The 72,089-nt window shown below is 39.2% G+C and overlaps 1 protein-coding gene across 2 annotated transcripts; it reads left to right on the top strand.

The window, feature by feature from the left end:
• Nucleotides 1-34,216: 34,216 nt before the first annotated feature.
• Nucleotides 34,217-67,889, top strand: TXNRD3 (thioredoxin reductase 3). 2 transcript variants are annotated; one of them, XM_020981156.2, is made up of 16 exons: nt 34,217-34,744; nt 38,552-38,612; nt 39,369-39,478; nt 42,302-42,409; nt 42,702-42,774; nt 47,111-47,230; nt 52,802-52,944; nt 54,058-54,173; nt 54,304-54,529; nt 54,799-54,891; nt 56,868-56,944; nt 57,845-58,001; nt 58,801-58,908; nt 62,476-62,571; nt 66,412-66,546; nt 66,759-67,889. In XM_020981156.2, exons 1-16 carry the CDS (start codon nt 34,616-34,618, stop codon nt 66,819-66,821), a joined length of 1,815 nt encoding a protein of 604 aa, XP_020836815.1. In that variant the 5' UTR covers nt 34,217-34,615; the 3' UTR covers nt 66,822-67,889. The 2 variants fall into 2 exon arrangements, with proteins under 2 accessions (XP_020836815.1, XP_020836816.1); XM_020981157.2 differs by lacking the exons at nt 34,217-34,744; nt 38,552-38,612; nt 39,369-39,478 and adding an exon at nt 40,083-40,161.
• The last annotated feature ends 4,200 nt before the right edge of the window (nt 67,890-72,089 follow it).

Genomic DNA, 72,089 nt, shown 5'->3' with positions numbered 1-72,089 from the left:
GTGAGGGACTTGGAATCAGGAACACCTGGTTTGGTTTCAGAGCCCAATTCTGACAATCACTCTATGACCATGGGCAAATCATGCACCTTCTGTGCACTTCAGGCAGCTGCCTAGGATTAGAAGTTACAGGTGACAGAGAGAGTTCCTGGAGATATTGGCACGTAGTTGTATTTGCTGCCTAGGTAGACCTAGCTTCATTTTTTTCAATATGGCCTAATAAGTGCCCATGGTCCCCTCTAGTGAACCTTACAAGGTTATTCACCAGCTTCTGCTACTGATCATGAATCCTAGAATCTTAGTGTTTGAAGAGACCTTGCAGATCATGAAGTCTGGCTTCTTTTCCAATACCTTCAACACATTCAAAAGGGAGAACAATAATGAATGGTCAGTCCACTCTGTGAAGATGTTAGGGTCATCGATCCATTATTGGTCTAGAACTGGAAGAGACCTTAGAAGTCATTTAGCCCAACCTCCACCCCCTTTTCACAGACAAGAACACTAGTCCAGGGAAATAATATTCCTAAAGCACAGGTGTGAACATCTCACTTCACTACTTATTAAATTTCAGTGGCTCCTATTACCTCCAGGATAAAATGTTTGGCATTTAAAGCTCATCTCTTCCTACCTTCCCAATCTTTTTACACATTATCCCCTCCATGTTGTCTGTGATCTACTGACGCTGGATTACTTGCTCTTCCTCAGACATAATACTCCACCTCCTATCGCAATACTTTTGTGGAACTATCCCCAGTGCTGGGAATGTTCCTCCTCAGTTTCTCTGCCCTGCCCCCACCTCCTGCAAGAGGCCTTTCCTGGCCTTCCCACTGCTAGTGCCATTTCTCTGAGGTTACCTTCCATTTATTTTTTGTATGTATGCAACTTGCATATTGTTTCTCCCTGTACTTGGCACATAGTAAGTGCTTAATAAATGCTGTTTGTCCTTGAAGAGGACCATGATATCAGGGAGGTGATGGCATGATTTGCAAGGGAACTGGATTTAAGTGAGGGAGGGCTATGCAAAGTCACCAGCCTCACTTTCTCCTTGGGAGCCATCTGGGTCCAGTGGCAGGGCATAAATCAGGACAATTAGAGATGGCGACTTAATAAACGCATATTGATTGATTGCCACTATCCACACATTGTCAGTGAAGGAGGGGGATGCCTTCTGATGCGTTTGTCCAGAGGAATGAGCTCTGCTGGGGTGCAAATGACCCTTGCCCCAGGGTCTATCAGGAATCAATGTCATTCAAGGATGTGGTTGTGGATTTTATTCAAGTGAAATGAAGTCATTTGGTTCCCTCTCAGAAGGAGTTGCATGGAAATGTAATGCTGGAGATTACAGGAATCTGCTCTGACTGGACTTGTTTCTAAACAGGATACGTTCAATTACTTGAAGTTAGGGGAGCACCTTGTATTCCAGAGGGAAAAGTCCCAAGTAGTTGTTTAGTGATTTGTAATATACATTCATATTGTCAGTTGCAAAGAAAGTAGAGCTATATATCCAGAATATACTCCATTATGATCAAATTGGATTCATACCAGCGACGCTAGGATGATTCAATGCATGGCAGATGTTTGAAGGGCTGAGCACCTCAACCACTTTTCATCTCTCTATACCCAGCCAACTACTGACTTTTGCCTTTGACCTTTAGGCAAAGTCAGGATTTTCTAAATTCCCTGCTGCTGTTCACACGATCCCTTCTTCATCAACTCCTTCTTCCTTCCCCTCTTGCACAGAGAATGATTATCATTACTCTTGTTAAAGGCATGGCAATCTATTATTCTATGGATCTTCTCAGAATCTCTCTGATTCAGAGTTGTAGGTTGCCTAGGCAGAAACTCTCTCTCTTGATCATTACTCTCTTCTCCTCACATAAATACATACAAGTCCTATTTCATCCCATGACCCTATTTCACTCCACCCTCCCCTTAGATTTTTTAATGTATATTTTGTTTCTACCCAAGGGGATATAAGCTTCTTGAGGGCAGACTGTTTAATTTTTGTCTTGGTATCCCCACTGTCTAGTACTTGGAACATAGTAGGTACTTAATAAATCTTTGTTGAATGAATGATTGTTGAATGACAGTGAAAGAAAAAGGAGCAGAGAGGGCTAAGAATCAGCAAGTTTTTGCATTGTCTTATTATGACACACTCATAATTATACACTAATTTCACTATTGGTATTGAAAACGTACAATTTTTGTCCAATGGCTAATGATGTGATAACCCAACTCAGTGTGTGAAGCCATGAGAACAGTGAGAAAAAATGATGAGAGAGGACAAAAATAAGTTGTGGATAAGTAGAAGGATGACATATAGGTTCTTCTTAGAGAAAGAAATACAGCCATTGGCGGAGTTTTGGTTTTTTCATGCACCAAAAGAAACATTTCACGGGACTCCTGGTCACCTCACTTTGCGGTGCTCGTAATCATTATTACTATGGAGGTAATTATAGCCTACATATCAACACCTGTTACAAGATGAAGAAGGAGAGAAATTATATTGAGAACTTCTTGTGATCCTTCAAACCAAGCCAAAGTATACTTTGATGCTCCATGACATACATGCAAAAATTAGCTCAGGAGATTTCTGCTTCTGGGAGCCAAGATGGTGGAGTGAAAAGGTAGTCGCTCTCACTCTCCCCTATCAACTTCTGAAGACCCAGAAAATAACACCCCAGAAAAAAACCCTGGAACAGCTGAACTAGAAGAAAGATGGGGAGCAGCAGTGTAGCACCCAGCAAGTGGGTCTCCCAGTGCCTCAGCAAAAATAAGGGAGGCAGAACGACAAGGGGCCCCAGGCGGATAAGTACCCTTTGGCATTCATCTGAAAGGAGGTAAAGAAGGCAACCTAAAGGCTTCCTAAAGCCCCAGCCTTGCTGGTTCCAGCCCAACACCAGGTGAGCTGCTGGAGCCCTGCAGCCTCCAATTGTGAAGAAATCCTGAAGCCCAGGTGGTAGAACAGGCAAACACCAACACCTGGACCTCTGAGTGCCTCAGTGAGGGTGGGGAACTGGTGGAAACCAGCTCAGAAAACCACCAGGTGCCTTGGCACTCTACCACAAAGGAATCTCCCAGTGCATTAGCAGAAATGAGGGAGACAACACTGCAGGGGGCCCCAAGCAGATAAACACCCTGCAGCACCCATCTAAAAGGAGCTGAAGAAAGCTAAAGGAAAGGAAAAGCAGGCAACCTAGAATTGCCTGAAAGTTCCAGCCTTGCTGATTCCAGCCCAACACGAGGTAAGCTGCCAGAAACCTACAGCCTCCAATTGCCAACATAAGAGGCCCCAGCACACAAAGCCAGTGACCAAGACCTAGGCTCCCAACACAAGAAGCTTGGGTCAGTACCCTCTGTTCCCCAGCAGGAGAGCTCAATCTCTTTAAAGGCCAGGGAATAAAGAAACACCATGAGTAAAAGAAAGTACCATAGATTCATATTATGAGAAGAGTGAAGATCAAGACAGAAATTCTGAAGAGGACAACATTGTCAACAAACCCACATCTGCAACAACAAAAGGGAATATGAACTGGTCTGAAGCCCAAAAAGCCTTCTTAGAAGAGCTCAAGAAGGATTTTAATAGTCAAATGAGAGAGGTAGAAGAGTCCTTCAAAAATACAATTGGCCAATTGGAAAAAAAATACACTGAAGAAAACAAGTCCCTAAAAAACACAATTGGCCAATTGAAGAAGGAAGTACAAAAACTAACAGAAGAAAACAATCTGTTAAAAACTAGAATTGGACAAATGGAAACTAATGTCTCTATGAGAGAGCAAGAATCAGTCAAACAGAAACAAAAAAATGAAAAAATAGATGAAAACATAAAATACCTCATCAGTAAAACAACCGACCTGGAAAATCAATTCAGGAGAGACAATTTAAAAATTATTGGACTACCTGAAAATCATGATAAAAAAAAAGAGCCTGGACAGTATCTTTCAGGAAATCATAAAGGAAAACTGCCCAGAAGTCCTAGAACCAGAAGGGAAAATAACCATAGAAAGAATCCAATCACCACCTGAAAGAGATCCCAAATTGACAATGCCAAGGAATATAATAGCAAAATTCCAAAATTACCAGATGAAAGAGAAGGTGCTGCAAGCAGCCAGAAAGAAACAATTTAAATATCATGGAACCACAGTCAGGATTACACAGGACCTTGCAGCTTCTACATTAAAAGACCGCAGGGCATGGAACATGATATTTCATAAGGCAAAGGAGCTTGGAATGCAGCCAAGGATCAATTACCCAGCTAAAATGAACATCATTTTTCAAGGGAGGAGATGGATATTCAAAAAAATAGGAGACTTCCAAACTTTCCTGATAAAAAGACCAGAGCTCAACAAAAAATTTGATCTTCAAGTACAGGACTCAAGAAGGACATAAAAAGGTAAATGGGACAGAAAGATACAATATGTTGTTAATAAGGGGGGGGCTGTTTAAACCCTACAAGGGAATATGACACTTGCAACCCTTGAGAACTGTATTGTTATTACACCATGTTAAAGGAGTATACATAAAGAGGGTGGATATTAGTTGACTTTGATGTAATGATAAAAAAAATCTAATCAAGTGGGTTAAATGGATCCAAATAAGTGGATCAATCTGATCTTAGAAAATGTACTGAGAAAGGAGGAGGCAGACAAGGGTAAATTACATTACAGGAAAAGACACAAAATCCTATTACAGCAGAGGGAAAGAAGGAGGGGGAGCATTGTTTGAACCTTACTCTCATCAGATTTGGCTCAAGAAGGGCATAACACAATCAGTTAGGTATAGAAATCTAACTTGCCCTATAGGCAGTAGGAGGGAAAAGGGAAAGAAAAGGAGGGGGAAAGAAAGGGAGGGAAAGAAGGAGGGAAGAAGCAGTAAGATAAAGGGGAAGAAAAGGGAAAGGGATAATAAAAGGGAGGAGGGACTGAAGGAGGCAGTGGTCAAAAGCAAAACACTAGTGAAGGGGGAAAGGAAAAAGGAGAAAGAAAAGCATAAATGGGGGAAAAGGATGGAGAAAAAGACACAGATAGTAATCATAACTGTGAATGTGAATGGGATGAACTCTCCCATAAAACAGAAATGGATTGCAGAATGGATTAAAAACCATAATCCTACAATATGTTGTTTACAGGAAACACATTTGAAAAAGAGTGACACATACAGGGTAAAGGTAAAAGGCTGGAGCAGAATATATTATGTCAGCTGAAGTAAAAAAAGCAGGGGTAGCAATCCTGATCTCAGACAAAGCAAAAGCAAAAATAGATCTAATCAAAAGAGATAAGGAAGGAAACTACATCCTGCTAAAAGGCACCATAGACAATGAAGTAATATCATTACTAAACATATATGCACCAAATGGTATAGCATCCAAATTCTTAGAGGAGAAGTTCAGGGAGTTACAGGAAGAAATAGACAGCAAAACTATACTAGTGGGGGACCTGAACCTCCCCCTCTCTGCACTAGATAAATCTAACCACAAAATAAACAAGAAAGAAGTTAAGGAGGTGAATAGAACATTAGAAAAGTTAGGTATGATAGACCTCTGGAGAAAACTGAATGGGGATAGAAAGGAATATATTTTTCTCAGCAGTACATGGCACATACACAAAAATTGACCATGTACTAGGGCATAAAAACCTCACAATCCAATGCAGAAAGGCAGAAATATTAAATGCATCCTTTTCAGATCATGATGCAATAAAAATTATATGTAATAAAGGGCCATGGAAAGATAGACTAAAAAATAATTGGAAACTAAATAATCTAATCCTAAAAAATGATTGGGTCAAACAACAAATCATAGAAACAATCAATAATTTCATTCAAGAGAATGACAATAATGAGACAACATACCAAAACTTATGGGATGCAGAAAGCAGTTCTTAGGGGAAGTTTTATATCTCTAAATGCTTACATAAATAAAATAGAAAAAGAGGAGATTAATGAATTGGGCATACAACTAAAAAAACTAGAAAAAGAACAATTAAAAATCCTCAACTAAACACAAATTAGAAATATTGAAAACCAAAGGAAAAATTAAAAAATTGAAATTAAGAAAACTATTGAACTAATAAATAAAACTAAGAGCTGGTTTTATGAAAAAACCAATAAAATAGATAAACCTTTGGTTAATTTAATTAAAAAAAGAAAGAAGAAAACCAAATTACTAGTATCAAGAATGAAAAGGGTGAAGCTACCACCAAGGAAGAGGAAATTAAAACAATAATTAGGAATTATTTTGCCCAACTATATGCCAACAAATTTGACAATCTTAGTGAAATGGATACATATTTACAAAAATATAAATTGCCCAGATTAACGAAGAGGAAGTAAAATACTTAAATAACCCCATCTCAGAAAAAGAAATTGAACAAGCCATTGATGAACTCCCTAGGAAAAAATCTCCAGGGCCAGATGGATTTACATGCAATTCTATCAAACATTTAAAGAACAATTAATTCCAATACTATATAGACTATTTGGGAAAATAGGTGAAGAAGGAGTCTTACCAAATTCTTTTTATGATACAAATATGGTGTTGATACCTAAACCAGGAAGAGTCAAAATAGAAAAGAAAATTATAGAGCAATTTCTCTAATGAATATAGATGCAAAAATTTTAAACAAAATACTAGCAAATAGATTGCAGCAACTTATCACAAGAATAATACACTATGACCAGGTAGGATTTATACCAGGAATGCAGGGTTGGTTCAATATTAGGAAAACCATGAGCAGCATTGAGCATATCAACACCAAAACCAACAGAAACCACATGATCATCTCAATAGATGCAGAAAAAGCTTTTGATAAAATACAACACCCATTCCTATTAAAAACACTAGAAAGCATAGGTATAAATGGAGTCTTCCTTAAAATAATATAGCATTATCTAAAACCTTCAGCAAGCATTATATGTAATGGGGACAGGCTAGAAGCATTTCCAATAAGATGGGGTGAAACAAGGATGTCCATTATCACCACTGTTATTCAATATTGTACTGGAAATTAGCTTTAGCAATAAGAGAAGAAAAAGAAATTGAAGGCATTAGAATAGGCAAAGAAGAAACAAAGCTATCACTCTTTGCAGATGACATGATGATATACTTAGAGAATCCTAGAGAATCAAGTAAAAAACTACTTGAAATAATAAACAACTTTAGCAAAGTTGCAGGCTATAAAATAAACCCACATAAATCATCAGCATTTCTATATATTACCAACAAACCCAACAGCAAGAGATAGAAAGAGAAATCCCATTTAAACTTACTGTAGTTATAAAATATTTAGGAGTCTACCTCCGAAACAAACCCAGGAACTCTATGAACACAATTACAAAACACTTTTCACACAAATAAAATCAGATCTAAATAATTGGAAAAACATCAGTTGCTCATGGGTAGGCCGAGCTAATATAATAAAAATGACAATCCTACCTAAGCTAATTTACTTATTCAGTGCCATACCAATCAAACTACCAAAAATTATTTTATAGAGTTAGAAAAAATAATAACAAGATTCATTTGGAAAAACAAAAGGTCCAGAATATCAAAGGAACTAATGAAAAGAAATGCAGGGGAAGGTGGCCTAGCAATTCCAGATCTTAAATTGTATTATAAAGCAGCAATCATCAAAACTGCTTGGTACTGGCTAAGAAATAGGGAGGTGGATCAGTGGAATAGGTTAAATATGCAAGACACAGTAGTCAATGACTATAGTAATCTATTATTTGATAAACCCAAAGACCCCAGCTTCTGGGATAAGAACCCACTCTTTAAAAAAAAAACTGCTGGGAAAACTGGAAAAGAGTATGGCAGAAACTAGGCATAGACCCAAATCTCACACCATATACCAAAATAAAGTCAAAATGGGTTCATGACTTAGATATAAAGGCTGATACCATAAGTAAACTGGGAGAACAAGGAATAGTTTACCTATCAGATCTATGGAGAACAGAAGAATTCATGACCAAACAGGAGATAGAGAACATTATGAAAAGCAAAATGGATAATTTTGATTACATTAAATTGAAAAGTTTTTGCACAAACAAAGCCAATGCAACTAAGATTAGAAGGAAGGTAGAAAATTGGGAAAGAATTTTTACAAGTCTCTCTGATAAAGGCCTCATTTCTAAAATATATAGAGAATTAAGACAAATTTATAAGAACACAAGCCATTCCCCAATTGATAAATGGTCAAAGGATATGAACAGACAGTTCTCAGATGAAGAAATTAAAGCCATCTATAGTCATAAAAAAATGCTCTAAATCGTTATTGATTAGAGAAATGCAAATCAAAACAACTCTGAGGTACCACATCACACCTATCAGATTGGCCAACATGACAAAACAGGAAAATGATAAATGTTGGAGAAGATGTGGGAAAATTGGAACACTAATGCATTGTTGGTGGAGTTGTGAAATGATCCAACCACTTTGGAGAACAATTTGGAACTATGCCCAAAGGGCTACAAAAATGTGCATACCCTTTGATCCAGCAATAGCACTTCTAAGGCTATATTCCAAAGAGATCAAACAAATGGGAAAAGGACCCACATGTACAAAAATATTCATAGCAGCTCTTTTTGTGGTGGCAAAGAATTGAAAATTGAGAGGATGCCCATCAATTGGGGAATGGCTGAGCAAGCTGTGGTATATGAAAATGTAATGGAATACTATTGTGCTATAAGAAATGATGAACAGGATGACTTCAGAAAAACCTGGAAAGATTTATATGGTCTGATGCTGAGTGAAGTGAGCAGAACCAAGAGGACTTTGTACACAATAACAGCCATGTTATATGATGACTAATATTGTTAAACTGAACCCTTCTCAGCATTACAAAGATCTAAGACATCTCCAGTGGCCTCAGGATGGAAAATGCTGTCCACATCCAAAGACAGAACTATGGAAGTCGAATAGCTCTCACTTATTTTTACCTTCTGTTGAGTTTTGTTTCATTTTTCTGATGGTTCCTCCTATTGGTTTTAATTTCTACTTACAACATCACTAATGTGAAAATATGTTTAATAGGAATGTAAACGTACAGCCTATATCAGATTGTGTGCCGTCTTGGGAGGGTAAGGGAGGGGAAGGGGGAGAAAAATTCTCAACTCAAAAGCATATGGAAGCGATTGTTGACAAATCAAAATAAATTAATAAAATTTTACCAAAAAAAATGAGCTTAGAACAAGTTGGTGAAAAATGGGTTTTAGAATTGAGAAACAAAAAGCCTCACTTCTAGATATCATGGACATTTTACTACAGAAGTCAGTAGGTGGAAGTTGTAAACAACCATATGAAAGATTGCTCCAAGTTGCTAAAAATAAGAAAACTACAAACTAAAATAAGCCTGAGCCTTGCACCCAGAAAACTAGCAAAGATGAAAAGGTATGGAAACAGTCAATGATAAAGGAGCCATGGAAAGACAAGCAAAGTAATACCCTGCTGGTAAAGCTGCAAATTGGCTATATCTAGAAAACGATCTGTAAGAAAAGTCAGTGTCTTGCTCATATCTTTGACCCAGAGACCCCACTGTTGGGCAAATGCCACAAGAAAGTCAATAACAAAAGGAAAGGGTTTGAACATACCAAAATACTAACAACTGCACTTTCTTGGGCTAGCTGAAACACTGGAAACAAAGTGGTTGACCATAAGTGAGGAATGACTGAACAAACTGTGGTATGTGAACAAAGTGGAGCATTACTGTACCAAAAGAAATGATAAATATGAAGAATTCAGAGAAACATGGGAATACTTGTATGAACTGAAGCAATGTGAAGTAAACAAAACCAGGAGAAGAGTATGCACAATGCCTGCAACAATGTAAATGAAACAACACTAAAATTAAGCCATGATATATAATGGTAATGACCAGTCTTGGCTCCAGAAAAGAGATAAAGAAATGTACTTTATATCTTTCATTGGAGAGGCAGGGGACTATGGGTCCAAAATGATACATCAACTGTCAGAAGGCCCTGTGTCAGTTGGTTTTGCTTAATTGTTTTTTTGTTCCAAGAGAAGGATCACTGAGTAGGGTGAAGTGGAGAGGATAGCCAGATACGACAGTAATGTAAAAATAAAAGGCATCAATAAAACTTAGAAAAGGAGTCAGAAGGTGTTGGATATCTGAGAAGCCAGAAATATCATAAAATGAAATTTACTATATGCCAACAGATAGAAGACTAGTTACTGATACGTGAGATACTTTAGAAGCAGCTGTCTCAGTGCAGTTGTTAGATCCTTTACTGGTTTGAGGAAAAAGTCCAAATCAAAGAATTAATCAACAAGTATTCATTAAACATTTACTATACTCCAGTCATTGTGATAGGTGGTGGGGACACCTCCCCCCCCCCCCATACACAATGCTTGTCCTCAGGAAGTGTATTATCTATTGGTGGAAACAAAATGTATACATATAAATATATATAAAAATATACAAAATAAATATGAGATAATTTGGGGGGGGATGAGCAGGCACTACCAGCTATAGGGATTAGGAAAATCAGTACTAAATTTAGATGATAAAAATAAGAAGACACAATATGCAATGAAAACAATTTTGTTTACACAGGTCAAAAATAGAAAGAAAAGTCATACACATACACACACACACACACATACACACACACACACATAAATATAGCAGAACTTCTTGTGGTAGCAAAGAATTAGAAACAAAGTAGATGCTCATCAATTAGGAAATGGCCAGACAAAATGTGATATATGAATGTAATGAAATATTACCATATGATAAGAAACTATGAATATGAAGGATGAAGAGAAGCATGAAAAGACATGAACTCTCCGAATCAGGGGTGTAAGGAGACTGTACTGGGAAATGAAGGTGATATAAAAACAAAAGATATCAATTTTTAAAAAAATCACAATAGTTCCAAACCAACATATTTAAATAAGCCATTATCTCTAACAAATGGAAATTGTTCAAAGTAAAGTCATTGATGCTGATTGTCACCAAGTTTTAGTAAAACTTTCCAGTTCAGTTGTGTCCAACTCTTCCTGATCCTTTTTTTGAGTTTTATTGGCAAAGATTTGTTGTTGTTCAATCATTACAGTGGTGTCTACTTTTTGTGACCCATTTGGGGTTTTCTTGGCAGATACTGGAGTGGTTTGCCATTTATTTCTCCAAATCATTTTACAGATGAGGAAACTGGGGCAAACACGGTTAAGTGATTTGCTCAGGAGTCACACAGCTTTTAAGTGTCTGAGGCTAGATTTAAACTCAGGTCCTTCTGACTCTAGGCTCTATCCATTGTGCCATCTAGCTGCCCTTTGTAAATCTTGTATATGTATACATACATTTATAATATAAAACATTCACCACAATGAGGAAGCCAAAAGGAGGTCATAAATGCCACAGACAGCAAACATTTGACTCTGTTAAGCTGAGAGACATGACAGCCAAGATCAACACTGGTTTTAAGTACAAAGTCATTTCCAAAACATTATGGTGTCAACAGGCTATTTACACCATTTTAAATAAGTTGAGTCATGGAAATTACAAATGCTTTCAGTCTGAGACAACGAAGAGTACACCTGGATAAAAAAATATGATTGAGAATGATGGATGATTAGGAGGAGGATCACCTTGCCAAACAATGAGAAGTAATTGAGGAGAAAATGAGCCTGCAGAAAACTGGGAATGAGACCCAATAAAGTCACATCACCTTGAGAACAATGAAACTGGAAAGACAAGTGGATGCAAAATGGGTCAGATGTGCCAACATTTCTAGGGTGGTCTGTTCATATCGTTACCGACATCAGAATGACCACATTTGGGGTTTTAATGCTTCAGTACCATGTGAAAAAGTGTAAATGGTATTTAGGAAAATGAAGTTGGGAAGAGCAGCCATACTAGACCAAAGGTATTCAGAAGAAATCCTGCTGAAGTTGATATTGAAAGCACTCAGGGATCAGTTTCTCAATCTCAAAGCGAGGTAGATACCAAATAAATGGGAAGAAATCATGAATGTTATTATTACCAAAAAGAGATGACCAACAAGAGATGAGTATTTATTAACCCATATTCCTTCCTCATGTCTATAAAATCTTCATGAAAATGACATATATACATATGAAGGAGTTTTGATTGAAAATATGGAAGGAAATGGACCAGTTTTCACAGAAATTTTCTACAAAAACCACACCTTAAGCCACAAATTGACAGAAAAGTTTAGAGGTTACAACATCCAATGGCAGTTATTGTTCACTGTTTGCCATAAAACATTTTCTTTATTTGAGCAAACTGCAACCTTAAAAGTTCTTCTTTAAAAAGGAGTCCATCGTGGATAGTTAGGCTAACCTCCAATAAGTGAATATGGATCTCTTGGAAGAGGCTTTTATGCATATATTAAGATTACGTAAGACTCCTTACTGTGCATGATGATCAAGATAACTTTTCCTCAATGTCTGGATAACAATATTGAGTGAGTAATAAAACTGAGACACATATGTTCACTCATGTTATGGAGGATTTTCTGTGGAAATTCAAATGGAAGGATTCTTTATAGAGAGGAACTCTCCAAATATTGTTTGTGAATAACACTGTGTTAATTGAATTGAACCCTGGAAGACTACAGGGTGAGATCCTTGTACACTAAGAAGACATCAGCCTGACAATCCATAGAGAAAAAAACCAAATGGATGTCAATATGGTGTGCTGAATAGAGTACCAGATTTAGATTCAAAGGACCTGGGATGAAACCCCGGCTCTGCTGCTTACTAGCTGTGTGATGTTAGATAAGTCACCTTACTTTCATGGGCTTGTGCCTCTTTGTAGGTAGTTGTGTTTGAGGGTATTATGACGGATATAATTCCTGCCTATGGGGATGGCAAATCAGCCTACATAAAATAGCAAGACACTCTGAGGGAGACAGGAGGTGGCCTTTGCTGGGCAAGTCAGATCCCCACTGCCACCCTGATCATGTCCTCCCTACCACTATTTCCAGCAATGGAGACAGCACAAGACTTTGAACCCAAGATTCTTGGGAATAGTGGTGCCCACAACATCATCCATCCCACAGAGCAATTTATGCTGGCTTTGTTCCTCACTAGTTCATCGTGTACACTTGAGTGGGATTGAGACCACCTACCCCAATAAAAATTCAGAGGTTTCTCTCAGTAAAACAGAAGTTTTATTCTGGCAAGTCTCGCACGAGAATTGGGCATCACCTACCCAGTGCGGACTGGAGTAGGGAGGCAGGATACAAGCAGCAAGCAAGCAGTTATATACCCCTAAACAAACAATTCTAAGAAAACCCCACCCTCCTGAAGAATCTCTTTATCCCCACTGGTTGAGGTAAGAGACCTTACATTCTACCCAGAAACTAACAGACACATTCTACCCAAAACAAGCTTGGGAGCTAGAAGATTGCTTTATTTGGCAAAGATAAGGCTGGGGTGGTGGTTACAAAGCAAGGGAGGGGGTGGGCAACAGATATATGACCCAATCACATGATTTATAGGAAAACAAAACTTAGGCCCAGCTAATGCTAAAGCCTTAACCAAATTTTGAGGAACAGCTTCCATTTCATATGAGAAACTTTCACTTGTCCCACACACTGGAAAATGTATAGGATTTTAGGATTTAGAGCTAGAAGGAATCTTGGAAATCATCTAGTCCAATTCCCTCATTTTACAAATAAACTAAGGCATGGAGAAGTTAAATGACTTTTCCAAGGTCACACAGGTGGTAAGAGGTAGACCCAGGGCTTGAATCCAGGTCCAAATCTTGCAATCTGTCAACTATATCATGTGGCTAGGAACGAAAAGAGAAGTTTCAGCAGCAACAGCAGCTGCCCAATTGGATTTCTGACAACATCAAGGACTCTCATAGGAATAAAAACAGACGTAATGACAGTAACCCATGGAAGAGTTAGGAAGAGACTCTTTCCCCTGAAACCACTTAGGCCACCCCCTGAATAGAGGGTACCTATAAGATCAATATGACAGCCCAATCTTTTCCCAAATCATTGACTCTCCAATATGACTCATGCCCTGAATTATATTGGTCCCACTGGGGATCTGTGAACATGCCATGCTCACTACTTATTCTGTGGGGGGTTTTTTGTATATGTATTCTTTTCATGTCAATTCCTATCTATGCAGTAAAGCTAAGGTTAAGTCTTCTTTCATGAAGCATTCCGTGTTTCCCTCAGCCTTCACTGATCTCCTTCTAACTCTTACAGCACTGAGTCTGGAACACATAATGTAGCATTTAGTTACACACAGTTTTCTACTGTTTATTATTTATTCCTGTATGATTGTTTGGTTTCTCTAAATGGCCCACAGTAGGTCCACAATGAATACTTGCTGACTGAATGAGGGAAGTCTGTGTAAACCATAAGCCAGACATAGGACATAGCAGAGAGAACATTACCCAACCACCACAAGCCCCATTCATTTTTTCTTCTGATGAAGTATAACCAGAGCACGTATGAGTACAGTGAGGCCAATAGGTGCAAAAGAGATATGGGAGCATCTGGTCCCTTATGGCAGAATTACATTCTTGACATTCTCCATCTCCCTGGTCCACCTTGCCTCTTGTCTCTCATTGTCCCCAGTGCAATTTAAAATAGTACCAAAAACAGCCAAATCTAGCCCTTCAGGGGGTGACATAGAGTTAACACTCAGAATAGTATAAAGGGTACTGAACAAAAATATCAGGAGATGTGGGTTTGAGTTCTAGCTCTGACACTAACTAGTCTGCGATCTAGGGCAAGTCACTTAACCTTTCTGAGCGATTTCCTCACTGTAAAATACAATCATAACACTTGTACCACTTAGCTCAAAGGGTTATTGTGAGGATCAAATAGATAATGAATGTGAAAGTGTTTTGCATATAGTGTTCTATGAGTGTGAGGTATTATTATGAAGGGGACCTATAATCCACACTTGACATTCCCTTTGTAAGGGAAGCCACCCTCTCTGTGGCTTTAGACAACAATCCTACTTTCATCTCTGCTGGGGAAAATCTCTTTTCTTGCAATAGTAACATGGGAGTGCCCAAATCTTGGGTTTTTAAAAATATGAACAAAACTTTGAGTTCTTTCTCTTGTGCATTCTCATAATTCAGAATTCAAATCATGTGTGTGCAATGAAAGTCTCTCTTTCTGGAAGCTAAAAAATTCATGCCCACTCCCAGACTGTGTGGGTTTTCTTCCCTCAGCATCTTGTATCCATCATTCATTTTAACCTGATAAATGAAGGGAGCGATGAAGCCTACTTTATCGTTTTTACGTTTTGCAGGTTTCTAGCACATTACCACTGTATGTCAAACTTACAAGGAAGTAGTGTACAAGCCTTTTTGTTTGTAAGTGTTATTTATATACTAATTCTTGATGTTGTTTTAAAAGAGAAGGAGAAGACAGCACAGCGTAGTAGAAAGTGAATCAGACTGGGGATCAAGAAATCTTTCCTTCCCCAGTCACGAAATACTGTGGTGAACTTGGCTGAATCATTTCCCCATTTGGGGCTCACCGCCTTATCGGGGTGTCTCAGATGATTTCTAAGGTTTCTTCTGGCTCCAACATTCTGGTATTTTTTTGATTCTAAGAAAAAGAAACCAGGTCTACCATCTTTCTTAACATATTTCCAGCAGCTTCATGAACGATAGTTTATGAAGACATGTTTCTTCTTTACATAAAAGTAAATAACACTACAAAAGCCATGGGGGAGCTAGGTGGTACAGCGGCTAGAGCTCCAGGCCTGAAGTCAGGAAGATTCATGTTCCTGAGTTCAAATGTGGCCTCAGACAGTTACTAGCTGTGTGACCCTGGGCAAGTCACTTACCCCTCAGTTTCTTCACCTGTAAAATGAGCTGGAGAAGCAAATGTCAAACCATGCCAGTAGTTTTGCCAAGAAAACCCCAAATGTGGTCAGGAAGAGCCAGACCTGATTGAAATGACCAAACAACAACAAATGAAAGGCATAATAATCAGTAATCATCAGTGTTATACGTTAGAGATCTGAACCCTTGAAAGCCTATTAGAAGTGCCCAATAAATCTCACTCAGCATCTCTAAAAAAGAGAGAAAAGAGTATTAGATGCTTATGAACAAGGTGTGTGTGTGTGTGTGTGTGCGTGTGTGTGTGTGTGTGTGTGTGCATCTGTATATAAAATGGTTCCCCTGAGCAAGTTAGAACTGGTAGGACTAAATTTGAGAGGTTAAAGTACTAGAATGGTCTTATGAGACCATTACACAATTTCTGAGAAAAAAAGTAAAATTGGAAATGAAGCTATGGATTTAATAAATGGCACGCTGATTTTATTTTTTTTTAGCAGTTGTCATTATTTATTAATATATATTACAACATGATTAACATATTTATATAACAAGTCTATGAGTATATTTCTCTTATATTGGCATATGATTATTATAACAATATATTTATTTTATCATATATCTATATTACATTTTAAATTTTAATTTAAGTGATTGCTATGTACTAGGAACTTTACACATATTTTCTCACTGTATCCTCACAACAACCCTAGGAGGTAAGTGCTATTATTATCCCCTACTTTACTGATGATGAAACTAAGGCAGACTGATTGTGACTTGCTCAGGGTCACCTGAGTATTGTCTTTGAGCACATTTGACCTCAAGTCTTTCTGACTCCAAGTGCACTGTGCCATCCAGCTGCCTCCTAATCATGCTATCATATTATTAACAATTATCATGCAATACTATTTAAATATTATTTAAACAATACTTTAGCATATTCATGTAAAATTGGGATTTTATGTGTTGGTATCTGATGTGGGGGGTGAGGTCTCATTAGTAATTTTCTTTTTTTTTTTATTTTAGACTCAAACACCGGAACTCAAATACATAATAGAGAAAAGAAAAAGAAACTTGTCAATAAACTTAAATATGGAAACTTAAACACAAAGAAAAGAAAAAAATAAATATAGGAAATGGGGTACAGAAGTCTATCCTGCCCTACAGGAAAATAGAAGGGGAAGGGGATAAGAGAAGGGGAGAGAGATAGAAGAGAGGAAAGAGTAGGGGAAGGGATATTCAGAATGCATGACATCTTGGGGTGGGGAGAGAGGGGAGATGGGGTGAAAATTTGGAACTCAAAAACTTGTGGAAGTGAATGTTGAAAACTAAAAATAAATAAATTTATATAAAAATTTTTTAAAAATTACTGAGAAAAGAAAAAAAGCATGTGATATGCACAGCAGAACATAAGAGAGGGTCCAAAATACATAGCAATAAATTTTCATTTCAAGAAAGTGGCACTCTGATTTTAAATAAGCTCAACTGATATCACTGTATCCAACTCAGCCACTGCACTGCCTAGCTTTGGAAAGCATTTTTAGGAAATGGCAGAGAGATCCTTTCAGGTGCACAAAACCAAGAAAGCCCCAAGGATGTTAGCACAAGGGATCACCTGTTGTTGAATCTGTATCAGTGAGGCAGAGGCAGAGGGTAAGAAATAAGAAACAGAGATAGAAAGGGAAGAAAAGAGAAGGATGGTGATAGAGAGATGGGAGTATCATTAAAAGGCCCTCTTCTAAATGATTATGGATTGAGGAGTGTCCCTTGGTGGGTGTAAAAATGTAAAAATGAGAAAGCATGATATAGTGGAAAGAGCTCTAAAAGTCAGAAGAACCAGGTTTTCTACCACTAGTTAGCTGTGTCCTTGGCCAACTCATTTTTCTTAACTCAGTTTCTACAACTGTAAAATAAGAGTGTTGCACCTGACCTTTTTCAAGATCCTTTCCAACATGAATATTTTACGGGCTTAAGAATAACAATGGATGTTAGGATCACAGATATAGAATCATAAGGAATCATTAGGGCTATCTGGTCTTAGCTTCTCATTTTATAAATGAGAAATCTGAGGTCCAGGGAGATTATAACCAGATTAATCCCAGTGACTGCCTTCTCTGTTCCTACTCAAGTGTTGCTGAATGGAGGTAGAGGTGGTCATGCAACCATGCTGATACGTACACTACAAATGAAGATTATCTAACGTTAACTGGAGGGGGCAGCTAGGTGGTACAGTAGATAGTGTGCTGGACCAGGAACCAGGAAGATTCATCTTCCTGAATTCAAATCGGGACTCAGACGTCCAATGATTATGCCAAATTTGGAAGTGAATTTGGTGGGGAAAATTTTGTGTAGAAAGCCCTTTAAGTTTGCGCTCACCTTCCCCAGGAATCAGGGTGGTATAGGGAAGAGTATGCCCCCATATATTGGGAGAAAATACATTTCTGTTCTTTCTATATCTTCAAAGTAAATATCCCTTTGAAAAGCTAATTGATGTTAATTGCCCAAATAGAATCAATTACTGGTAGATAACAATGAGAGGTACATACTGGAATAGGGTCCAGAGGTGATGATGTTAGTGAGACTTCACTAGTCCCTCAGACATATGACCCAGAGAGGGGAGATAACAGCCAACCTTACTCTGCAAGAATAAGACCATGCTACCCAAACATGACCAAATCTCTCACACCGCTAAAAGAAAGTCCTCACTAGATCTCGTCATCCCTTTCAGCGATTACCCTATATCTTTCTTCTCTTTCTCAGCCAAACTCCTTTAAAAAAATAGCTACATTTTGTGCCTCCATTTTCCTTCCTCTCAATCTCTTCTTTTTTAAAGGAAGTTTCCCTTTTTATTTCTGTTTGAAATTTAACATAATAGTTCCAACACTACCCTGCTTGTTTATGACACTATTAGAACTTCCATGTATTTTCAGGTTTTATTTTAAATGATCAATGCTTTTTCTTGCCTATCATAATTCCTCACTACCCACTCCCTTTTAACAAGTAAGTATAACCATACAAAACAAATTAACATACTGAATGTCTGAAAATTTCTCATTTTGCAAGTCTAGTGCATCATCTCTCTTCCCTGAGGTGAGAAGCATGATTTATTACAAATTTTCTGGAGTCACAGTTGGTCACTGGATTGATCATCAATATTAGGTCTTTCATAGCTGTTTTCCTTTACAACATTGTGGTTATTGTAGAAATTGTTTGCCTAGTTCTGCTTACTTCATTATGCATCGATTCTCTCACTTGTCAGGCTGCGCTGCTCATTCATCTCTATCAGACTTTGTCTACCATGCTATAGGAACCTCTTCACCTTGGAAGTTCATTCCACCCCTGGACTATTTTTCTGCTCCAGAGGCCTCACATTTTGACTGGCTAGAACCTCTAATTTAAGGAGGAAACCCAGATCAGCCATGCCTTCATTATTCTCCAAATGGCACTTGCTGACTCATCTCCAAAGGCCTTTCTCAATAGGCCTTCTTCCCCTCTCTCCCACTCTTTTCAGCTCTCCATTAGAATACAAACTTCTTGAGGGCAGGGACTGGCTTTCTTTCCGTTTTATTTGTATCCCAAGAGCCTAGTAGAGCAAATGCTTAATAAATGCTTGTTGACTGACTGACTTTTTAAAAATTTTTTCAATGAATAAGCATGTATTTTCTTTCCTCCCCACCTTCCCCCACCATTAGAAAGAAAAAAAGAAAAACAAAACCTTCCAGTTAATGTGCATGGTCAAAACAAATTCTCATGTTGGCCATATCCAGAAACGTGTGTCTCACTCTACATCTTGCGTTTATCACCTCTGTGTCCACAGCATTCTTGATCAATGGTCTTCTGTAACAGTGGCTAGCCACTACACTGATCAGAGTTCTTATGTCTTTCAACTTTCTTTATTTTTGCAATATTGTTGTCATTGTTTAAATTGTTTCCCTGGCTTTCTTCACTTAACCGCATTGGTTCACACAATTCTTCCCAGGTTTGTTTGAAACTGTCCCTTTTGTCATTTATTATAGTATAATAGCATTCCATTTCATTTGCATGCCATAATTTAGTCAGACACAACAGAAGACTTTCTATAAATGTAGCAGAGGTAAAGAGCCTGTGTAAACACAAAAATATTTATTGCAATTCTCTGTTATGGCAGAGAACTGGAAACTAAGGGAGTAACCATCAACTGGAGAATTGATGAACAAATTATGGTCTATGAATGTAACGGAATAGTACTGTGTTACATTCTCTCATTTTCTTCAGTCTCTGAGAAAAAAGGTGGCTTTTTTTTTTTTTGCTAAGGCCCATCATTCTACTTATGTCCTTGCATCTCATATCTTCTTGTAGCTTCTGGTAGCTTGTCCCTTTATCTACCTCCCCTTCTAGCTAATCATTAATCTCCCATCTACTGGCTTCTTTTCTGTGCTCAACAAATGCCCAGGTACTCTCTATTCTTTAAACAAAAAGCCCAAAAACTTTCACTTGAACTTACCATCTCTTCAACATACTGTTCTATATTTCTTCTCCATTTCACAGACAAATTGCTAAAAAATGTCATCTTTGTTATCCCTTTCTCACCTTCCACTCCCTCCTCAACCTCTTGCAATCTGGCTTGCCAATCCATCATTTGACTAAAACTGTTCTTTCCAAATTTACCAATGATCTTTAAACTGCTAAATCCAATGTCCTTTTCTCAATCCTCTTTTCTTCTCTGCAGCTTTCTGACGTTCTTCTCCTCCTGAATAATATCTTATCCTTTGGTTTCCATGACACTACTCTCTCTCCTCTTTCCTTTAGTGCCTACCACAGCTCCACCCTGGGTCCTCTTCTCTGTCTCTTTCTAGATGATCTCCTCAGCTCCCATATACTCACTAATTACCTCTCTGCAGCTGACTTCCAAATAGCCAACCGTATATTACATTGCTAACTGCTTGCTGTTTCCATGTGGATGTCCAGTAACCATCTCAAATTCAACATATCCAAAACAGAATTCATTATATTTCTCCTTAAACCTATCCTTTGTCCTAACATGTCTAATTCTGCCAATTCTACCATTATTTCAGTCACTCAGGTTTGCAAACTTGGAGTTATCCCCAACTTTTCACTCTCTTTCACCACCAATATCCCATCAGTCTTATGAATACCCCCTCTCTACCATCACTCCCATCTACCCCCTCCTCTCCACTCACACAGTCACCTTCCTTAGACTTTTGAAACAGCTTCACTGGTTTTCCTGCTTCCAGCCTCTCTCTTCCAAACCATATTCTACAGAGCTGCCAAATGGATGTTCCTAAAACACAGGTCTCAACATGCTTCTTCCCTACTCAAGAAGTTTCAGTGGTTTCCTCCTATTCCCTATAGGATAAAACACAAACTCCCCTTGCCTTTAATGCCCTTCACAATCTGGCTCCAACCTATCTTTTCCAGATAGATTTTACTGATTAATATTGATACCCTTTGCTTTTACATCACATTCATTTCTTAATATATCCCTCCTCTGATCTGTATGCCTTGTAACAAAGATTTTTTTAAAGAAATAGAAGAAAAGCAGTTACACAAAACTAATCAACACATCAGCTGTGTCTAACCCTTTATGCAGCATTTTACATAGTTCTCCACCACTGCAGGGGAAATGGGTGCATTTTCTCAACTCTTCTCTAGGGCCAAACTTCTTGGTCATTACAATGATATAAAATTAAGAGTTTGTTGTTGTTGGACCAATGAATAGTTCCTTCTAGAGTATTAAAGTGTCTGTCTTTCCACATCAATTCCAACATTTACCATTCTCATCTTTTGTCACCTTTGCCAATCTGTTGGTTGTGAGGAGAAACCTCAGAACTGTTTTAATTTGCATTTCTCTATTAGTGATCTGGAGCAAGTTTTCATATGATTGCAGTTTGCAATTATTCTTCGAGAACTGCTTCTTCATATCTTTTGACCATTAACCATTGGAGAATGGTTCTTGGTTTTATACATCTGTGTCAATTTCTTATATATCTGAGCTATCAGATACCCAGCAGGAATTTTTGATACAAAGGTATTTTTTCCGATCAAGTTTCCCTTCTCATCCTAGCTACACTGATTTTCCTAGTCAAAAGCTTTCTAATTTCATGTAATCAAAACTATTTATCGTTTGTGATCTCCTCTATCTCTTATTTGCTTAAGACAAGGAACCTGATACTGTTCTCTTCTATTTTTTTTTTTTATGGAATGACTTTTTATATTCAAGTAATGTATCTATTCTGAGCATACTGTGCTCCAAGGTGTCAGATACTGGTTTAAACTTAATTTCTGCCAAGCTGCTTTCAAGTTTCCCCCAGAAATTTCTAATCAAATAAGGAGTTTTGATTCAAGTAACTTATGTTCCCAGGTTTATCAAATGCTGATTGTTGAGTCTGATTGTTTTTCATTCTTTTTTAACATTTTCCACTCATGTACTCTCTTTTTAAAACCAATACCAAATAGTTTTGATGATTACTGCTTTATAATATTCCCAGAATTATTATTAAAGAGATAGTTTATGGGAACTAAGAAAGGGAAAGTAGTGATTACTTACATGGGTTAGTTAGGAATGAATAATATCAGTCAATCCAATTAAATTTGGCAAATTTTTATAAAGTGCCTATCACCAGGCACTGAGGATACAAAGACAAAAATGAAATGGCTTCTGCCCTTTCTATTGAGGGGAAATACGCATGTAAGCATATGAAAAATACATACAAAGTAAATACAAATTAATTTGGGGAGGTCACTAATGACATGGAAGGATCAGGAATGATCTTGTATAGCAAGTAGCATTTAAGCTGATTCTTGAAGGAAGCTAGAAATTCTAAGAAGTGGATGTGGGAAGGGGTGTGTTCCAGGTATGACAAAAAGTATGTGCAAAATATAAAGGTGGGAGATGGAATGCTGTGTATGGGGAAAAGCAAGCAGACTAGCCTGGAAGGAATATAAATGAAGGGGTTTATATATTATCCTATTAACAACAGGGAGTCACTGAGCAAGGGAATGACATGGTCAGACCTGGGATTTAGTAATATGAATTAATACTCTGTTGATGTGAACTGATCCAACTATTTTGGAAAACAATGTCTAATTATTCAAAAAAAGTCTCTAAACTGTTCATACCCTTTTGATCCCCATGACCCTAATACAGAGTGGATGTCCCAAGGAGGAAAAGACAGGAAGACCTTATATTTGCCAAAATATTCATAGTAGCAATTTTTGTAGTAATTAAAAAAACTAGAAATCAAATGAGTAACCATTGATTGGGAAAAGGCTGAAAAACTTATGTAAATATAATTGAATAATCACATTACATACAATAAGAGAAGATAAATATGAAGACTTGTACAACCAATATAGAATAAGGTAAAACCAAGAGAACCATATCTACAGTGATGACAACAATGTGAATGAAAACAACATTGAAAAGTAAATTCTCATTAACTGTAATGACCAATATTGGTCCAGGGGAACAACTACTGTTCTGTAGAGAGCTGAGAGACTATGGCTATAGAAGGTTGCATATACTATCAGATCTGATAGCTCTGTTATTGACTTTGCTTAACTGTTTATCTTTGTTACTAGTAAGGGTTCATTGGGAGAAGGGTGTGTAGGTGTGTGTACATATATATATATATATATATATATATACATATACACACACACACATATACACACACACATATATATATACACACGTACATATATACATATACCTATATGCATATATATGTGTGTATACATACATATACATATATGGGTTTCATATATGCCTCCTTTATTTTTTACTTAGGCAATTGATTTTTTTAATTCAAGTACAGGACTACATTTATCCGTAATAAATATTCATTCATAAATATTATATATATATGACTATCTCTTCTCTATACTTCTGAGTGAGTTGTACCCCTTATAAATATGTGTTCTGCTGTACAAAAAACAAAAGAAATTATGCTAGACTAACCTAAATTTCCTCTTTTAAAGGTGGACTATTAGACTAGCAATCAGGGAACTGTGAAAGATATTTGATATTTGTGCACATGGATTTTAAGAAGGATTTGAAAAGTCTCTCAAAATATTCATATGGACATGACTGAGAAATGTAGACTAAATAATAATGTAATCAAGCAGATTTGGTCCTAGTTGATTAACTAGACTGAAATTACAGTGACTGATGATCAACAGAGGTAATCTCTAGTCAAGTGCCCCAGGGATCTGTCATTGTTCATTTTCATTCAGTGTCTTAGATGAAAGTATTGAAGGCATAACTATGAAATATACACATGAATATAAAGCTGGGAGGGATAAACTAAAACACTGGATAACAGAATTCCTTTAGTTTACATGACCAGGATCCGAAAAGACTTAAAAGATCAGAACAATGGGAGGAATATAATATTTATTGCAGATAAATGTAAAATCCTATACCTGGGTTTAAAAAAATCAACCACGGTTGCACAACTGAACCCCACATATGAGTTAAAAGCACAACACAACAACAAAAACTAAATGTGATATTAGGATACAATAATAACAGTATATAATAGATTCCAGAGTGAGCGATGTGATAGCTCCATTATACTGTGACTTAGATTTTTATATCTGGTACATTGCATTCATTTATAGATACCAAATATGATAGACAGCTGCCTGATTGATCTAAATCTAAGCAACAATAGTTGGAGGTACACTATGGCAGAGGTTCTTAACCTGTGGTCTGTGAACTTTAAAAAAAATTGATAACTGTGTTTCAATATAATTGGTTTCTTTTGTTAAAAAAAAAGTTATGGGTACCATAGTTTACAATGGAGGAATGTCTAATGTTTACAATGGGGAAACATGTCTAAAGCAAATCTAACTGGGATGACTGAAGAGACTAGAAATCATACTACATAAGAATCAATTGAAGGAACCAGAATTATTTAACCTGGAAAATAGAAGACGTGGGGGAGACATGACAATCTTTCCTGAGCATCTGAAAGGAATTACACTTGTCCTGTGGCATAAAGATTACATTTGTTTTGTTGGCTTTGGAAGGGAAAACGAGGAGCAACAAGTGGAAGATGATGATAGATTTCTATTCAATATAAGGAAAATTTTGCCAACAATTAGAACTATCTAAAAGTAGAATGGGCTAACTCAGGATATAATGTGTTTCTTATCACTGGCAGTCTTAAGAGGACCATTTGTCAGGGATGTTATAGACAGGCATCCTCTACATTTTAGGTTGGGTACCTTCCAACTCTGATATTCTATGATTCTAGAATTCTACATAACAGAAGATATAACTCTTGCTCTTGAGGAACCTACAATCTGATTGACGAGATAAAACAATCAAACATTAGAAAGACATAAGAATGAATACCAAGAATAACACCCCCTCCCTCTGCCTGCTTTTTTGACTATTTTGACTAATCACTTGAACCTTCACTAAGAAGGACAAGGGAAACTGGAGGAGCTTAGACTCAAACCATTCAATTGAATTTCTTGTAGTCTCTCTTGGGGAAAAAAAGGTTTAATGGGAAAGAAGATTGAAATTATTGACCAAAATACGATTTCAGGTTATCTTTGGACTCCATTTCTAATGCTTGTCTTTCTCCCATTACCACAGATAAGTGAAAATTGGCTTTATTAATATCCAGTTTAGAGAGGAGGTTTTTTTAAATTAATTAAGTACTTTGAGAACCTCAAACCATTAACTCTTATCTTAAAGCTCAAAAGATTATGTCCAGAATTTCAAATATATTCCCTACTTGAGCTGGCCTAAGCTGCTCACTTAGGGGGGTTGGGATGCCTCAAATTGTCTATTGTAAAACCAGAGCAAATTTCATCTATCTACATATATAAATATAGATATATATATAGTGTGTGTGTGTGTGTGTATCCATTCTATTACCAAGCTATTCTATACAGTATTAGTGACTTCCCATGGGGAGAAAACAACCTGCTAAATTCCCCAGAATAGAGGAGCTCAGAGGTTTTTCTAGGTTATCTTCTACTCACTTTAAGAAGTGAGATAGACAGTTTTCTCAGAGAGTATTTAAAAGAAGGTTTTTAAAAAATTCTAGTCAGTTCTACCAAGCGAGCTCATCGGAACCCTTGTGCAGGGGCCTTAGCCCCAACTCTGACTCCCACTTGTGCACATCACTTCTGATTTCTAAGATCTATCCTGCATGCATATGCCCCTCACCACTCCAGGGAGAGGAGGTCTACAGAGTTAAAAAAGGTTACCATTTCAGAGCAGGGAATATTCAAATGCTTCCTGCCGTTCCCTTAGCGAGACCAATTTATTTTATCCTGCAGCAGCACAAGAATGCACAGCAGGCAGTGCGAATGATAAATTCCGGAAGCCCCAATTTATACAATGTCTCTTGTCTGAGATTTATCACCAGTTTGGGCTCTTAAACTCCTGTTTCACCACTTTGCTTTAGTAAAGTAAATCCTATTCTGTGTAAAGGTCAGAGACATCCAGATTACCCCCCACTTGCTGGCTTGTCACTTAAGTTCACAGAACCATTGATAAGTCCAAGGACTCCACTGCTAAACCTTTAGTGGATCCCTACTGACCTACAAATAAAATCCAAAGTCCTTACCTTAGTATTCAAGGCCCTCCATAATCTTCATTCAACCCTAGCCTTTTAAACGAGGTGTCTATGACAGCACTGTCATCCCACCACAAACTAGTTATAATTCTTCCACATAAGAATCACTCTCTTTGGTATGGAAAAGTAGGAGTTAAATAGGTCTGCCTTTTCTCCATTCTCATTAATACCTTCAGTAGAGAGGCAATGAGATATGAGAGATACAGAGCCATCCTTGTCAGGAAGACTCAGGTTCAAGTCTTGCCTGGGATACATACTCACTGTGTGACAATGGGCAAATCACTTAACCTCTCAATGTTTTGAGCAACTCTTTAATATTCCCTTTTTGATCTATTACACTCAACATAGTTTTTAAACATGCGTTTCTGCTGTCCTTTGCATTTATACTACATCTTTGTGGCTTTCGGACTTTACAATTCTGGTGTTATTCTTTTGTATTCTTTCATGCTTAGTTACTTGCCCTTGCTCCTGTCTTCTGTATGTCTTCAAAATCTGAGCTGATCGATACAGCCGCATTGGACTTAAGATAGTTCTTTGTTTTCTTCTTCAGCTGAGTCATATATGTTAATATCATCACAGCTTTGTCCCTGAGAACATCTGATCCCTCTTCAGTTGGCTTCTGTAGAATCTTAGACTGCCATATTTTACATATGCTTCCTCAACTTTATGAAATTTATTCTCCCCAGATTTAAGGTGTGGCTACACTATTCACTGAAGTCTCCTTTTATACATGCAGAGGACCTAGTCACTCACTCTCAAGACTCCAATCATTTCTACTTTGAACCCTTTGGGAGGCAACATGGCATAGTGGAATTTGGAGTCAAAGGACCTGGGTTCCCAGATTGGTGTGATATTACTTATTTGTTGTGTGAATCTAGGCAAGTCACTTCAATTCTTGATCTCACTGGTAAAATGGAGGAGGGGTGTTTGGACTTAATCATCCTAAGGGTCCTTTTGTCTCTAATGATCACAATCGGATCCAGAATAACAATTCTTCTGGTTGCTGCCCCCATCTTCTGAAGAATGAAACTTTCATTAAAACAAGTTAAGAAATTTTCACCTGCTCTACCAAAAAATAAAGACCTTCAACAAATATATCTCAATCAGCTGAGACTTTTTTTTTTATCTCCTTTACTGTACAGGGCTGGGTACACATAAGTAAGCGATCAGTGCATGATGTTGGCTGCCTGACTTATCTAGCCAGCTCCTGGTTATCCTTATTATTCATTGCAAGCCTCAGCTTGTTCTGGCTTTAGTGTTTCTGACATTGCCAGATGATTTAAAACCGAATTTTAGTCATGTTTCAGCTTTCTCCTCATATCAAACCTTTTACCAGAGCTGTTAACAAGTATCAAATTTGACTGGATCTCTCCCCCTTTCTCTTCCCTTGGCCTGGTGGAGATGTTTGCAAGCAATGAAATGGAAGAAGTGATGCCTGAGTAATCCAAAAAACCAATAATCTGCATTTAAAGAGAGGGGTGGCTGTACTATAAAAAAAACAAGGTAGTAGAGGATAATCATGTTTTCCCAAGAAGCTGCAGCGCCACCTGGTGGCTGGCTTTAGAAATACAGACTGAGGAATTCTACATGTCTGATACTTAAAGGGGTCTTGACCACACACCCCAAACTCAAGAGATCCTTAAGAGGATTTCTCCTAGACTTGTGGAATTTACCTCCTACCTACACTTGCTGCTGACAGTGCCAGAAAGAACACAGCTAATTCCTGCCATGACCGCCAAGCTCCATATGAAAACTGGCTCAAACATTTTGATGATAATAATGCTATTGGAATATATTTTGTCACTTAGTTGACCCTCTCCCACAGGGGAAGAAAGAAGAATTGAAGGAGGGAGGGTACAGATGGATATACAGTACTAGATGAGTGACAACTGTTCCTTTCCAAGCAGCTCTCCTGACTTTACCAATCTTTCTTTATAATGCTCTAGGAACCTCTTCATCCTGGAGACCCACTGCACCCCTAGACTTCACACACTGGAATTATTCTCTGCCCCCTTCAGCCTCTCCTTCTGATTAAGCTTCCTCTGAGAACCTCCATTTTAAAAAGACCCAGGGCAGATTTGTCTTTGATACCTTTCCATGCTAATTCCTGACTCCAGACTTTCTCTGTATTGCCCCTGAGCCCTGTACCTTCACTCCCTAACTCCCCCCTTTTCTGGGTGGTCTTCCCTCATTACAACGTAAGCTCCTTGAGGGCAGGGAATTTTCTTTCTGCTTGTATTTGTATTCCTAGTCCTTAACACAGAGCAGCACCTAGTAAGTGCTTAATTAGAGCTTGCTGACTTATTCCCTCACTCCACCTGGGTTTCTACTGGCTCAGGTAGACACACTGGGTGAAAAACTCTAACAACTATCATTTAAACTCTTTTTTTTCCTCCAGCCTGTGAATAGAGTCGTTGATGGGGATCACCCCACTATGTCCAACTTGGGACTTTTTCTGGACCTGAGATGACACAGGTTAGCTGGTTGTTTGCTTTATCTTATTTATTCAGTCTTATAGTTTTAGAATGGTCAGGATTAACTGTCCTTCTCATGGTTATAATTAAGCTATCAATTCTTCCCACCCACACTCATTTTTCTCGGACAAAAAAATGGCTCCCCCCCCCAAGTAGAAAAACTTGCACTATTTAGAGATGGTTGTGTGTGATAAGGCTTAGAGGATCAGTAAGGAAGTATGTGAAGGCCAGGGCCTTTTAATGTCTCTGGGTACCAGAATGAGAATAAGGTGTGTTCATCAAATGAAATGACTTGCGCCTTTGCCCACAGAGATATGCTGAGGGACTGGACTACAATATAGGCTGAAAGTTTAGCTAAGTCATTACAGAAAAAATTCCCCCTTTTCTGTGCTCTACCAATAAATAACATGCTATGTGAACAAGAAATCTCAGCTCTTTGGGCCTCAGTTTCCTTAACTATCAAATGAGGAGGATTGGACTAATTCATCATTAACCTCCCTCTCAATGCTAAATTTCTGAGTCTGTAAATTTAAGGATTAATTCTGCCTGAATTTTCACTTCAAGGGTTTTCCTGCTTTTTCTAATCTATCGTGATTTCTCCTTTCTTTGAACTTTAGGCTGAACATTGGTCACTTAACTTGCCCAGTGACAGTTCCTATTATTTAACCTTTCTTGCTTGGGCATATTTCAGATTTCTCCACTTTTTAAAATAACTTTTAATTCACTGCATTTAAACAGTTGATAGCTTAAATTATTTTAAATAACTACATTTATCTAATGCTTTACTTACAATTTACAGAACAGCTTTCTTAAAACTCTGTGATGCAGGAAGTGTGTGTTTCCTTGTTAAAGGTTAGGCAACTGAAATTCACAGAAGTTAAATGACTTGCCCAAGGTGACACAGCTAGAGCCTGCTGCTTTTCATGCTATACACATAACAGATGCTTCATAAATATTTGTCAAATACAAAACAAAATACAAAACACTATGTTAGTGGTGCAGGAAGTAGAGATAATATGCTCTCACTAAGTGTATATTGACTGATGGGCCTTTCCACTAAACATGCCTACATATCTAGCTAGCAGATACACTCTTTGCAGGCCAGGCATCTTCTCATTTCTTTTTAGATCTCTTAAAATTCCATCTGCTCTTTGCAAACCTCACTTAGCAAAATATAATCATTTATTGGATGTCTAGGTTCATAGCATTTAGAGATAGAAGAGACCTAAACACATCATCTAGTTCAACTCCTTCATTTTACTGAAGAGGAAACTGGGGCCAAAGAAGGTATATGACTTTTCCAATGTCACAAAGTAATAAGTGGCAAAGCCAAGATAAGTTCTAAATCCCATTCAAAGGATACCCACACCTCTACCTTTGGCAAATTCTACTTTGTCATCCTTCTACTGACTCAAGACCCTCCCCTTCCTCATTCCCCAGGGTCCTATGGACTCTCTCAGCGGTAGGCACTTGGGGGAGATTTAAAAGAAGTAAACCACCTTGTATGTCATCTGCCAGTTTGGGAAGGAGGGTATTCTAGACAAGGTAAGTTTGATACCACATTAACAATTTATATACTAAAACTTCTGTCTCAAACCTTTGAAGGGACATTTTACTGCCTTAGTAAACTCAGGATACAGAAAATAATTTAACCTTTTCTTGAAGACCTAGAGTGATCATTATGATCAATATTTACTAATTAACAACTAAGTAGAGAGATAGTCTTAAAATCTAGTGAAAGAAAACAAAAAGCAAAAACATATTCCTGAAGCCTGTTTTATTTTTATCTCAATTCCTCTGAAATTCTGACCTTTGCTGACCACCGTTCAGCCACAAAATCAATTTTCCTACAGTGAAGGTCTGACCATGTCGACTCCTTACTCATTAAACTCCAGTGGCTCCCTGTTTCCCCCAGAAACAGATATAAGACGCTTCCGAGCGTAACCAACCTCCTCCTGCCTTTCTAGTCTTCTTACCAACATGTTCTCTCTGATCCAGTGACAACGGCTATTCTACAAACAAGACACCCAGCTCCAGGCATTCTCTCTGGCCTGTGCCTGGAATGCTCTTTTCTCAACTCTACCTACTGACCTCTCTGGTTTTCTTTAAGTTCCACCTAAAAATTCCACTTTCCCCAAGAAGCCTTCCCTCACCCTTCTTCAGTCCAGTGCCTTCCCTGTTAATTATTTCCTATTTATCCTGTATATAGCTTACTTTGTATATTTTTGTTTACATGTTGTCTTCCCCATTAGATTGACCTCCTTGAGGTCAGAGACTGTCTTTTGCCTCTTTGTATCCCCAGCTCTTAGCACAGTGTCTGGAACACAGTAGGCACTTAATAAATGTTTATCTATTGACAGATTGACTATTGACAGCCTTCTTGTTACTCCCCGCAGTCCACCATTTCTACATTCCTTTTCTACTTCATCCTTCACATCTCGCTGTTTTCTTTGATTCTTTAAAGAAAAAAAGCCATCAAAGGACTTTCCTAAATTGATTATTAATTACCCCTCTTCCACCAGGGGCTCTCTGACCCTCCAGGATCAAATATAAAATCTTTTTTGGTGACTGAAGACTTTAAAAGCCTGTCCCCTCCCCACACACTTTTCCAGTCTTCTTACATCTTACATTCACCCCACCTTTCCCCCCACCCAAGTAGTTTTTGATGCAATGACACTGGCTTCCTTGCTGTTCTTCAAACACTCATTTCCTAACTCCAGAGATTTTCATGCCTAGAATGTTCTTCATTTCTGCCTCCTGGCTTCCTTCAAGACCCAGCTAAAATTCTACCTTCCCAAGGAAGCCTTTCCCAACCCTTTTTAATTTTAGTGCTCTCCCTCTGTTGTTTATTTCCATTTTTTTCAGTCTATAGCTCATTTGCACATAGTTATTTGCATGTTGTCTCCTCCATTAGATCGTGAACTCTCTGAGAACAGGAACTGTCTTTTACCCTTCTTTGCAAATTCAACATTTAGCAGTGCCTGGCACATAGTAGGTGCTTAATTCTTACTGACTGCCAGTAGATCTACTATTCTCAAGGATTTCCTTCTTATCTAACAGATGGGTACTCCCAGGTTTTCTGGTGGGGAGGGCAGTTCCCTGGCTTCTCCTTGTGGTAACGATCTTCCCAACTCTCATGGTTTTAAGGGGAATGAAAACCCCTGAACCAAGAAGGAACTGGTTTAAGAAAATTTTTCCAAAATTATAAAAAATTAACAGATAACAGACCAGATCCCCACACACTCCTAGCTTCCCTTTACAAATCCAAGATGGAAGTAGGAGATACGAATTGTTGTTGTTGCTGGATTATTCCAATAGTGTCTGCCTCATCACGGGCCCGTTTGTAGTTTTCTTGGCAGAGACTGAGCAGTTTGCTATTTCCTTCCCCAGCTCATTTTACAGATGAGGAAACTGAGGCAAAGAGGGTTAAATGACTTGCCCAGAGTCACATATATACCTAGGAAGTATGAGGTCAGATTTAAATTTGGGAAGATGAACCTTCCTGATCTCAGGCCCAGCACTCTACCCTTTTTGTAACTTAGCTGCCGTAACAGACCCAATCAGAGGATTCTCCAGTACTAGGATAATGAGTTTTTATCTTATCTTTTTGTTTAAGGAGTCTAGCAGCATGGCATAGTGGAAAGAATAATGAATACAGAGGACCTAGGTTTGAATAAGACACCTTCCTGGTCTCCCACCGGCTAGTGCCTCTCCTTAAAGTCCCTCATATCAGTTCTGTGTACCTATAAGTAATGATGCGTATCTAAACACATTAGAATGTAAGCACCTCGAGAGGCAGCGACTGCTGATTTTGTCTTTGCATCCCGTATCTTCTGCACCTGGGTAATTAATGTCTATTGGCTGACCAGATTGCGTCCCTTACTATCTGTGTGACAATGGACAAAACACACACCGTCTCTGGGCCTCAGTTTCCTCATTTATGAAATGAGGTCCCACCTAGGACACACACTGAATCACACGCAGACTCGGGGTAAATCTCTGAAGACTGCATCTCCAGTCTCTGCACCTTTCTTTGCCCAGGCCTGGAACGAACACATCCTTCTTTCCTGATCCCCTCAAACTGCTAATGCCCTCTCCCCCAAACTACCTGGAATACAACTACTTTGAATACTGTTAACAGAAGTGACACAGTAGACAGATTGCTGGGCCAGAAATCAGGAAGACTTGAGTTCAAATCTAGTCTCAGACTTCTACTAGCTGATGACCCTAGGCGAGTCACCCTGTTCGCCTCACTTTCTCCGTATGTAAAATGGGAGTAATGATAGCACTGACTTCCCAGGGTCTTTGTGAGAATCGAATGAGACAATTCTAAGACTGGCACAGAGTAGGTACCATAAGGATGCTATTATTAATGTATACATTTGTATTTATTCTGGGGAGAGATCACAGGACCTTTAGGTGTCTCTCCAGCATCCAGAACACCGGCAGGCACGCAGTAGGCGCTTAGCAGATGATGTACTTATTGACTGACTTCATAAATTGCAGAGAAGTATCGCACCTCCATCGGAAGGGGGAGTTTCCCCTCACCGGGAGCTCCCTATAGCAAATAAATCAGTTTTTTTTTTTTGGTTTGCTTTTGCTAGGCAATGGGGTTAAGTTACTTGCCCAGGGTGACACAGCTGGTAAGTGTGAAGTGTCTGAGGCCGCATTTGAACTCAGGTCCTCCTGACTCTAGGGCCGGTGCTCTATCCACTGCGTCACCTAGCTGCCCCTCCCCCCCCTTTTTAAATGAAGATTTCGGCTAATCCCGAAGGTTTCTTCCAGCTCTAAATCCTACAATCCCAGCGCGGCCTCCCCTGCTTCGACGTCTCTAGGCTCCAGTTTCCTCACGTACAAAGATGGAATGAACCTTTCTGCCTCGTCTCCCCCGCAGGATCGTAGGGGAGGACCAAAGAGGACGATAACGTGGAAGCCTCGGAAGAACTAAAGGCGCCTCACAAACCTGGCCGGTAATTGCTCGCCCGCGGCGGAGCCGGCCCCAGAAGCCACCCACGCACTCTCCTCAGCTCCGCCGACAGGCGCCCCAGTGGGCAGGAAGCTTCTGCGCAAGCTCCGGATAGGGTTATCCCAAGAGTGAACCCGACTGGAGGGGGAGAAATCGGGGAAGAAGGAAGCATGAATTCTCCTTCCTTGACAATTATCATTGGATTACTTCTAAATATTATGAATTTAACATTCAGCACATAAACGTTTTCTGATAGCCCTGTGTGGAGATTCTGAAAATTGTTCCCCGTCCTGGGCTCATGACACCCCCGCTATATAGTTTGGTCCCCTCGGCTCGGTGTGAACAAGAAGGCGCGCTCGAGGGCCGCTGCGCCCGGCGCACGCACGCGCAGGAGAAGCGGTAGGAGGCAGGCGCTGGGATTGGGAGTTGCGGACCGGCTTTCCCGACCTCCCTCCCTGGGAGGCGAGGAGGCTGTCCGCGCGCGCACACCCACGCGTCTTGGCCGTGGTCTCCTCATCCCGGCTCCGGAGTCAGTTAGGCGCTGTCCCTCCTTGCGTGGGTCGGGGGTGCTGCTCTCCCGTGGGAGCACGTCGGGTCCCCTCGGGCCGGGCCCCCAGAGTGAGAGGGAGGCCTGGTTGTGGGCCTCCGCCTTCGTCCGAGAAGGTGGGGGCGATCCTGTTCCGCGTCGCCTCCGGCGAACAGGCAGAGCCGCGGCCCCTGCCACCGGCGCCCGAGAAGCCGGCGGGCGCCGACGCCCGCAGCCGGCTGTCGTTCCCGGGCGCCATGCAGCCCCCCGGCGGCAACCGCCTGGGCCTGGAGCCGCGCGAAGACCTGCGACAGCGGCTGTGGCGCCTCATCGAGAACAACCGCGTGATGATCTTCAGTAAGAGCTACTGTCCCTACAGCACCAAGGTGACGGCTGCGCGGGCCGAACCGGGCCGGGGGCGAGGACCGGGCGGGGGCGGCGGGACCGCGGGAGCCGAGGACTCCTACTGGACACCGGGGCCTAAGGCTGCACAGGCTGGGGGGCGGGGATGAGCACCCGGGCTGGAGCGGCCGAGCTGCTGCGCAGCGGGGGACCCGGGCTGGACGAGCAGGGATGGGGCATGAAGATGCGCTTGGACCTGGGCTGACCGGAGGGATGAGGGAGGGAGGGCTGGGCACCGGATGTAAATGAGATCTGCCTCTTCAGGCCTCAGTACGCATCCTTCCTGCTCTGGGAAGGGGCTCACCTGAAGCCATTCCCCCAGATCTGTCAAGCTGTTAGGAAAATAGGCAGCTGCGATCCAGACTGTTGCCCCGGTCTGGTTCGTGCAGCATGCCAGTTAGGACTTCCTAGCGGAGGAGTTCTGGGGACTAAAGGTGGAATCTGCTGAGATTTTTCTGGAGTGACAGTAGTCTGGATTGGGGTGCTCTGCCCTGTGATAATGCTTCATTGGTGGGACCAGGCAACCGCTGCCTGTATCCCACTTTTATAAAGCTTTAAGGTTTACAAAACACATTTGATCTTTACAACCTTGTGAGGTTGGTAATATTAGTATCTGCCTTTTATAGGTCAGAAAAAAGGCTCTGAGATGTTAAGTGACTTTCAGTGGTACGGCAAGGGAGAAGCACCGTAGATCACTCTCTGGAGGACAGGATCTGGCTCGCAGTATAACCAAATTTGTGATGGTTCAGAACTTAACTAAGAGATATTAATTTCTTGCTTCCTTGCTCCATACTGTGAATTTCATAATGATTGTGTAGTATATTTACTGTTCTGCCTTATATTGGGTTTGCACTCTCATCTCTATCTACTTAAATTGGATCTGTTTAGTGTCCTGGAAGACTCTTCCTGTTTTTCCCTCAGACTCTTCATTCAGCTCAATTCAGCAGATATTAATGGAATACCTATTGTGGGTGCTAGACACTGGGACTGTAACCTGCCCTCAAACAGGTTACAGTCTAATAAGAGGTATTATCTTGTCCACAAATAAGTGGGTTTGAAGAGAGGGCAGGACAGGTACCAAGGAGAGGTCTAGGCAAAGTGAGGATTTGATAATGGAGAAAAGGAGGGATGCTGGGGCTAAGTGGAAGAGATGACATCTGAGTTGGTTCTTAAAGGAAGCAGTTCTAAGCATAGGGGATGGCCTGAAAAAGCACGGGAGATGGGAGGAGAACAAGAGATAAACATCTGGCAGACTCGATTGTAGAATGTGTCAGTCTGGAAAGATGGCTTGGAGCTGCTAAATAGAGAAGAGTTCTGAACACCAGGAGTTTGGGTTTGTTTATGTGTTATTCTTCGGGCTATGGAGAGCTAGTAGAGGTTTTTGAGTAAGGGAGCACCATGATCAGAGTGGTGCATTAGGAAGGTCACTGACAAAGGTGTCAGGGTGAGTTGGAAAAGGGACAATAATGGAATAAGGAACAGCAGTTAAACATGAGCCTTGGTGAGAAGAAATGAGGGCTTGAACCAGAGTGGTTGCCTAATACAGAAGTATAATAAATAATATTAGCTCACACTTTTATAAAGCTTTAAGGTTTACAAAACGCATTTGGTCTTTACAACCTTGTGAGGTTGGTAGTGTTAGTATCTGCCTTTTATAGATCAGAAAAAAGGCTCTGAGATGTTAAGCGACTTGTCTAGAGTTACAAAGCTAGTATCTGAAGTGAAATTTAAACCCAGGACTTTTGGTTCCAAGACCAGAACCTGCAGAGTGTTACACTAGATCTGTAGGGCAACTGAGAGGGAGGAGTTAAAATATGATTCGAAGATACTTGGAAGATAGCGTACCATTCTTAGAAAGGAGAAGGGAGCAAGAGATTTGAGAACAAGACAAGGGATTCTATTTTAGAAGGGATTCTATGTATTCTGTTTTTGTTTAGTTGATTTTAAGACCAAAGGACTGACTATTCAGGTGGAAATAATCCAGCAGGCTGCTGAAAATAGGCATTGGAGGCTCTGAGGAGAACTTGATATGTTTAAGTGGTTCATAGCAATTGCTAACATTTATATAAGTGTATTAGCCTTATAAAGCGATTGTACTTCCATTATTTCACTTGATGTTGCAACAGCACTGTGAGGTACAGACTATTGAGTAGGCTGAGGTGAAGAAGCTGAGACCCAGAGGTTAAGTGACTTGCACACAACCTAATAAGTGATAGAGCTTAGATTTAACTCAGATTTGTAACTCTCAAGTCTGCACTTTTCCCATTCTTTCAGACTTTTAATTTTGGTGTTCCCCCACAGAGCTTTTTATGAACACTTTTCTAATGTGTTAGCTGTCTGTCCTCAATTATATGTTATCTACAAGTTTTGAAAAAAATAGTTGCTGCATTCTGGAGTATATTTTATTATGTTCTATAAATGAAATGTGTTCTCTGGGAACACAGCTCCGTGTTTACTTTGGAAGTCATTCAGGAAAATTATTCAGTTTGCAGTTATTAATTTTAAGAACCAACTTTTCAGGAATAATGAACAGTATTTGTTCTGTGAATTGAAGTATACTCCTGTTCACATCCAGTGCAGGATGCCTCAGACCTTTTCTTAGCCTCAAAATCTCTGCTTTTCAGTGAGATAGACCCAATTCTTTTCTTGAGAGACAGTCATTACAATAATTGTGGGTTACAAATAACTTATAAGTGAATAAATGTTTATAAATTCAATATACTAAATAAGCCCTACTTTGATAAAACATCATGTTAAGGAAGTGACATTTAGTTTTTTGAAGGCTGTATATTCTAAAATACAATACAGTTGCTATGTTTGTGGGTGGAAGTAATAAAAATAATCAGAAAATATAACAGCTAAACATTTATATAATGCTTTAAGGTTTACAATGTATTTTGTATTTATTGTCTCATTAGACCCTCGTAGTGGCCTTGTGAGCCAGGTGCTATTTTCCTCATTTTACAGATGAGTAAACTGAGATTGAGAAAGGTTAATTGATTTTTCCTGGGTCACAGAGATAGTATCTGAGGCGGATTCAAATACAGATCTCCCTGATTCTAAGGCCCCTCCAAAGGGAGGCTCTATCTGCTATACCATCGAGGTGCCTACATTGTACTCAAGCCAACAAATCACCAGTTCATTCAAAAATAACAATGTATAGCAAAAATTAAAGTGGTTTGAGATTTTTTAAGGAGAAAAATAAAATTGACAAATACAATTTTCTTATTTCTTAGTTATTAATCTTCCATCCCTACCTCCCCCCTCCACAGCCAAGTCATTATATGTTTATGTTGGATATGTCCTGTATTTATTTTGTACGTATACTGTATTTATTTATCTGTGAATATGTAGTATCTTCTAGTACACTGTAATCATCTTGAAGATGGGGTCTCACTTTTGTGTTTGTGTCCCCCGTGCCTAACATAGTACTTGGCACATAGAAGGTACTTAATACTTGTTGACTTACTATTAAAATTACATTATATCTCAAATTCCCAATTCTTGTAGAATAATTTCAAGTCCATTCAGATTCAACAAATGTTAATTAAATATCTCTTATTTGTAAGACACTGATCTATCCCTCCTACCCAATTTTCCTCTCCACCCAAGTTCATCTTGCTCAAAATTGTATTTCAAAAGACACTAAGAATATAAAGGTAAAAGCTCTTTAAAAGAAAACTTGGTTTATTTTCATTGTTTTATTTTAGTAATTCACATTATAATTAGATTCTATCATAAATGTCACAACTTACGATACTGAAATTTATTCTAGCAAGTTTTTGTTATAGGTAAAAGAACTCTTCACTGATTTGGGAGTAGAATGTAATATCTTGGAACTTGATCTAGTTGGTAAGTAAAATATTTAGGATGTGGTGCTGATATGCAATTTTTGTAAAATGTATTAGTTCTTCAACTATTACAAGTAAGGTGAATCATTCTGATCAGCCTTTAGCAATGCATTTTAAAGGTAGTGAACTAGTGTGGGCTAAAATGCAGAATATTTGGTTCAGACTTACATTTTCAGGATGGAGAAGGGAGCAGAATTTCATTTTTAAGTCAAGGTAAGGCAAAGAAAATGGAAAGAAATAACGCTTGTTACCAGTTGGGCCTAGTTCTTCTTGAAGACTCATTCATTTCCTTTTCTTTACCATTGAGAATTCCCATAACAGATAAAGTTTGATAAAGTGTTCATGTAACCTTAACAAGTGAAATAATTTTGAGCTGTTGGAGTCCCAGGTTGGGGGTGGGGGAGGCAGGGTGCAGGAGGAGAAAATTTTAGTTTTGACTTTGCAGTGTTTTTTTCAAATGTAATCATAGAAAGAAGCATTTTGCTAATTAATACTAATCTTAGGTTTTTTACCTAAGAGATTTATTTATGTTAGTATAATGAGTGGATTTTATAAGAAAAGCAAAGTCTGTTAACCGTCCTTCTTCATTTACCTTAAGTTTACTTTTAAGGCTGGCTCGTTTCCATTCAGAATCTTGATTCTGTATGTACTTGATTTTCAGTATATACATCTGAACTTAAACTTTTACATAAAAAGACTTCATTCAGTTCATTTCTTTGAAAATTTTCTCAGCATCTTTTAACTTTTTATTCCTTAGATGATGGACCCAGGGTTCAAGAACTATTACTGGAGATAACTAGTCAAAGGACCGTGCCTAATATATTTGTGAATAAAATACACATGGGTGGATGTGATAAAACTCTTCAGGTAATGTTGTTTACTTTGAGGCTTGAAGCCAAGCGAATGTATGGGATTATAGGTCCTTTCTAGCAGCAAGGCTGTAATTAAAGACTGCTTGCCAGGAGAAAAGGGGAAGCCAGGTCCAAAAACAAAACAAAATAAAACCCCACAAAACTGACATCTGCTTAGAATGGGGAAGCAACGCTACTGATAGCAGTAATCTAGGGAGGTAATTGGACATCTCCATGTAAGTGCTGGGGGTACTGGTTGAATTCCCAGCATGCTAAGCAAAGCTTCATGACTTTGACTAAATAGGCCCTTGTTCTATTTAAAAATTCAATAAGGAAATCAGAATTCTGTTTAAAAGCAGAATGAAAATAAAATAAGATTAAATCAAGTAGTGATAGATGGTGGTTGAAGATTGTTCAGGAGGAAACAATTTGTATTGTACATTTAGATATGTTTTTAAATGTTCAAAGGGAGGTGGAGGGAGATGTTATAACTCTATTAAGAATTAGTTTGTACCAGTTCAGTGGTTTTTGACAGATTGTAATATATGAGAAATTCTGTTAGGTAGTTAATAGATAATCTTTATTATCTGATGCAAATTAGCTTTTACACCAACTCCCAGGGAAATTCTCCTGATTGGAAAGAGAGCATCCTGGGATTTTACACAGACCTGGGCAAGTCACAGAGCCTCCTACCTATGTGTGAGTACCTGAGGTGGTAGTCTCACTTATGCTGGTTGAGGAATTACCTTGAGAGAAGTTTACTGTCTTGTGAGGAAGGTATAGGAAGGAACCTTCTCCAAGAGAGCAAAATGAAGTCCCAGATGATATTTTTGGTTAGGTTAATTAGACTTACCAAGAAGTCATTTATTTAATTAAAAAAATACTTTATTGATGTGTTTTGTTTTCTACATCACATTCATTTCCAAATATATCTCTTCCTTAGCCCCTTACCTAGTCATCCCTTGTGACAGGTTACAAAAGAACAAATCGAAAAAGCCAGTCAGCAGAACCAACCGAAACATCACCTGTGCCTGACAATATGTATAATATTCCACTATCAGAGTTCCCCACTTCTGCAGTACGGGGAAGGGTCATATGCATTTTTCTCAGCTTTTCTCTGGGCCAAGCTTGGTCATTATGATTATACAGCCTCCATTTTCCTTATATTGTTCTTTCCATTTTATTTCTATAGTTGGTTGTATATGTTTTCTTAGTTCTGCTTATTTTGCTCTGCATCAGTTTGTATGAGCCTTCCCATATTCCTCTGAATTCTGTCATGTTTATCATTTCTTGTGGCATGGTAATATCCTATTATCTTCCTGTGTCCTAGCGTGTTTAGCTGTTTCCCAGTTGATGAGCACCTATTTTGTTCAAAGTTCTTTGCTACCACAAAAGTGATCAGTAAGTCATTTAACAGAATTGGTCAGCAAGCTTTTATTAAGCATCTATTATGTGCCAGGTGCTGGGGGTGGGGAGGGGAAACAAAGCCAAACATGGAACAGTCCCTGCCCTCAAGGAGCTTATATCCTGTTGGAACATACGTATACCCTTATAAGTAAATTAAAAATGTATACAAGGCAAATACAAAGTAATTTTGAGGGAATCAGGAAAGGCATATGTAGGAAGTGGCACTTGAACTAGGTAACCTAAAAGAAAGAGGTCAGGAGAGTGCTCGCCAGGCATGGGAAACAGCCTGAGCAAAAGCGTGGCGATGGGAGAGGGAGTGTGGTGGACAAGGTGCAGCAAGTAGGCCAGTTGGACTGGCATGTGGAATGTGTGAAAGGGGCGGCCTGAGAAAGCTGCAGATGGCAAGGGATGCCATGTTACAAAGTTGGGGGCTTTTTAACATGTAAAGAACAATAAATAAAAGAAAAGGAAGGACTCTCCTTAAATCCGTGTAAAGAAAATCAAGATTTAGTTTGAATAGTAATAGATTATTGAAGTTCAATCAAAATTAAGCAGTAGTAGAAAATAGTTGAAGTTTAGTCAGAGAGGTCCTTTATGTAGGTATTTGTGACTCTTTAAATATTGTTCTTTATTGTGTACTTTAAAAATGCATGCAGATGTTAGGAAATAGCGATTGTTAAATAAGTAAAAATGTTTTTAAAACATTGTAACAGTAATATCCATAATGGAGTTAATTTTCATTCAGTGGATTATTATCTGCATGCAAAGAAAACCAGGGCTGGGAGCGGATGTGAAAAGGTCAGTAATCTCAGTTGGTTAGAACATGGTGCTTCCAAGGCCATAATCGTGGGTTATATTACTTGATTTTACATCAGTAAAACCTTTGCAAGGCCGCAGATCCTAATCTCAGCTAGCTCTCTTGTAGCTAACTACAGAGCATTGATCGCAGGGGGGTATGCCAAATGACAAAATGCCTAGTACATACTGTAGCTGCTATTGAATAAACAGCTGAAAACGCATGGGCATTATTATCCTCATAAATGGAGAATATAGCACTTTTTTAACTATGTGGAGATCTTGGAAAATGATATTTTCCAGTTGATGACCAACAGATATAAAATTTTGGTGACCAGTCCAAGGGAAAATGATCTGTAGCTGAAGTAGGAACAAAAATGTGGTCTCTGGACAGGGGGCATTTACTGACTGTCAGGCAGTAGAGCGCACTCCCCAGAAGCACCAGTGTCCTTCGGCATGGTTTTTGACAGGTCAGGTCCTGTGAGGAATCTGGGATTACTGCTTGTGTAGCTTCCAGACTGGTTTTTTCCTAAAATGGTTAGCAAACCAACATTGATTGAAGAGAGTGAAACTGAATTAGATTTTAAGGAAATCAATGTGACTTGCTCTCATATTAGACTTTCTGTACGCATTCTAGGCTCACCAGAATGGTTTACTACAGAGACTTCTACAGGATGACTCAGCGACTTATGAGTATGATCTTATTGTAATTGGTGGTGGTTCTGGTGGACTGGCGTGCTCGAAGGTAGGAGAACCTAAGGGAGTGTGTGGATGCTTCTCTTGCTAACTGTTAGAAGCCGTGTCTTGGAACTTTGTTTTTCTCTTTCTTTGTAAGCTGGAGTATGTGTAGCTTTAAATTTGATATTTCCTATGAAATTTCTGTTGTAATAGTCAACCTTGATAAGATGAAAGCTTGGCTTTTGTTTTTTTTTTGTGATGTGGATGACATACATAGTTTTGTCTTGTGTATTTGAGCAGAAGAAAACGTTTGGAAAAATCATAAGATTTTTTTAATATTTAGCTTTTTTTTTTGGTAGGAAGCTGCAGTTTTGGGGAAGAAGGTTATGGTGCTAGATTTTGTTAAACCGTCTCCTTTGGGCACATCGTGGGGTAAGCTATTCTGACTCCTTTTTGTTTGTGTTTCAAAATCTCCGTGTCACCAGAGTGATGTCTCGATTGTGTGAATTGTCGTTGTCAGCACTCCTGAAGAACACTTTTTCTCTTATTGCTGACTATCATAATATAAAATAAATTAGGGTTTGGTCTTGTTTCTGCCATTGTTCTATATGTCCTTAATTAGACAGCTTTTTTTTAGGCAAAAATTACAAAGAAAATGATAGTTTTTTTAATTGTCCCACCAAATGTTTAGTCCAGGGTTTTCCTTTAATTTGATTTTTCTCTTATACTTCTTTCTCAATATGCAAAAAGAAATTCAGAATTGTACATTTCTTTTGAACTTAAACATCTTAAAAAAGAGCATTTCTGTTTACAAAGTAGAATTCTGTTTCACTTGGTAATCTCATCAGGTCCCATGGATTCACAATTATTATCTCAATACTGATGATTCCAGGATCTAATTATTCGAACCTTAAAGTATCTCCTAACCTTGAATCTGCCTGTTGGATATTGAACTGGATGTCCCATAGGCATCTGAAATGCAACATCTCTAAAACTGAACTCATTATCTTTACCCTCCAATCTCTTTCCTCTTTCCACTGTTCCTATTACTGTTGAAGACACCACCATTCTCCCAGTCACCCTGGCTTACAACCTGGATGTCATCCTTGACTCCTTATTCTTTCATTACCCCCTGTCCGAATGTAGCCAAGACTTCATGATGCCACCTTCACAACGTCTCTTGTGTATTCCCCCTTCTCTCTTCTGACACATTGCCACTGTCCTGGTACAGGCCCCTATTACTTTACTCCTGAACTATTGCAGGAGCCTTCTGGTTAATGTCCTTGCCTCATGTCTCCCCTCTACTCCAGTCCATCCTCCGCTCGACTGCCTAATTGACCTTCCTAAAAGGGCAGGTCTGATTGTGTTTCTCTCTCTCTCTCTCTCTCTCTCTCTCTCTCTCTCTCTCTCTCTCTCTCTCTCACACACACACACACACACACACACACACACACACACACACACCCCATTCAGTCATCTCCAGTGGTTCTCTGTCATTTCTAGGACCAAATATAAAATTCTCTGTCATTCAAAGCCCTTCATAACTGGGCTCCTTCCTACCTTTCCAGTCTTTTTACACCTTAGTCCCTCCACATAGTCTATGAACCAGTGACAATGACCTTGCTGTTTCTCATAAAGGACCCTGCATTTTCACCAGCTTTCTCCCCATTACTTGGATTCTCTTCTTCCTCATCTTTATCTCAATCTCCAGGCCTCCCTGGTTTCCTTCCCCATCCCCCTAATTCTAGTGTTTTCCCTCTGTGATTATCTCCAGTTTATCCTTGCTGTAACTTCGTGTTTTTACCTAGTTGTTTGTACTTTGTCTCCTCCCTCAGACTGTGCACTTCTTGAAAGCAGGAACTGTTTTTGCCATTCTTTATATCCCCAGTGCTTAGTACAGTGCCTAGCACGTAGTAGGTGCTTACAAATGCGTATCAACTGACTTAATGAGGATCCCATATGAAACTATGAACCTCTTTTCCATATTGCTTGCTTTTAAATAAGAAACTGAACCTGTTTCTTTCAAAACTGCTCTCATTTTTCTGCTTCTTTCTGAGCTTCCTTTCCTTTTTCCCCAGGTCCTGTATATGTAACATCAGATCCACACCACAAATAGAATAAGTATCTCAGGCTAGCTACCTGACTACTTTTGGGACTCAAGTCTAGCTGGAACATTGACACTGTACCGTTAATTTGCTAATGTCAATATAAGTTCATTCAGTAAATCCTACTGTGATATTTCATCGAGGTGTAGTGGTGAACCTGGACTCTCAAAAGCTGTAACAGCAGAGTTGCAGCTCTGGCTGATCTTCCCAAACTGGAAGGGCTTTGAGTCTTGGCCTGGATAGTCACTGTCTGTGCCTTTTGTCAGGACCAGCCTCTAGAGAGATACGATGAATCACGTGCAGCAGCACACCATTCACTAAGGCATTGGCAGGTGATGATCTGTGTTGGTTAAAGGGGCGCCTGCAGTGATAAAATTGCTGATCCATAAGTAGATCCACAAATGGGTAAAGGCACTGGACTTGGAATTAGAAAGGCGGAGGTTCAAATCCTGACCCTTAACCTTTAGCAAATCAAGTAAAACCTTTGCACTTCATTTCCTTCATTTGTTAAATATCTGTAGTACTTTGCCATGTTGTTGTGAAAGTCACATGAGAACACATGCCAAGGGCTTTGCCAGCCTTAACATGCCATCGAAACATGTTCCACCAGTGAGATCCCAGGCCCATCCTCCCTTCCCCATCTTCACATCTCAGACACTGGCCCAGCTTTCATGGGCATCTGCCCTTAGATTTGGTATAGATAGGGCCAAGGAGGCTTTCCGCCTTTGACCTGAAGGCCACCAGAACAGTGATTTTTTAATTTTTTTCAGTAGAATAGTGAATCTAGGTCATTAATAGTTCCTTATGCCTTTCTAAGGTTTCAGATGTTACCACACATCTTGATTTTCTGTCTCATAAACAGAAAGAAAATTCAGACTCTTAGCTTGGTAACAAAGTCATGGTCATAGCGTACTATCTTGTACTTGATTTTGTGATCATAGTGGTACTATGGTTATAAATAAATAAATCTAATTTATTTTATTATTGAGCTTGATGTAGCTGAAGAAAACCTGCCTTCTTTAATCTGTTTCTGCTATCTGCTGTTATTTAAAAATCCTCGGGGATAGTTAGAGTGTAAATAATAATACCTTATTGTTTTAGCATCCCTTGCTCTTTGTTTTGGAGTGAACTTGATTGAACCTTGTGTAAGGTTGGCATTTCCCCCTTAAATTCCAAAGTTATACTGACAACACGATCATCATATGCCTTTAGTATGAATGTATGACAATAATAATTCTGCCATTCTTTTATCTTCTAATTGGGTGTAACATGTTGACCAAGTATGCTTTTTGTAGATAATTTTTATTGGGTAATCTTTCTGAAGTTCATATATCTCAGCCCATATCCCTTCCAATAACTTTCCCTTCCCGAAAAGGTTCAGCATAATTTTTTTGTATAGGTTTGGTTTTATTCTGTCTAGTTCCCCTCTGCATGCCGAAAAACTCAAGGTTCATCTTTTATTGATTGATTACTTCTTTCTGTGAGGCCATGATCGTGTGATCCATGAACTTGCTTGTTTGTTTTTTTTGATATCTTGATAACTGTATTTCAAGATAGTTGGTATCTTTTGTAATCCTATGTAGTTTATTTTATGTATTTAAAAGCGTGATTCCAAGAAGGCAAGTCCATCAAGCATTTATCAAGGGCCTATTATGTTGTGGGCCCTCTGACTCTGCTAAGTTCTGAGGATACAGAGAAAGGGAAAACAGTCCCTCCTTTCAAGAAGCTAATGGCCTAATGGGAGAGACAACATACAGACAGCTAGGCACAAACAAGGCATGGGCAGGGTAGACTGGAGGTCATCTCAAAGGAAAGGCCCTGGCATTGAAGGGCACGAGCAACGACTTCTTGTAGAAAGTGGGATTTTAGCAGAGATCTGAAGGAAGCCAGGGAGGCTGGGAGGTAGAGGTAAAGATCAGGAAAGTTGGTGAAAATGCATAAAGGCTTGTGTAAAAAACAGCAGGGAGGCCATTGTCACTGGTTCGTAAACTCTCTGGAGGGGGGAGTAAGGTGTCAAAAGACTGGAACACTTTGAATGCCAAACAGAGGGTTCTGTATCTGATCTTAGAGGTAATAGAGAGCCACTGGAGGAGTGTGTGTGTGTGTGTGTGTGTGTGTGTGTGTGTGTGTGTGTGAGAGAGAGAGAGAGAGACATGGTCAGAGCATGGAAGATCAGTCAGGCAGCTGAGTGGAGAATGGACGGGAATTGGAGGAGACTTGAGGCGGGCAGACTAACCACAAGCATGAAATGAGAGGAGGGGCCGCGTACAAGAGTTGTTGTGAAGGTAAAATGGACAGGACTGGGCAACAGAAGGGATGTAGGGATAAAAGAGAATGAGGAGTCCAGGATGATGCCTCAGTTATGAGCCTGGACAACTGGAAGGGTAGTAGTGCCTTTGACATTAGGAAGGTGTCCATAGGCTTCACTTGATTGCTAAAAGGGCCTGTGATTTCAAAAAAGCTTAAGAAGTGCTCTGGGCTTCCTCCCCAAGACTGATAGCAGGGTTTGGTATTGATCTTTAAGGGATGTCCCAAAAGTCTTAATGTAGTTGTCAACTTTTAATGGCTTAAAACTGCACTAAGACTTTTGGGACACCTTGAATTTCACCTCAGGCAGCAGTATAAGACCAACCAAATATCTAAATTATGATTTTCTTTCTTAGGTCTTGGTGGCACTTGTGTAAATGTCGGATGTATCCCAAAAAAGTTGATGCATCAGGCTGCCCTTTTGGGTCAGGCCTTAAAAGACTCCAGGAAGTTTGGCTGGGAGTATGAGGAACAAGGTAGGTAATGGGGTATGAAAAGACTAGGAGAAGAAAAAGAGTGTATCACTTACCCTTTTTTATCAGGGTGTGAAATTGCTTTTACTATGCAGAAGATTTGCGGGTGAGAATTATAAAGTCTGTTCATATAAAGTGAAAGTAGGTTATATTAGGTGTTTCAGCCCCAGACTTTTCGTTCTGGATCCTGTTAGACTGCAGATGGAGTGCTGGGAGCCCCACTTGAAGAGGTACCCTGACAAAATAGAACCTGCCCAGAGAAGACTCCTCCAGAACAGAAGGAGCCAGACACCACGTCACAAGGAAAGGCCAGAAAGCTGGGACTTCTTCACCCGGAGAAGAGAGACTTAGAAAAAAGCATGAGAACTCTCCTTAAGTGGTCAAGGGCCCTTGAGGCAAGACCCTGGGAACTGCCTTTCATTGTAGCCCAGTGGTCAGAAGGAGAAGCAGTGGAGGATGGTTCTGGGAGAGGGATTTCAAGGCCAAATGAGGATGGTTTCTAGCAGTTAGAGCTGAGCCCATCTGACCAAATGGGCTGCCTAGTGTATAAGGTTCCCTTTTGCAGGAACGTGTTTAAGCAGTTTAGGTGACAGCTCGTCAGGGAAGTAGCAAGCTGATTGCTTTGTAGTGGAGGAGATAGGAACAGTTGACTGTGGTGCACACGAAGTCAGAAGAGACCTGGGCTCAAATTCTGCCTCTAACGCATACCAGTTTTGTGGCTATGAGCCAGTGACTTGACCTGTGTGAGCCTCTGTGTCCTCATCTGTAATAGGGGTCAGATAACAACTGTTAAACAATAAAGTTTGTTTGTTGTAAAGATCAGGTGAGATGCTGCGTGTCTGAAATTCTTCATAAACCTTAGAGTACTCATCAACATAAGCTAATCTTCCAGCTCTTGAGTTCTGTGATGCTCTCCGTATGAGCCGCTGGCCATGCTAATTCCCATTTAGAGTTTGGCCACTTTTCACTCATTCAGCTTATAGCCTCAAATTTTGTTCTCTCTGCATAGCCTAGATCAAACTATACCTGGATTCTAAGTCTAAGTTCCTTGAGAAGGATGTATAATGCATTCTTATTTTATGTTCAAAATATTTAGCGTTTATTTAGTAGGTACTTAATTAGTGTCTGTTAAACATATTTATGGGGGTTGTACTAAGAAACAGTCAGCTAGCTTCTCGGCATGAACTTGAGAGGAGGATGTGTAGGAATTTCATTTTTCTAGGCCAAAGCTATACAGAGCTGCTCTGGACTTTGTCTATAGGACATAAACTGATCCCTGAGAAACCCTGGAGGTGACCCAGATGTCCACACTCCTCCATTGTTAGGTTGGACAGTGATGTTTATGGCAAGAAGACAGTGTTTTACTTCTTTGACCAGTAAATGATTCGCTAAGTTCTCAGGGAACAATTAACCTTTTTTAAAAAATCATGTTTCAGGGATTAAAAAACAAAAAAAACCCACCAGAAACCCCCCAAACTCCATTTCCTTTATGTGTGGCACTGTCCTTATACTTTCTGACCTTCACAGCTTTGAGGATGTGGAAGATTTGGAGAGCACAGGGAGCTGACTGATGAGAGCATGTAAAGAGATGGAAACTAGGCCTTCCTAGGAGATGGGCTGGGGCTAGCTAGACTACCTTTGCGACAGGATTGACAGCCCCTGCCAGCACCTAGGAACAGTCATTGGAGAGGCAACATGGTACAGGGGAGGAGAGCTGGGTGTGCAGTCTGACAGTCTGACCTCAGATCCTGCTTCTGTCACTTTTCTGACAGACCTCAGACACTTAGAGTCCCTCATTTGTAAATTAGGAGAAAGGATCCCTTCTACTTCCAGCTCTATGATCTGATGAAAAATGAGCCTTTTAATTTGAGTTAATAGCAACATAGTAACCAAATAGGATCAGGAAGCAGAACAATGTCATGGAAATATCACAGGACAGGAATTAGGAGGCTTGGGTACTAGTTTGGGGTCTGCTACTGACTAAGGATTAGGCAATAGCCAGAATCCTCTGGGTCTATCCCTTCAGTACGCATCTATTCAGTACCTCATTGTGCAAGTGGAGGCTCAAAAGCACATCTCTGCTTTCAAAGAGCTTATGTTCTACTGGGTGACATGATTTATTAAGAACAGGGAGGACAGAATTTAAAAGTAGTGATTGGACAGTGACTCTTATTTTGTAAATCAGTGGCATTAGCTTTTGTTTGCTGAAATGCCACTTTTTTCTCCTTTTCATTCCCTGTCGTTATTGCTAAGATCCCCCCAAAGTCTGAGAACTTGAAGCCTCTGCTGTAGGTTGTCCAAAATCAAATACCTTAGACCTTTGGGGAACTTTTAAAGGAAGTGCTAGGGGAAAAGGGAGTGGCTTGAGCATTTGTGGATTCTTTTTGTTTTGTTTTGAAGACTTAGTCTCCCCATCTCATCCAGACTGGAAGCATAGAGGCTCCCAATGGGCCTAATGCCACTCCTGATCAGTATGGGAGTTTTGATTGCTCTGTTTATAACCTCGGCCAGTTTTCTCCTCCTTAGGCGACCTGGTGGCCCTTCTCTTCTGGAGGCTTACTGTCCTGATGCTTAACTTAGTGTGGACACCCCATCTGCATAGCCCACTACAGCTCAGGATTCTGGAGCTCAAGACTTCCGCAAACCTCAGCCTGCCCCATAGCTGGGATTACAGGTGTGCGTCTGGCGTGGGGATTCATCACTGATGAATGATGGCTGTCATTACTTGGAATTTGAATTAGGATGTGGGTAACTGTTACTGTAGGATTCCATCCTCAGATATGTAGGAATTCATCTTGGAATTCCTGAAAGAAGTTCTACTGGAGAGGAGTTCTCTCTGAGTGATGAATAATAACTGTACTTCCAGTTTGTCTGTGAAGAAAGACTTGGGAGTGTCAGGTGGGGATGAGACCAGATAAATGGCAGTGCTAAATTTGATTGGAGATAAATTGTGGGCCATATCATGTTGTTGCTCTTCACTGTTTTCCATTTTGATTGAGCTCTATTAAAGATTGCCTCATCTTTTCTATTTTTTTTCCCCATTGCTTAGCAAATCTTTTTTTTTGGGGGGGGGAAATGACATGGTTTTACTGTTTGGCCACATGTGGAATCCCAACATGCAGGTACAGAATCAGGGTGCAGCTCCAGGTTCTCACAGGGCCAAAATCATCTTTGTATTCCTTTCAGCACTTTTTTTTGGTCTTTCCTATACTATTAATTGTTTTATTTCAATTCTATCTACAGTCTCAGGTCAGAATTCAGTTATTAAAAACACTCAGTTGATGCAAACAGTGGTTTGATACAACACACAAAATGAGTGTGAGATGTGTTTCACGCAACAGAGAGTGGACTCAAGGGGAAAACATTCCCTCAGAGGCAACACACCTCATTAATTGCTAATGGAATCATGGAACTCAAATATCATAACTGCTTTTACCTGGAGTATATTATTATTGATTCTTACTAACATCAGTTCATGTTTGAAGCAAATACTTGTCATGATTTTAGACTTTTTTGCATCCAACTCTGAGTAGCGCATCTTAATGTCATACATATTCTTATCGCATAAAGAAGACGTGTGATTGCATAAAAAAATGAGCTATATGTCTGTATATGAAGACAACAACTACAGTTTTCACAGCACTTCCATTGGTTAATTTTTAAATATTCAACATTGTTCTTAAAAAAAGAAGAGTTGGACTTAAAACTATACTATTAAAAAAATCATCCTAAGTGAACCAAATCCAGCCTTTTCTTCACTATTCATGGGTTTTAAACTTGATCTCTTTTTTTCTGACACTTTTTACTGATTGTTACTTTAAGCTCCAGTAGCACAATTCAATTTCTACTGCTTCTGGGGAAATGAGTTATGATTTGATATCAAGTTCCAGGGAAAATGCTCAAAGTTTTATTTTTCCCCAGTTGAATAAACAGTACTATGTGTATTATCTCTTGTGTTAGAATAGTGTTGTCTTCACATAGCACTCAAATAATGGTATTAGTCATTCATTTCTTTGAACACATACACCCTGTTGCATGTTGACAGGTTTGTAAGGATGCAGTGGCAGCTGTGGGTGCTGGCAAGCTCTAGACGGCAACTTTTGAATCCTTGCAGTCATGAGCCGCAGTACCTGAGTTAGTCTGTTTACTGTCTGCTTTCTTTCCCAGATGCTTGGCTTGATGTTCAAATGATCCATTTTCAATCTTCATTGCCCCTTCTAGTGGATCAAGACCTTGCTCTGAAAACTGTTTCAAGGCATTTAAAGTGGCCTTCTAAGTTGTCTTTGGCGTTTGTGGGTTGAGAAGTCTGGAAACTGCCCACAGCTCCCCTTGATTCAGTCCCCTGAGGCTTGCTCCAGGTTTGCTGAGGCCTGGTCTTTGCCTGCCCAGCCCACACTGAACTGTGCTCCTCTCCCACTCGGCACAACAGACCTTTCCCATCAACCATCTAGGTTGTCTTGGGCTGGAAATTTGTTTCACTCTGTTTTTCTGTGGGTTCTGCTACTCTAGGATTTGTTAGAGCCATTTTTTTACAGATATTGGAGGTATTCAGGGGAGAGCTCAAGCAAGTCACTGCTTTTGCCCCTCCTTCTTGGCTCCTGCTTAGCAAATCTTGACATCAGTTAGTTAAAATGTGTGGCCTCCATTAGGACGGCCAGGAGACAATGGGGAACAATTTAGTATCAGGGCTTATTGCCCTGCTCTTGAATTCTCCTAGCAGGGACCTGCCAACAAGAGGGAATCATCCTTTTGTAGACTCTAGGGGTCAGGCTGCTAATGAGGGAAATGGCTCGGTGCCCTTTTCCCACCAGTCCAGCCCTCCATTGTTTCTGTTTCATGGTTCTTTTCTCCAGGTCCTTTCAGTTTATTAAAATTAACTCAAGTATTAACCCTGTCACTTACAAGTAACACCATTTTTTTTCACCTTGGTTGAAAATAACAACAGCATTCAACAACTCTGTGAGCTTGTACAGTCTGGGCCTTTAAAACGGGTGTGTTCATGAGCCTGCGTGTATTGTTACATGAGAGCTTGAAGATATGGCATCCCGAGGTTGGAAGATAAGAGTTGGATCAGTGTTCCCATGGGAACTGCCCTCTAGTGGTTGATTCTTGGGGATGGAGGTTTGTTGGCATCATGGGTAGATCTGAGTTCAAGCGTCAAGGGCCCTTGGTTAGAATCCCAGTTGTTAACCTATCTACCCACTTTGTGATCTGGGGCAGGTCACTTCACCTCCTTCTCTGTAAAATGAGGAGTCTTTATGGTTGGGTCCTTCTGGCTCTGAGTTCTTTGAGACGCTGGGACTCCAGAAGGGCCCCAGAGGGATAGATGCCCATCCCTTTTCATTTGTCTTTCTTTCAGCTGTGCCCTTGCAACCCTGCCCTTTGTGCATGTTTAATTTTTAGAGTAGAAAGCTGTTGTACAGATGTACAGAAGTGGTGGAGACTGGAGCTCTTCTGGTGGCTTTTGTCCTCAGCATCTTGGGAACTTCTTATACTTGTTTGTCCTTGTGTGTCATGAGTGGTATCATTAAACTAAGTTTGATTTTAAATCTCAGTCTTGCTGTTTACTTGTAGTTAAGCACAACTGGGAGACCATGACAGAAGCAATTCAGAACCATATTTGCTCTTTAAATTGGGGGTACAGGGTGACTTTGAGAGAGAAATCTGTGACATACGCCAATTCCTATGGCGAATTCGTCGAACACCATAAAATCAAGGTACAAGTTCCATTTTATCTCTTGTCTTGCTTTGCTTCTGTCTGTGTGGTTATTTTAACTAAAATGTATTGCTCTAAGTATGAATTAGTTATTTGTTATCACATGCTTGACTTGTTTTGTAATCAGAATGTAGATTTTTCTTCTCCTTGCCTCTTAGGGTCTTGAGAGCTTTTGGTAAATTGAATGAATTTCATTTTTAAAAAACCTTTTCTCTAACTTAAAGTCTTGTTCCTGCTTCTAAATTAGATTGCTGTCTTAAATAACCAGAATATGTTCTGTTTGGAAACTACAAAGGGTTAAGATATTTAAAAGAGGGGCTGAAGAGAAAATAGTTTGTGTTGGTGATGCCTTATGATTTAAGACTTTAAAATATTTTGTAGGCATTAATTATTAGCACTTATGAGATGGCCATTTAAATGGTCCCCTTTAAGACCATTAAGTTGGCTAACCTATATTGTCAAATTTACTATATACAAGTGTACTGGTAAATGTTTAATAACCAGCTCTCTGGAGGAAAAATGTGCACATGCCACACTTTTAATTTTAATTTGTATTATTAACATTTTCTCCATCACTTTAAGTCTAGATAATCACCAAAACAAATCAAGTCTTGATTTGCAACATTTGCTAATATCCAAGCTGTAAATGCTTTTGGTTTGAACTAGTTCCAGCAAAGCCCTGATACCAACCAGTTAAATTGTTTGTTCACATTCTAATATGCATGTTCTTATGTTTGTATTGAATTAATACAAAAATCATTTAGCAAATCCTTATTGAGTGCCTGCTATATACAACATTATTTTCAATACCCCTAAGGTCTCTTTCAGCTGTTAAATCTCTAAGTCTATAATCTTGCTACCTATTTGTTTGAAAAATGTGTGTGTGTGTGTGTGTGTGTGTGTACATATGCATATACACACATGTATTGTGCTTGCTGGCTTAGGTTATAAATTTGTAGGGGGTGTGACTACATCATTGAAATTCTCTTTGTGGTGTATGTAGTATGGTACTACATGTGATTAAGCACATAAATCTTTGTGATGGTGTCTTATTACATATATGCTTTCAGGAAAATATAACTGCCTTCAGTTGTTTCACCTTCTGTTTTTCCAGGCAACCAATAGAAAAGGACAGGAAACTTTTTATACTGCAGGGAAATTTGTCATAGCAACAGGTGAAAGACCCCGGTATTTAGGAATCCCAGGAGATAAAGAATATTGTATCACTAGGTAAGGTACAACTAAAAGGGGACCTTTACTTTAAATTGTATTATCTTTATAATTAGAGGAAAATTGCATCAAAATTTGAATGAGTTAGTTTCTTTTTAGGTATAAATGGTTTTGTTTTTTCCCCATCTAGTGATGATCTTTTTTCCCTGCCTTATTGTCCTGGAAAGACTTTAGTTGTGGGGGCTTCTTATGTTGCTCTGGAGTGTGCAGGATTCCTTGCTGGCATCGGGTTAAATGTTACAGTTATGGTGCGGTCCATCCTTCTTCGTGGTTTTGATCAGGAAATAGCTGAGAAAATAGGGGCTTACATGGAACTGAATGGTGTAAAGTTCCTCAGGAAATATATACCTGTGAAGGTGAGTTTGTGGGGTTTGGGCATCCTTTCAAAAAAAGAAATCCTTCTGTACCTTAACATTTTCCTTATCCTACCCTCCTCAAATCAACCAGTTCTTCTGGGAGGAAATCTCATAGGGAATAGCAGTTGCAGATTTTCCATCTAAATTCATAAGAACAAAGAAAAGAGTTTTTCATCACAGATATTCTTCTGGGAAGCTGAAAGTTGTAGATACATTGATTGAGGATTTACTGCTTTCTTTGGTGTAAACATACAATTTATTGTTATTAGATTCAGCTTTTAGAGGAAGGCACACCTGGAAGACTGAAAGTGGTAGCCCAATCTACAGAAGGGTCGGAAACTGTTGAAGAAGAGTATAACACAGTAAGTTTGCAATATAATATATCCCAGTACATTTTCCAGGGTTAAGAGTCTGAAAAAAAAAGTTAGATCCAGGCTAGGAATATATTCTAGGTAATAATTTGTGAGAGACAGCAATGACTTAGTGGCTAGAAAGTTGGCTTTGGAGTCAGTAACTATAGGCAAGGTCTTTAACCTCTCAGTGTTCCAGGCAACTCTCAAGGTGATAATGTATAGGTAAGTTGCTGATCTGCATTGGTGGAAAGAATTTTCACCTTGGAAGGTCCCCCTCAAATTCTGTTAAAATAGGTAAATCCATCTGGTGTTGAGAGCAGGACTTGAGGCTACTCAGTCTTACTGTTAATGATGTTGCCCTCCCTGTGGCAGCAAGAACCATGGAAAGAATGAGTGAAAAATCTTGTGTGCTGTTAATATTTATAAGCCAGGTGTTATGGATGGGGAGCCTGCAGCCTCAAGGCCACATGTGGCCCTCGAGGTCCTGAAGTGTCACCCTTTGCCTGAATCCAAACTTCACGAAACAAATCCGCTTAATAAAAAGATTTGTTCTGTAAAACTTAGACTCAGTCAAAGGCTGCACCCAAAGACCTAGAAGATGTCTTTGAATATGTTTTACCTGACAGATTATTTTTTAAAAGGCTTCCATTATCACAAGTGTAACTGAAGCTTTTCATAATAGAGATGAAGACCTCCTCTTGGCCCTCTGTACCCAGTTGTGATCACTAAATAGCTTGCTTCTGGGAGTTTGAGGTGTTCCCATTTGATGTGGAGAAAAAGAGTGGCTTGACCACTTGAGTGGGATGAACATTTTTCTTTTTCCTGACCTTCATAAGAAGTATTCTTGGTGTTAATAGGATCTGACGAGAGTTTCAAATTAGAGATATGAAATAGAAGGTTGTTCAAGGAAATTGAGCTGGTACGGAAGAAGGCATAGAGAATCGGTGAAGAAAGTAAAGTGGGTTTGAGAGCAGGTTTATTTGATTGAAGCTAAAGAAGTGAACAAAAGAACAGGAAGAGATAGTAAGAATCAACTGGTAGAAGGACTTGGAAGTTAATTGTGAATCGGTTAAGTCTTATGAAGGGCGGTGGGTGCCATAGAACCTAACATAACAATGAAGAGTTTTTGGAAGGAAGTGATTTGTTCAAAGTGGCCGATAAAAGAAGATAATTTTAGCAGCCACGTTTTGGATTGAAAAAAGCCAAAAGCCAAGGAGAAGAGTGGGACAATCTATCATTTAAGCTTCTCTGTTTCGGTCTGTTTAATGTGCGTCATTTGACATCTCTATCCCCATGCCTCCTCCTGCTTCTTCCCATCCCCTACTTTTCTTTGTCTTTCTATTTCCTTATTTAACAGTGAGAATTTATTTCTTGGGCTATAAGATGCAGTCTTGTGTTTTGGTTAAACAATTATTTGAATGATTTTAAAATGTAATGGTCTTTGTAAACTAAAGAGGTTTCAATTCATTAGAGAGGTAAAGCAGATATTGCTACCTCAGCTATTGGCATGAAATATTTCTTAAACATATTTTTATTCTGAACTTAAACACCATTTCCTTACTCCTAGAAGAACACAAATGGATTGTATGTGAAATTGCAGATGTCTGTTATGGAGAGCCTGCTTTTCTTGTGAAGTGTATCCTAAGTTCAGCTTGTGGCTCTCAGAGCTGTTCTGCTTGTCTGTGCTTCTTTCTGTCCTACCTTCTGTGCTTATGAAATGTTATTTTGAGTAACTATTTGGATGTTGCTTGCACATCATAACCAAAACATCCAGGCCAGGCAAAGTTTATTCTCAATGTCATATTTTTGCTTTGCCATTACCTTTGAATTCTTAGTCTTGACAATCTGAGTTCTCAAGTTATTCAGGGGAAAATGAGCTTTAATAGCTAATGAAACTATTGGTAATGAGTAACAGAGGGTACAGAACATAACTTAAAATCTATCTGGTTTATACATAGTAGTTATCATATCTATCTAATATATAGGTTTTGTTAGCCATTGGTCGAGACTCCTGCACAAGGAAAATGGGCTTGGAGAAGGTTGGTGTCAAAATCAATGAGAAGTAAGTGTATATGACCTTATTGATATTTTACTGGCACAAAACACATTTTCATTACAGATGGCTACTTGGAAATTAGCACTAAACTGGTAAGGTGTGAAATTGCCATGAAATGTTAATCTTTTAAGTTTGTCTTCAAAAAACGTGCTGTTCTCACATCATTACTGATAATCATGATACTTTTATAGGTACTAAGCCTTTATTGAGCGCATCGAGTGTTTATTATTCTGTAGTCTTGCATAGTAAAGCCGTTATGGAAGTACAATTACCTACTAACAGTGGTTTCTAGGAGATACCCAAGCAGTATGATATGATGGGATCCTATGTGGTCAAGATGACTCTCAGGTACAGACTGTAGAGAGAGTCTGAAGATAGTCCGGGAAACATTGGCAGGATTGATGTGCCATTTAGTTGGATGATCAATGACTCACCATTTGTTGAGGCTGTAAATAGAGAAGCTTGAGTCATTTGAAGTTATTGTGTATGGCTAATATCTGACAAGAGATATTGTGGATAATGCTGGTGTCTCTTCTTTTTGAGATTAGAAAACTAACCAGTCAGAGGTCTTGTTTGTGGGGCTAGATTCAGACACCCTGTTCCTATGGATAGGGGACCGATTTAGTTCATTTTCTATTATCTTTTTCTCTTTCTGACCCCCCACCCCCTTCGCATTTGGGGTTTATTGGCTGGGGAATTGGTATACTCTGAGGTAGGCAGGTGGCTTAGGAAATGTAATTTCCATTCTTGTTAGTGCCTAATGGGCATTAAACTCTTTGTGGGAAGAGTGCCAAGAAGATAGGATGTGTGAAGGGCCCAATTAATCTATGAAGTACAATATGTATTTTTATTCCATTAACATGAGCTCAATCATAATTTTTAAAAATTTTATCCATTTAAACTTAGGACGGGAAAAATACCAGTAAATGATGAGGAACAAACCAATGTGCCCTATATTTATGCTATTGGGGATGTGTTAGAGGATAAGCCAGAGCTCACCCCGGTTGCTATACGAGCAGGAAAGCTGTTGGCACGCAGACTTTTTGGGGGACGGTTAGAAAAGGTAAGTGCATATGTGCTCTCTGAGGTTGGGTTAATATGTTGACATCAAAATGCTTTGAGTTTGGGTTAACATTGTAGATTGAAATGATTTCACTAGTATCTATATCCCATTGGCAATTGTTGCAAATGTAGAGGAACTTTTTGAGAGAGAAAAGATTTTGAACTATAAATTAAGAGACTATACTACAGCAAATTGGGGGACATCCCAATCTTGTGTGTGTGTGTACTGTGTGTGTACACACAACACACTCAACAGGCGAGTAGAAGGCCTAAGAGAACCTCCTTCAAAATGACTGGTAATTTGCTATTAATCTCTCAGTTTTTATGCAAATCAGTGTAAAGGATTGAAGTGCTTGAAAATAATTTACTCTCAAGTAACTTATTTCCCCAGAAGTCTTCTTTATAATAACCATTAATTTGTATTTTCAATGAAAAAGGAGGTTCATTTAAGAAAAGGGAAACTGCAGGCTATCTCATCCTAAGTTATCCTACAGTTGAATTTGGGGGAGTCTGCCCTCATGATTTTTTTCTATATTTCAAATTATATCTTAATAGTGTTTTAAAATTTCATCCCATTTTTAAGACTGTCATTCCTGAAAGGGACAGAGATCATATCATATGCTTCTTTTGTAGCTTTCACAGTATGGATCGGAGTTGTTAGATATATAGTAGGCACTGAGATAAATATTTGTTAAATTGAATTAAAATCATGTTTTTGCTTCAAATATAAATGCTTACACATAGATTCTGTTGCTGTTTAAAGGATTATGAAATAAAGGAGTATGTGTTTTATCTTTTAGTGTGATTACATTAATGTCCCAACTACAGTGTTTACTCCTTTGGAATATGGTTGCTGTGGATTATCTGAAGAGAAAGCCATGGAATTATATAAAAAAGATAATATTGAGGTAAGACTAATTACATTAGCTTTTGAAGGACATCTCATTTATAATTAGCCAGCACCCTCCCTCATTGTATTTTAGCTCATAATGGTTTCCAAATGTTTTGTTGTTTTGTAGTGTTTTATATAATTAATGCTTTGCTACAATTCACATTCCCCTTCTAAAAGAGCTACCAATAAAGCATCCTTTGTTTAGTAAATGAAAAGAAGGACTTTTTAAAAATTAAATTTTACTTTTTTTTAATTAAGAGGATTTTTTTCCCTCTTCCTCCTGTCTGTCTCTGTCTCTCTCTTTCTGTCTGTCTGTCTGTCTCTCTCTCTCTCTCTCTCTCTCTCTCTCTCTCTCTCTCTCTCTCTCTCTCCCTCTCCCTCTCCCTCTACCACCTTGGGGGAAAAGAATGAAAAACAAAACCATTGACAAATATGCCTAGTTAAGCAAAACAAATTCCCATATTACTCATGTGCAAAAATGTTCTTCATCGTTATTCCTCTGGAATCATGATTGATCGCTGTGTTGATCAGGGTTCTTCAGTCTTTCAAATGTGTTTGTTTTCTCAGTGTTACTACTCTGTGACATCCTCCTGGTTCTGCTCATGTCACTTAGCATCAATACTTTAAGGTCTTCCCAGCGTTCTCAGCACTATCCCCTTCACCATTTCTTATAGCACAGTAATGTTCCATACATTCATATACCCTATTCTCAAGGAATTTGGACTGTCCTAAAGGTCTATCAGGTCAGGAGACTTGGAGAGTTATTAATGCTTGATGTTGTAACAGAAGAGCAGTTAAATCTCTCAGTTCTCTAAGCAGGAAATATTTCCAGTTTACTTCAACAAACATTTATAAAGCACCTACTGTGTTGCAGATTGTGAGAAGTACTCTGGACACAACACAAAAACTAAATAGTCCCTGCCCTCAAAGAGTTTTTTCCTACTACACACAGATAAGTAAGTAGGTATCTAGGTGGTGCAGGGGGTATAGTGCTGCGCCTGGAGTCGAGTTCACATCTGCATTCAGCTTCAGGCACTTAATAACTGTGTTATTCTGGGAAAGTTATTTAACCTTTATTTGCCTCAGTTTCCTCATCTTTAAAGTGGGGATAATAATAGCACTTACCTCACAGGGTGTTGTGAGAATCAAATGAGATAATAATTGTAAAGTGCCATATTGCCTGGCACGTAGTAGGTGCTATGTAAATACTTATTTCCTTCTTTTCCCTCCCTTCCCCCAAATACACATTTACAGAGTAAATACAAAGTGATTTTGGTATTTTGTAATTTACAATGACCAAATTTTAGCACGCAAATGAGATATGGAAATATGCCTCCCTCGGCTTGTCAGAGGGCTGGGGAACTCTGGGTGTAGAATATGGCACACAGTGACGTGTGGTCTTTATGTTGGCTGATTTTGCTTAATTGTTTTTTCTTTGAGGAAAGGTCACTGGGTAGGGGAGAAGGAAGGGCGTACTTGAATGACAAAACTTTAAAAAAATCTAACAAGATAATTTCTGGTGTAGAGAACTGCTGGCGGCCAAGCCACCACTTCCTGGGACGTGTTATCTGGACTCCAGTGTTGTGGAGGTGCAGGGTCATTTTTATAACGCTGGCGGAGAGACTGAAACTTACTGGATGTAAGGGGAGAGGCAGTTGGGGGGAGATACGTGTTGATATGGAATTAGGTTTACAGCAGTAGTTTTCAAAATGGTATGCCCCTCTCAGGGAACATTTTTGAACTCACAGTCCTACTAGAGGTAACCATAATTTATAGATCCTGTGTGTGTACCATTGTATTGCTATATTGTCATTGTAAACTTGTCCAAAACAAGACATTTTAAGACAATGACATAAAGGATTTAACATAGTTTTTTATTATTTGTTAACAGTACAAAAGTATGTAAGTATGTGCCTGACCTTATTTCTTTGTTGTGTGGGCTGGGTATGTTCGCCCCGCTTTTGACACATCTGGGCACGTGAACCCAGGTGAGGCAGGAGGGGAGTAGTGGTGGGCTTGGTGCGTTCAAGGGAAGCCTGGTGCCTTTGGATACCATTGCTGTCATCTTCCCCAGGTTCTGTTCCTATGGGGTGGAACTTTTGGTTCCCTTTTCCTTGATACTGAGAATGCTCTGTCATCATCATCTCCCTGCCTCAGCCATGAATTTGAGAATTGAGTGATTACTCATTTCTGTGAGATTCCATCCCCTACTACATGGGGGGAATGGTGCCGGTCCCTTTGGGTATAGGAGCCCCCAATCTGTAAGCCCTTCTCCTTATTGCCTCACATGCTGCCCTGTAGAGAGGATTCCCATTGCTCTTCCAGTAGGGTCTCATTCTAGCATCTACCTACTTCTTTCCTCTTCCTCATAGATTGTCTTGTGCACCTCCATTTGGAGACCCCTTTTTTAGAGAATATGATTTGTATTTATATTCATTAAGTGAACTAAGTTTATTGTGATGGAATTTTAATTGGGTCTTAGAAAGCTTGATAGTAGATATTCCATACTTAACTTAGCTTTTAAGCTTTTGGAAATTAAAAGAGGAACAGGAAGGTAAAAATGTAGGCATGGGAAAGGTGAGTTTGTCAAGCAGTACCCCAAGAGCAGGTTTGCCTTTGTAGAGAGTGGGTGCCTCAAGTCTGGGGTTCTGAAAGATTTGAAGTTTGTAAGGTTTGCTACACAGGTCAGTCCCCTCTCATTTTTTCTTCAATGTAAAACAACTTTTCTGAAAGGATTCTCCTATTAATAGTTTGTAACCATGACTAAATGCAGTATATAAATGAATACATTGTATAAGTAAGTATGTTTTGTAGTCATTCAACTCTGATACTCAGTGCTCCTATTAATTTCAGATTTCTACCCCAAAAGATTTTGCCACCAAAATGAAACTCTCATTCTTGGTTTACCAGTTTAATTGCACATCCCCCAAGTAGTCAGAATAAAATCAATGCATCACCTCTTGCTTATTTCTGCACAGGCTGCATCTGCTTACCACCCTGTAGTGGGTTTTTGTTTCTGAAATGACTGTTTAGAAGACCACCTGAAGATGGGTAGTGAACTGATTGATGTCTTCCCTCTTCCCAAATATCCCAACTTCTTTTCTTCAATCAGTGTAACTCTTAGCAAACAACTGACAGTTTTGCTGAGAGAAAATTTGGGTTTTTTGAAGGCTCTACAGAGCTCATGGTTGTTGACTGTGCCCACCATATGCATGCCTTAATATAGGTTAGGGGTTGGAATATGATGTGAGGAATTTTAAATATATCTTAGCCACTGGATATATTAAAAATGCAGTTACTTTCCTCTACTCTTCTAAACCTATTTTCAAATCAAGTATTTTTTGAGTGTCTTCAAACTAGTGTAAGAAACTAAAAAAAAAAAGTCTGCACAATTGTGAATCTGTAATATCAGGAGGGATGCGGGCCTAAATCACAAGTTAAGCGATTTAGATTATGGGATGTAAACTTGTAACACTTTTTTTCCCCCCAAAGAATCTTGTTTTTCTTGGAGATTTACAAGAAAATTAAATTTAAGTAAATCATTTTCTGCCACAGTAAAATTTTTCCCCCAATTCTCTTCTAGGTATATCATACCTTTTTCTGGCCTCTTGAATGGACAGTAGCCGGCAGAGAAGACAATACTTGTTTTGGAAAGATAATTTGCAATAAACGTGATGATGTATGTATTAGAAGTGGACATGAATTAATAACCTTGAGAGGCTAACTTTCATTCGTGAAATCTGAATTTTGGTGATGAACTACAAAGAGATTTGATTGCAAAGCACATTATTATTCAGATAATTATTCAATTAATGTTTATCTGGCTGATTGAGAAAATGACAAGTTATATAATTGATGCTTAATAGTGTCATATGCTTGTAATTGTTTTCATTTTAAAGGTGTTCTTACTTGCATTTTAAAATTAGACATAATCTTTAGAAGTTTAGTCATCAGCTAATATCACTTGTGGCTTTGGATTTTGTTTTTAAGTAAATTTTTGTTCTTACAGAAGAACTTTGAAAAGGGTCTCATTTGCACAAGGTACAAAAGTGAAGATTCCTAATATGGAGGAAAACATTTGGAATAGTCTAGAAAGAACAAAGATTTGTTTCATATTAAGTTCTTCTCTTGCAGTAGTTTTACCTGCTTTTTTGCCTATACTAATAATAGTAAAGTCACAGGAAACTGTTAACACTTTCATCAACAAACATTTATGGAGTCACCTACTCTGCAGACATTGGAGATACAGAGAAGGACCCCCAGTCGATATCTTGTGGAGACTTGTGTACAAGACAACTACAACTACAAGATGGTGTGTGATTCCTGCTCAGTGAGCAATTAGACACTAAGTGCTATGGCACTCATTAATTAGAGTTCTCCTCTGCCTGACACTGGTGTATGTCTTCAGTACCATGACAAAGGATGTTCTTGATGATGGTCCTGAGACCCTGCAACATTATGAAATGCTGTCTGAATCACGAAGGAGAAATAGAAATTGTGTTCATATTTTCTGGTGTAGTGTATTTTATTGGGTTCTGATCTTTAATTTTTTTTAAACTTGCTAATTCCCATAGAGCACATAAGATAACAGACCCTACCTCATTTGATCTACGTCTACTAATGGTAAAGGGAAAGAAGGCTAGTTAAGTTTCTCCCTTTTCTCCAGGGATGGGTGGGGATTGGATGGAAAGATACCTGTTTGACCAGAGGCAGGACTAGACTAGTCTGGATTGGGAAGTCCAGGATAAATTGGGAGAAGCTGAGGCTTGCAATTTCCAAACTCGTCCTGACATTTTAACTGGCATTGGTACATACCAGGTGCTTCCAAGCCCCCAGGCAAAAATGCTATGTAGGCAAAATTGCAAAATCGGTTTTTGTCTTAACACCTCACTCCTCTGAACAGCTCCTAATTCCTATGCAGTTTCCTCACATTGCCCTCTGGCCATAATTTCTGTCTTAGGCCTGTCCTCTTTTCTTATGCCAATCAAAATTCTCCTTCCTGGTGTGCTGTCCTATATAAATAATGAGCTCGTAGATTTGTGGAATGTTGGGGCTTGGAAATCTGCTTATCTGATTGAAATTATTTATACTGAAGCATATATAAAGTTTAGCTTTCCCTTGATGGCATTTGAAGGTTAAACCAGGAAATGAGTCCCTAATTGGTGGACTGGGAGGGGAGTATAATTTGAGCTTGTGTTCTTGCTTTACCCTGGCCATCACTTTGTCCCTGGGATTCCTTCCCTTTGCCCATACTGCCAGAGAATATAAAATAGCCATTAATTAGCAATGCATCCTCAACAATTTCCACTCCAAACCCTGCTTCCTCTTTACAGGTAAAACAAAGGGGTCATTAAACACTGGACATCTCTAGTATCTGACGTCTTTCTCAATTTTCTTAGAGCCTCTTTGCTGTGAAAGTCCTGTATGACCAGACTTGCCATTGTTTTGTGATTGTTGGATAGTTAAAAGATGGCGAATAAGGCATAATAGGAAGTTCAGGCTTAAAAATTAACTGTATAACCCAAAAAGAATACAGATTTTTGAGAGTTGACCTAAAGGTTACTTATAATTTCAGTAGTAAGATTCCATTGTCGGGTAAAGGAGAAGATAGAAGGAAGTCCTAGATAAATGTCAATACTGGCTTTATAGTAAAATAATATCTTTGGCTCCATTTTATATTTTCAGCATAAAAACTCTTCTTTGGTGGGTATTTGTAGTAACAAGTGATGAAAATTGAGTATAACTGAATGAGCATTGTGTTGTTGGGGAGAGGTTGCTTTACCAAACATGTAGTCAATTTATCATTCTCCATGTAAAAAAAAAGTTTTACTATATTTTTATTTTATATCTTTATATCCTTTTATAATACAGGGTGTATTACAATACCTTGCATTTTTATGTGACATCCATTTTCATTTATGTTCCACATCCTCCTTTTTCCATTTCCACTAAAGAACGTTGCTTCAAGATCAGGACATTAATTTCTGTTTGACAAAGACCTCAGTGGCCCAGTGTTTAGAACACTGGACCTTGAAACTTAGTAGCTCTGTGATGGTTAGGCAAGTCACTTAACCTTCTCTCTGCCTCAGTTTCCTCTAGAATCACTGGAATGTCAGAAATAAGGTAAATGCCTTGCAAAGCATTACAAATGTTAGTTTTCTGTAATTTCAGTTTTTTGTTTCGTTTTTTTTAAAGGAGCACAGTTGTAATGAAGGGATGCAAATGATCCCTTCCAAACAGTCATGTCCAAATGGCATTATCTCTGGGGCATGTGCTTTAGAAGGCACTCTTTGTGGATTCTCACCACTCTGATAAAAGACGCCTTCACGGCCTTCTTGATGGCACACTGTGGGTACTTCATGATTTGTCTCATATCCATGCATTTTAAAGTGAATTGTTCTGGCTTAGGGAGCTTAGGAGTGAAAGGCTGAAGGGCCCATAGAGATATCTAATTCTGTCTTTTTATTGAGGAGGAAACTGAGGGCCAGAGAATTAAAGGATCTTGCTTCAGCTGATGCTTCTAGTCAGGAGCAGAGCTGGGAATGGAACATAGGATTTCTGCCATTTCCCTTTTTTAAAAAGTCACAAAAATTCTTGAGTTAATGTAGCCAGTTGCCAAGATTTTCACAGATTGTATCTAATTCTAAAAAGGGAAAAAGAACAGTTCCTATCTTTCAGGAGTTTGCAGTCCAGTTGAGTGCTTGACATTTTATGTTATAACAGCATACTATGTTATCTATATGTTAAACAGACTTAGTTCTATATGACAGGATGGATCATTTAAACAAATCTTCACAATGCAGCCCAGCCCAGATTTCAGCAAGAGCTGTCCTATTTTGCCCACTTTTATGTCTTTCTCTGCCTGTTGTACACATTTGGTGTTTAGGAATCTAGTTTAGTAGTGAGTATTTAGTCATCTAATTTAGTAATGGATGAATGGAATCTGAGAATAATCAAAAGAAAAGTAGCCTGAAAGTTAATAACACTTTCACTGGAAAATTTCCTGAGAGAAGAATGTAGAGTCTTTGTGCACAACTGCACCCATGGCCTCCAGACACCTGGCTGGAGAATTAAGTAAAATTCTGCTGGAGGCTCTGCTTTGAGCTCTGCGTATTTTCTGTCTGGAGCCTTGGCCAGTAACCCCTGAACTTGCTGTAATATCAGCCTCTTAGGAATATTCTGATGCTGGACTTTGATTCTGATTTGTTATGCTGATGTTTAGTAGCACTTGAGCATAATTCTAAAATTTACATCATACTAATGAACTCCTTCGTGCAGTTGTTAAATTGCTTGTTCTGGTAAATTTGAGAGCAAATTAACTCTAGATGTGCATTTACTGCCTCATTTAACTGATTCTTACAGCAGCTCCATTTCATGATAATGTCCTAGACACAGCTCCAAAATAGGAGTATTGTTCTGTAGTAGAAGCTTTATGTACACTCCAGCTTTGAAATCATGGTGAAGGCATTGCTGTTCAGACTTTTAACCTAGGGCTTTTTTAATTTTGTTTTTCATAAAGAACCGGGTGATAGGATTTCATGTTCTTGGCCCCAGTGCTGGTGAGGTTACCCAGGGCTTTGCAGCTGCAATGAAATGTGGCCTCACCAAGCAGTTGCTTGATGACACTATTGGCATCCATCCTACCTGTGGTGAGGTAAGAGAAACAAAAGAATGTTGTACTGACCTCCGTGCACGTTTGAAAAATGGTCTAAAAAGCTAGTTGATAAATACCAAAAAATATAATAATTGCTTTAACTGTTACCAGCAGGTATTTTTTGAGAGACAAAACAAATGTAATTTATATTCTCTGAGTTAAAATACCAATAATACCCACACCTTGTTTTCTTTTTTTTTTTTTTTAAACAGATCTTCACAACTATGGAAATTACAAAGTCATCGGGACTGACTATCTCTCAGAAGGGTTGCTGAGCTTAGACCCTGCTGCTTTATAGTTTTCCTTGTCATGTATACTTTTCTCAGTAGAAGAGTTTTTAAAAATACCTAAATATACTCAGGTAAAACAGAAGCAGAGCAAATATGTTAGAGCTCAGAAAAGATACAGGACTTTTCTTTGGTTGTTGCAGGAAAGATCATCGACAAGGAAAATGGCATAGCAGCAGGGTATTTGCCTAACAAGTTTTGACTTCCTTGGAAAAGCAGTGGCGCTGCTTTCTTGACGTCATAGCTCAGAACCCTATTGTGAGGTGAGCTATGACTGATGATTCCCTTGCGAGTCAGGACCCCTCCCTTTCCAGTTTAGATGACTGAACATCTTCCTGAAGGAACTCATGAGTCACTCAATTAGCCACGATTAGCTTTCCTATTTGCCACTTGTGTTTGTCTCTCAACTGTGTTATTTGTATAAAAAGTTTGCCCAGAAGTAAAGTTGACTGTAAAACCGCACTATTTTAACAGATCAACCTAGAATTCACAGCAGGCCTCTTATGAATTGGACTTGGAAATGGAAATATTTCTGATAAGGTGTTCAGATATTCAGTAGGTTTATCTGAGTGCGTGCATTGCCATACAAATTCTGTACAACACAGAGGCCTTGTTGCCTGACAGTTTGTGATCAAATTGTCAGGTAGCATAAGAATGCTCTCCATTCTTATTTGTTTGCCCTTTGGCACTTTGGAGAGCAAGTCGGGCTGTAGCTTCAGACAGTACTACACACTGTCTAGGTAGTGTTCTCCATAAACCATTTTCTCTAGGAGTTCTTTTTATCTCCCGCCCTTTTAGAGACCTGACTTGTGATTTTCTCTTACTCATGCATTTCTTCATATCGTTAACACACCTGAAGCCATTTTTCCCTGTAGTATGAGAAAACATCTCACCTTAGGGGGAAAAATGCTTGAATTTTTTTTCACTTTGGTCCAAAGAATAAAATTACAAGACTGTTTTCAATATTATGTGAAATTTAAGTAATGTCAAATGGTTTTAAACTATTTAATCCACGATGTATTATGAAATCTAGGTTCAATAAATGAACAGCTACAAGTGGTGTGAAATTTCATTTGGACTGTCGCAAACGATTATGTGTATTTCAGATCCTAAACGATCGTATTACCATTAATCTTGATGCAACTGCACTTTTAGTAAATGGAGTAGCCAGTTAGTCTGGTACTGTTGTTTGGGAGGGGCGATGTAGGACGATTAGGTTGGATGGGATGTGGAACTGAATTTAGATCTGTGTCCACGTTGATGCTTTAATTCTACATCTAAAAGTAAGTATGCTTGTTTAACTGATAAATTCTGAACTTTTGGCACATCAGAACCATGTTGTAGAGGCTGGAAAACAGATTATATATATTTACATTTGGTTCTTTAGCCAGAGCATGTAACATTCATATTTGTGAATTGCTTCCCCTCACTTTCCCAAGGCCTGGTGGGTTTTATTTTGTCTTCGGAGGTGAATAAGAGCAGGGGCAGAGAGGGAGAAATATTTTGAATTATAATCTTTTTTGGAAACCTTAGTCCTGTACCCCCACTTACAAGTGGTTGAGTACCCTTCCAACTTTTCCCCTTTTCTTCCCTTCTTTTTAAAGCTCACAGTGGCATAGAATATGATGGAGGACTGGTCCCCCACCTCTGAAGTGTTTTATGTCAAGTGAAGTTAGGACAGTGTTTTTTAAATTAATAATATTTTATTGGGAAAGAAGCCTCTGGGAGAAAGAATGTAGGTTGTATATAAATGTATACTTGTTTGCAAGGTTGATGTAAATCTTCATCTTCATGCATAGAAATAATGTGAGGTAAGCTTTGAAATTTAGGTGGAAAGGAGCTCATGAGCTGTAGTCAATGCACCTGCTCACTGCAAGCATGCTGTGACATCTTTACCCTGAATTGTCATCTGAAGACACACATCTCTCAGCTCTACATTTCCTCTGCGTGGTGTTAATGAGCACAGGCTATTAAATTAGATCTTCCTTGGAGGTCTCAGAGCAGTACTGATCTCAGCCTTGCTTGGCTTATGATTCCTGCCTTAAGTGATATGACCCTAGGCAGTATGTTCAGTGGAAGCAGACAGCTGGAAAGCTGGGTTGACTTTAAAAAGTGGTGTGTACATGACCTGCTTAACTTGCAACAGAATCAGACTGTGACTCTAAGCATGTGTGGCATTAATGCCTAGCAAGATGTACTAGATGAAAGCAGGGGTGGCTCTAATCACTAAGGAACAGACTCATTGAGCTCAGGATCAGGACACATTCACTGAGCCATGGTGCTATAGTGTGGTGTTATGGTATTTACCTGGATTTTAATTTTTAGATGTTGTCTCTGCCCTCAATGAGTTTATAATCTAATCGTGAGAATGAATGTAGAATACATTTTATGTAAAGAAACAGGTTATTTTCAGTTTGGGGCATCAGAGAAGAACTAGCAAATTTATAAAACAGAGCTCTATTTATACTTCACTAGTCTAGGATAATTTACTTTTAAATCAGTTATTCTTTCATTAAAGCTATTACTACTCATATGGGAGAGATGATGTGTTTGAATTTCCCATATCACAGATGACTCCTGTCTTCCTTCATCATTGATACTAGGTGGAATAATCAGAGCATTGGATTTTACTTAAACTTATGGCCCAGGTATAGAGAAGGAGAAAGACTCTGAATTTTTAACTGCTCTTCCCTATGGTGGGTCCCTCCCCATACACATTGTGTTCTAACTTTATTCTGTACCACATGTTGGCAGGGTAGGTGCCCCGTGTGCCAAAATTAATCCTGTCTTTAGTGTTTCCATTCCTGCAACCAGCCAAGCCAATGGTCCGTTCCATAGACCTTTTGGTCTTCTAATCAGCTGTTGGTGGTTCTATGGGCTCTAGCCTAGAGGTGGGGGGGTTTCAGCATCCTCATGACCTGCCCAGGATCTAGTTATTAGATGAACTGCCCACACTGAACTGCTGCGGTTTTCGTTGGTCACATGCTCTCATAAGGAAATTGGGCACATCCTTAGACCCACTGCCCATTGGGTGACAATAGATTTCGTGCTCTTTGTAGATGGTGGGCATCACCAATGTTCAGCAGTTATGTCCTGATATTTGCAGTCATTGTCAGTATCGTGAAGATGTGACTGAAAATTATCCTGGCCCCTTTGCATTTTTGGTTCCATTTTCTGTTCAAATTGTTACCTGAAGTAAGCATATTCCAATACTTCTTTGAAGTTTAGATTATATAACCAGGTACACAAGAGGTAATTTACAAATAGTAATAATAATGAGTTGCTGAGTTTGTTGGGAGTATGGATAAACCTAAATGATTCCCAGGTGTTGAACATTAACTAATTGGGCTTTCCTCTTGAAGCCTCTCCCCTCCTCTCCTTGCTCCCAGTATGGTCCTTAGGACTCCTAGGCTGGTTGTGCTAAGAAATCAATCAACAAACATTTATTAAGTACCTACTGGGTGCCACGCACTGAAAATATGAAAACAAAAATGAAAGGCCCTCCCTCGCCTGCCTTCAGTGAGCTTATAGCTAGCTGAGACCTGGTTGTCTAGCCTACATGATGAGCAAAAGGAAAGCTTCTGTGCCAGGCAAGCCAACTTTGCCTTGATTTTCAGTGGAAAAATAGGGATAATGGTTGACATATATAAAAGATTATGAGAATAAGATTGTAAAAATGCCATACTAAGGGTGTTTGTGTCTCTTTTGTGGGCACATACATGTTTAGGTGCCCTAGCGTCTATGTTAAACCTAGAGACTCCCTGCTCAGTCTTCTTGGGTTGGGATTTCTGTAGGTTGGATTATTCCTTACCGATCCATATAGGGAGGAGGAGGATAGGTTGGATTACAGAAAGAAGCTAATTTGGGGCTTGACCTTTGTAGTGGAAAGTTTGGGTCAGTATCCTGAATATGACTGAATATTGAACAGGAAAAGGGGAACTAATAAAGGTGTTCCAATGTACTATCTTCACATTTCTTTTACATGCCTGTGGTTGTAGCAGTTAACCCCAAACCACAAACTCTACTGTGCACTTTGCCCAATTGGTTGAATAATTCCTAGACACATCTGGCCCCCACCCAGGCGCCTAATTAATTTCCAAGCCAAATCCCTTAGGGAGAAACCAGGTAGGTTTTAGAAACCCTCTGGGAGTTAAGGCTTGAAAATGTCTTAGAAGCCCTCATTGCCCCATATGTGTTGCAGACATCTCAAGCACTCATCTCAGACATTTATCACTCAGGAAGAGATTGCAGAGTATCAGTTGCTGTGGCAACCACTACCTAAAGAACAGATCAGATGGATGCCAAACACAGATGGGTTTCTATAGAAACTTAGATATGTAAATGATCAGCAATAGCTCTTATTCAGGTTTTGATCAAAACATTTTCATAAGTTGAGTTTAAATTCTCCCTTGGTACTCTAAAATTTGCAGTTGTTTTGGTTTTCTTGGAAGAGAACCTAGGACTGTTTCACTGTAGCAGTTCAGGTGCCTTTGTCATAAAAGAAATATAGATGCCTCTTTTAAAATAACCACCTACCATTTTATGTTACTGCATCATCCTGTGTCTGAGCTGTAGATTCTCTAAACCTTTGGAAAAACTGCCATGAGAGATGGCCCAAATGAGTATTATACTCCTCCTCAAATTGGCTTGCAGAGATGTGTTTGATAATACCTAGTACTGAGTCAAGGGTCTAGCAGAGGGCATAGTAGGCCAAGCCAAGTCAACACGCATTTATTTATCGCCTTCTGAATGCCAGGCACTGTTAAGTGCTAGGAATACAAAGGCAAAAACCATCCCTTAAGGACCTCACAGTCTGATGGGAGAGACAGCAGGCAAATAGCCATGTACAAACAGGACACGCAGGATCAATTGGAGATATGTCCAAAAGAAGGCACCAGCTTTAGGGGTTGAGAAGGAAGGGCTTCTTGCAGAGCTCCAAGCTAGTACCTCAGGTTTGAGATTGCAATGGAATGAGCCAGTTAACCAAAGGATGGTCATTTAGCCTTAGCAGGGGAAGGACACAGGCTTGATTCAGCCAAGCACAGCTTTCTTGTGCCAATGCTGGTCATGCTGCTGGCCCCTGCTGTCCAGGTGATTTTTTTGCATTCAGGTGGCCAGGAAACTGCATCAATGGCATGAGCCTTAGTCCCCTGAGCCAATTAAATCTCAAAGACAATGTAAGTACTGTTTAAGGAAAAACATCTATCCTGCATAAGGCAAGGACTTAGAATATTGCTTTCACCGTAGAAGGAAAAA

The sequence above is a fragment of the Phascolarctos cinereus genome, unplaced genomic scaffold (genome assembly GCF_003287225.1).
Source record: "Phascolarctos cinereus isolate Bilbo 61053 unplaced genomic scaffold, phaCin_HiC Scaffold_4;HRSCAF=312, whole genome shotgun sequence".
NCBI lineage: Eukaryota > Metazoa > Chordata > Mammalia > Diprotodontia > Phascolarctidae > Phascolarctos > Phascolarctos cinereus.
The sequence above is the reverse complement of the archived record's forward strand: the minus strand, read 5'-3'. Positions and strand labels throughout refer to the sequence as shown.

Bases quoted from the DNA above. Each gene is read 5' to 3' on its own strand.
- TXNRD3 (XM_020981156.2), top strand. From the start codon at position 34,616: ATGCAGCCCCCCGGCGGCAACCGCCTGGGCCTGGAGCCGCGCGAAGAC. The intron at 42,775-47,110 runs GTAAGCTATTCT...TTTCTTTCTTAG, and splicing joins TCCTTTGGGCACATCGTGGG to GTCTTGGTGGCACTTGTGTA. The intron at 54,174-54,303 runs GTAAGGTACAAC...TTCCCCATCTAG, and splicing joins AAAGAATATTGTATCACTAG to TGATGATCTTTTTTCCCTGC.